Source organism: Cajanus cajan, chromosome 9 (assembly GCF_000230855.2).
Source record: "Cajanus cajan strain Asha chromosome 9, NIPB_CcT2T_4, whole genome shotgun sequence".
Taxonomy (NCBI): Eukaryota; Viridiplantae; Streptophyta; class Magnoliopsida; order Fabales; family Fabaceae; genus Cajanus; species Cajanus cajan.
The window spans coordinates 2,180,523-2,244,350 of NC_138525.1; the positions used below are offsets into that span (position 1 = coordinate 2,180,523).

General features: G+C 32.3%; 6 protein-coding genes across 7 annotated transcripts; 2 read left to right on the forward strand and 4 right to left on the reverse strand.

Moving 5' to 3' along the window:
* Positions 1–927: 927 nt before the first annotated feature.
* On the reverse strand, positions 928–5,677 carry LOC109804894 (grpE protein homolog 2, mitochondrial). The gene is made up of 5 exons (XM_020366815.3): positions 5,387–5,677; positions 3,988–4,494; positions 3,746–3,913; positions 2,021–2,149; positions 928–1,359 (listed from the first exon to the last, which is right to left on the reverse strand). Exons 1-5 carry the CDS (start codon positions 5,522–5,524, stop codon positions 1,240–1,242), a joined length of 1,062 nt encoding a protein of 353 aa, XP_020222404.1. The 5' UTR covers positions 5,525–5,677; the 3' UTR covers positions 928–1,239.
* A 2,454-nt stretch (positions 5,678–8,131) lies between these two features.
* EHD1 (EPS15 homology domain 1) lies at positions 8,132–16,328 on the forward strand. The gene is made up of 16 exons (XM_020346508.2): positions 8,132–8,518; positions 8,643–8,722; positions 9,637–9,705; positions 9,786–9,843; positions 10,010–10,062; positions 10,155–10,191; positions 10,299–10,360; positions 11,561–11,674; positions 11,821–11,923; positions 12,144–12,193; positions 13,393–13,521; positions 13,605–13,856; positions 13,953–14,032; positions 14,293–14,419; positions 15,671–15,814; positions 15,903–16,328. The coding sequence occupies exons 1-16, from the start codon at positions 8,434–8,436 to the stop codon at positions 16,086–16,088; spliced, it is 1,629 nt and encodes a 542-aa protein (XP_020202097.1). The 5' UTR covers positions 8,132–8,433; the 3' UTR covers positions 16,089–16,328.
* A 2,838-nt stretch (positions 16,329–19,166) lies between these two features.
* Positions 19,167–20,922, forward strand: LOC109816823 (protein transport protein SEC13 homolog B). Of its 2 annotated transcripts, none has more exons than XM_020381957.3 (2): positions 19,167–19,326; positions 19,803–20,922. In XM_020381957.3, the coding sequence occupies exon 2, from the start codon at positions 19,807–19,809 to the stop codon at positions 20,710–20,712; it is 906 nt and encodes a 301-aa protein (XP_020237546.1). In that variant the 5' UTR covers positions 19,167–19,326; positions 19,803–19,806; the 3' UTR covers positions 20,713–20,922. The 2 variants fall into 2 exon arrangements, with proteins under 2 accessions (XP_020237546.1, XP_020237551.1); XM_020381962.3 differs by lacking the exon at positions 19,167–19,326 and adding an exon at positions 19,367–19,514.
* A 5,987-nt stretch (positions 20,923–26,909) lies between these two features.
* LOC109816541 (ethylene-responsive transcription factor 3) lies at positions 26,910–28,280 on the reverse strand. Its single transcript, XM_020381591.3, has one exon. It carries the CDS (start codon positions 27,801–27,803, stop codon positions 27,180–27,182), a length of 624 nt encoding a protein of 207 aa, XP_020237180.2. The 5' UTR covers positions 27,804–28,280; the 3' UTR covers positions 26,910–27,179.
* Positions 28,281–44,870: 16,590 nt separating this feature from the next.
* Positions 44,871–45,326, reverse strand: LOC109810675 (uncharacterized). The gene has a single exon (XM_020374194.2). It carries the CDS (start codon positions 45,324–45,326, stop codon positions 44,871–44,873), a length of 456 nt encoding a protein of 151 aa, XP_020229783.2.
* Positions 45,327–47,814: 2,488 nt separating this feature from the next.
* LOC109795491 (O-Glycosyl hydrolases family 17 protein) lies at positions 47,815–50,021 on the reverse strand. Its single transcript, XM_083063491.1, has 3 exons — positions 49,858–50,021; positions 48,324–49,637; positions 47,815–48,050 (listed from the first exon to the last, which is right to left on the reverse strand). Exons 1-3 carry the CDS (start codon positions 49,916–49,918, stop codon positions 48,016–48,018), a joined length of 1,410 nt encoding a protein of 469 aa, XP_082919617.1. The 5' UTR covers positions 49,919–50,021; the 3' UTR covers positions 47,815–48,015.
* Between the last annotated feature and the right edge of the window lie 13,807 nt (positions 50,022–63,828).

Consider the following 63,828-nt stretch of genomic DNA (forward strand, 5'->3'; position numbering starts at 1 on the left):
ATTCCCTTTTTCCTTGTCATTAGTTTCGGTTGAAGCCGATGATTAAAACCCAAATCTTGGAGTTTTTAATGACTTTATTGGTGGTAGTAACACATTCAGCTGAAACATTAGCAAAATGCAGTAGTAATCATGAAAGAGGTGTGAAAGGATAAAATTGTAGCAAGTGAGTTAATGGGTTCGTAAGTTTGCACCATTAAGACAAAACTGTAAAGAGAGTATTTAAGTTTTTGTTTTTGCAATGTAAATTACATAAATAAATAAAAAATAATAATCCGTAAAATAGTAAATGAGACCCACCATAGAAAAGAAAGAAGATATTACATACATTTGATGGAGAGATTTTCAATAAGAAAAATGTGTTATTTCAGGAAAGCAAATGGCGAGGATTTCCTTATAATAGGAAAACATGAATTTTGAAAAGATGAGGTAGAAAAAAAAATTCACAAGGGAAAAAAAAAGATAAAGAGAAAAAAACTTTTAAATGGAGAAACAAAAGCCTTTAAAAGAATAAAAAAAAACTGGTTTTCAATTAATAAAATAAAATAAAAATTATTTACATTAACGATAAGATTCAAACATGAATATTATATATATTTCCTTATAACCCCCCGATAAATTAACTAATAAACTATACAAGATAATTTATAAAAATAAACTCTATTTTATAAATTATCTATAAGATATTTTATAAATTTTCTTAAATACTTTCATAAAAACTTATATAATATAAGATATAATTTCTTTTCAAACAGGGCACTTATTTTATTAATTGGCTAATTAGACTAAGTTAGTGAAGTTAATTAATGAATAAATAAACTAAATTAGCATAGTTAGTGGATGCTAGCTCCTCCGATTAGCAAATAGGATTATTTTTTTTAAGAAATTAACATAGATCAAGGCAATATATTAAATAAATATTCTTACATCTGAAACTAAACCAAATTTATTCATTTGCTATCACTGCAACTGGAGTCCCAAATGTTTTCTAACTCACAATTGGTTAAGTTTGTGTATGAGATGGCATAAACACACAAAGGTCCCACAAACAAAGATTTTACTATGATGAATCAGTATAAACAGCATCGATACAACCAAAATCTGATGGAGACAAACCCATCTCATGGTACCGTGTTACTCTCTAAACAAGATTAGTTGAAAAGAATGTCTATTGCATGCTGGTAAAAAGCCCAGAAAATAGTGACATGGAGAGAAGATTATAATGCTTCTGAAGCCACTATCCTAATCCTGTGAGCCCTTATCAGCTATGTTATCTTTTCCATTATTCTCATCATCCTCGACTGCTTGGGTTACACCAACTTCCGCTGGGCGAATAACACGATCATAAAGCATATATCCTGCCTGCAATCACAACCGAAAGATAGCTTTTTATTCATGTTTTCAATCTCCTAAATAAACTTCCCAACAAAACCAATAATAAGACTACATTCTTTCCAACATGCAATCAAATAAACCTCCGATTCAAAAAGAATCTAAAAATTAAAAGCCCTTTTTCAAGCAATCATAAATGAAAAGTGTCAGATGATTGGGTTTAAGAACAGAAAAAAGCTTGTCATGACACTGACAAAGATCAATCAGAACTTGTCGCACTGCAAATTAAAAGGGCTTTAACCAGAAACTATGTTGCATGTCCAACAAGATTCAAATTCAATATAATATGCAAGAGAAATGTTTGCAAAACACCCTTCATTATTAGGTCCACTGTACTTGGTTCCCACTCAATAGAGCATGGAATCAATTACAAGAGTGAGAATATGCTTCGCTCAGAACATGATTTAGATTTGTATCTCAGGTTTTTCAAATACAAATGAATTCATTCAGCATTATCATAAAAGTAACAGCATAGAATATGAATATGAATATGAAACAAATATGCCACCAATTTCTGAGTACCCATGCATCATAAACCAAAAATAACACATCATGTATTTTAAGGGTCAAAACAAATTATAAAATTGGAAAAAGCACATCATAACCCTCCACTACAAATTATGTAGATTACCTTCAAAACAGCTGCAATGGTTCCTGGAGGCTTAGAACCATCAGGGATTTGGAAAACAGCATTATGCCTGTGTGGATCAAAGGGCTCGTTTGTAGGATCAAATTTTTCTACACCATACTTTTTAAGTACCTGTAAGCAGAAGCTGTTAGCTTTAAAAAAGGCTAAAGTCTGAAGCACTCAACTGTCCACCGAAGCACATTATTGATTATTCCAAGCGTACAATAATATATTATAAAAATATAAATGGCATAAACTTTTGTAATATGCTTATAAGTTATAACTTGAGATAGAAACATTTTGTTGATCAGGTGGAACAGGAACCAAACTCCCCAGTCCCCAAAACACCCATCAACTCACCAAATACAACAGGCAAACTAAGGGCTCATTTGAGGTAGCTGCGCGAGCATTTGGTTTAGTTTTGAAATGCAATTTTCAAAACATATTGTGTTTTGCAAAATTGAAGTTAAAATAGTTTTTAACCCAATTTCAAAACATTTTAAGTCTGATTTCAAAACCCAAAAAAATTGGTTTCCTGAACAAAGTTATAGTTTTACTTATAACTTCCCTCTTCACTCCATCAATCTCGTTCTCATGCACACTGAGTCCATCATTTCCCAGCTACCCTCTGCCTCATACTCTTGGTTGGCAATGCCATCTCCTCCTCGTTCTCTTTCAGGTATATTCACTGCCACCAAATTCTGCACCCTCTTTCCCTGACAACCCTCTCTCTGCGGAGACACCAACCCCTTGAGGGCAGGTGGGTGGGGAACAGAACCTCGAATTCCATGAAATAGTGAGAGGGCTTCGGGTTTTATTTATAAGAATGGGAAAGAGATCATGCGAATCATTGGAGTTTTAATTAGTTAGTACACTTGGAGGATCGGCTTGAGCTGTCAGATCAAATGGTGTCAAAAACTAATACTTTGTTGGCTAAATCCTTGGTCTTTATATTTTGCGGAAGCAATAACAAATTTGGAATTCAACAGCTCTAGTCTAGATCAGAAAGATAACAAGAAGAATGGGGAGCAGGATGACGGTACAAATGATGCACTGGAGCAAACGATTTCAATGTAAAAATTAATTTTTTTCCATCCAGATGTGGAGAAAGGTAGATGGTTCAAAGACTACTCACCTTTTAATCATGCACGACTCAGTTTAATGTTTTCATCAATAAGAAAGTTCAAAACAAAATATTTAAAACTATGACAAACACTGAAAACTAGTTTTGTTTTTTATATATTTAAAAACCTCAAACAAAAAACCACCCCAAACAGGGCCTAAATATGCTATTTACAAACTAGCCACGGCAAAATTAAATGTTTTCACTACCAAAAAAAAAAAAACTTTTTTTAAATAACAATTAAGGAAATAATTTAAAGAAATTGGAATAAGAAAATAATTTCCAACAAGTTCATGATTTTTAAAAATTAAATTGGCCACTCAAAACAGAAATAAAAACAAGCCCCTAATCTAACAGCACCTGAACAACCACATCCACAAATTTGAGCCTAAAGCCTCCTCTCCTAGTCTCTTCACATTCACCCCGTTAACCGTCACACCACTGTCTCTACTAAACAAACTTATATAAATGAAGAAATGACATAGCTGAAAAGAAAGAGGGAATACACCTGGACTACAAAATGTGAAAAGAAAGAAAAGATTGAATAATAGGTTAGCTATGACTTTTAAAGGTAAACAAATACAAAATAAAGTAGAACATTCTACCTCTGACAATTGTTTCTCGGTCATTTCAACACCTTGCAGAAGTGTTTGCAGGAGTTTTACGGCTTCAGCAGAGTCATTAGCCGTATCAATTTTTGAAAAACTTTCCTTTACAACTGAGGACGCTCTTCCCAAATTGTCCGCAACATCTAGTAAACTCTTTGCAAAATTCTACAGCATATTTAAACCACTCAGCACACAGTCGAAGAGGAAATTATTTGGGACAAAAGGGTTCAAACTTAGACCTGTATAGCAAATTTTTTAGAATTATCTGCTTCACGTCTAGTCCTTTCCATGACATTCTCCATCTCTGCATAAGTACGTAGAACTTTATCCTGCATTTTCTCAATCTCCTTGTGCTTTGATTTTACAAGTTCTTCCTTCTCAGCCAGAAGTTTAATTAAATCATCCCTGGATAGGTCGCACTCACTCTCTGAATCTGAATCTGAATCTGAATCAGAAAATGCTGTTCGTTTAAAACCTCTCTTCCTTTTGCCAGTTTGAGATTGAGAATCCGGAATAGAACCTGATTCCTCAGTTTTATCTGCAGGTTTAGTTTGTTTAGCCTGATCAATATTCTTTGCCTCCTCATTTGCTCTTGCAGGGTCATCATTTGTAGAATCTCCATTACGCACATTATTCCCTTTTTCCTTGTCATTAGTTTCAGTTGAAGCTGATGAACAAAACCCAAATCTTGGAGTTGATAATGAATTTATTGGTGGCAGCAACACATTGACTTGAACAGGAATCAGCTGAAACATTAGAAAGCATATACCAAACTTAATGAGAATTTTAAAATGCATCACTAAAATTCACTCGATAAAAAACTATGGATGATAATTGAGTCGCAGAGAATAGGAAAATGATAATCACATATAATCAATTTTCCTGTTATCATTTACATAAGAAAAAAAAACTTGGCGGATCCATTGCTCCTTCGTATATGAAGGGAAACTAAAACCACTTATTCCAGGAAAAAAATAATTTTAGAAAATGACAGTGATCAAGAATGAGGGGGGGATTAGAGAACAGGACATAACATGGTAAGATAAAAGCACAGGCTCAGTGTTCTACAAGTTATGCTTATATATATCAGATTAAGGATTTTCCATCAATCACTTTTCTCTTTTGAAATTGACTATAAAAACTGACTTCTTAAAAAAATGTTAACCATTAAATCCTTATTCCCAGAAAAGAGAAAACAATTTTTAAAACCTTTTTATTCTCTTTTAATAACGCACTAACCTACTAAGGCTACAATAGACGAAGAATTATAACAAAATATTCGCTAATAGAGCAGAAACATCATGCCTAATAAAACCCAAACTAAAATAGACAATCAAAATCAACAGAAGCAAAATGACATAATACATTTCATAGTGTTATTATTTATAAATAAAAATAAATAAATAAATAAATAAACTGAACATTTGAGTTCAAAAGAAATAGGTAAAACAGAATAATTAGTCTCAAAAAGGTACAAAACCAACAAATAGATCTTACACTCTAAAGCAACCTAGTTAAACCTGCTAGCTGCATAAAACAGAAGTAACCACCACCTAACTTTAAGCAAATTCCTAAAACCCTGGCAAAACCCTAAAGCAGGAAATAGAAGAAAAAAAATATTGGGATATGGGAGAGCACCTTGTTGGGTGATTGAGGAAGGAGGGAATGTAAGTGATTGGAGCGGGTGAACAAGTGTTGGGGTCTTTGCGAAGCAGAGAGGAGCGAGGTTCCGACAATGGTTTTGGAGACACGGGACAAAACCTTGTGGACGAACATCGCTGAGAGAATGAAGAACAAATTGAATGGAAAAGAACAAGAGTTGGCGAAGGTGGAGGAAGAAGAGATTACGAGGAATTAGAGAAATGAAAACAGAGTGCTCACACTGGAGAATTAGAGAGGTTATTGATCCTATAAGTATTCTATTGCCAATTGTTTTCAACATAAAAAAAAAAAAAAAAAAAAAAAACCACGTCTTATAGAGAGGTGAATAAGGGAAGAGTTTATCTTAAAAATTTCATCCAATTATTTATTGAAACCGATAAGACCTAAAATATATAGAGGACTGTGTACAAGAATATAAATACATTTTATATATATTTTTGTTCACTGCCGAAAAATATAAATACATAAATAATAAATATTTGTTAGAAATAATAATGATAAAAAAAATAAATTAATCATGTAAAAGAATGTTATTTTAATAAATTAGATATAAAATGAATAATGAAATTGAAGATATATGATAATTGTCTTCAAGTATAAGAGTCTTAATCGAGTAATTTGAGTGAAAAATATAATTAATACTTAATAGATATACTTCCCTTACAACCATGAAAAAATATATAATAATAATAATAATATTTCATCAATTAATAATATTAAAGTATGATAAAGTAATTATAAAAAAAGGTAACTTTAATAAATCAAATATAAATTAGATATACTTTGCTAAAGATATATTGATCGGTTAGATTAAAAATAAGTAAAATCGACTTGAAAAAATATTTAAAAAAAAATTAAAAAAAAACTCATAATTCATATTTTCTAAAATTCTAGAGAAAAGTTAAAGAACTCAAATCTTTTTTTCTTCTCATTCCTTCTGAGAAACCTTTCATTTTCTTCCTTTCTCAGTTGATTCTAAGAGGTGGTGAAGAATTCGAACTCCAAGTTAGAAACCTCAAGCTAGTGGTGTGCGTAGCCGTTTCTCTTCTTTTCTTCTTTGTAGATTTTCTCTAAGAGGTAAGGGAAGTTGAGGTTTTGAATTTGGGTATGCATTTTTGTGCTTGTGATGATTGGAAATCAATTGGTTGAAGGTGTGGAATGATTAAATGATGAAATTGAAAGGGTTTTGTGACTTTAAAGAGAAGTGGAACAGATTGAATTGATTATGGTTTGGTAGTTATTGTATGTTGTTTTTTTATGACTAATTCATGTTATTTTATGTTGCATATACGTTGTTTAGTGGGTCGCATGTTGTTGGAGTTTTGTAATTTCAGGTAGATTTGATGAAATCAGATTCTGCAAAAGTGTAATAATTGATATCGCACCGGATGTGCCTTTAAGGCGTTGGATGTAGTTCCAAAAAGAGGTCTCTATCTCACTCATGTTAAGTGTAGGATTCGTGACACCAAGCATGAGAAAAATGAGTCGTCTCAAGTTGAAATTACGTCGAACGCGGGTTGAATGACGTCAAACATGAGATGAATGGATGGTCTCTATTTAGGATCACGTCGAGCGTTGGTGAAGTGACGTTGGCCATGAGTTAGACAGATAGCTCTCCTTGATTGGGGTTGAGCGTGGGTGTTGTCACGTCAGGCGCGAGACTAAGGACACTCTCTACCTCAATCACACCGGGTGTAAGTAGTGTAACATCAAACGTGAGTGAGACAATGAGTTATTTACCTTAATGATGTCAGCGTCCAATGAGTGGCATCGGGCGCAAGTCGTATGATAAAAAGTTGTTATTTAATATTGTGTTATAGTTGATTGATGGTGAATGAGTTATATAATGTAAAGTTGATTATTTAAGTTGTGAGTTATTTTATGTTGTCTTAAGTTAATTTTTTATGGTATTTAAATAAAGATGTGAACGTTGCAAATATGCATGATGTTTACATTGTTTAAGTTAACATATCGGGAAGTTAAATATTGTCGCATTGTTATATTGTGACTTTTATTATTATTAAAAATAAAATACATCAATGTATATTTTACCACATATAAACAATAAAATTTAAAAATGAGTTTTTTTTTTAATGACGAGATAACAAAGATTACTCCATTTATTGAATATTTAATTTATTTATGTATTTGACGAATATTTAAATATGCATTATAATTAATGTATTTATTTAAACAAAATAATGATATATAATATTAGGTGATTAAATAAATAATTCAAAATTTGAAAATAAACGAATATCGCCATTTTAATAGTTATGGATACATTATAAATAATAAATAATCATAATAAAAAAAATAGATTATGAATAATATTATGCTACGGATAAAAAAAACATCCTGCTATTTTTTTTTTCAAAAATAACCTTACGTTATTTATTATGACGGCAAGCGCGTGGATACAAATATAAAAAATGAACACTTTTAATATCTCTTAAAAATCTTTCTAATAAATTTTCTATTTGTTAAATGTCGAAAATTGTAAATACTTTTTAATGCTTTTAAACATTAATCATTTATTAGAAGATTCATAAAATATAAAAAAAAGGAGGAAAAAAAACGACTCAGGAGACAGAAATATCAATTGTAAAAGAATTATCCTCCAAATAGTCAAATTAATAAATAAAAAATTAAATCGTAACAAGATTGATTAAAATAAAGAGCGGTGACATTAACAGCCATTTTGATGGTAAGTTGACATGAGAATCTGAATCAGCAAGCAAAGCAAAGCAAAGAGCGTATTTGGCGCATTTAGAAGATACTTGCTCGCAACTTTACTTCACACTGTTTGGTAAACGAAACAAGCAATGTTCGTTAAAGCAGCGTTTCTGCGCCAACACTGGTTAGTTTCCATCGCCAATACGACACGGCTAGTGCAAGTCCTCCTCGTCGTTTAGCACTCACGTTTTCTTTTCACTGAAAAGTAAAAATAAATAAAAAAGCACAGCATCATCCCAAACGCTACGAGATCTCAATCACGCGATTTCGAAGCTTTTCTGCGACCAATGGAGTTCGACCCGATCCCAGTCGGTTCGTGCTCCAAAGAACACCAGACGATCTATAAGGACTGGTTCAATATCGCTGATTCAGGTATAGCACAGCATATTTTTCAGTGATTTTTTTTCGCTTTTTTTTTTTTTTTTCTTCTTCTCTATCTGAATTTTATGTTTTCTGCTCCACTAAAAAAATCTTACCGTGCACTTCGTTTTTTCAGATAACGATGGCCGCATTACGGGGAGTGATGCCACCAAGTTTTTCGCCATGTCCAATTTGTCTCGCCAAGATCTTAAGCAGGTTTTTTATTTCCCGTTTTTCTTTATTATCGTTCTTTTGCATTGGAACACTAATGAATGTAGATAGGAATTGGAGGTAATCGGCATCATGAGCCGAAGTTGTAAGATATGATTGCTTGGTTAGGGGATAGAGAGAAAAGTGATAAAAGTCAGGAATTATTATCATGTCCTCTCCCTTTTTTTTTTTGTATTTTTTTGGTTTTCCTTGTTAATAAAATAAAATAAGGTGAAATTGGAGTCTACATGCAATTGTAAAAGAGATGAAACTGAGATTACATGCTTTTACAAGTTGGCTAAGTTTGGTTTTATGTTTCTTCATAATTTCATTCATTTCAAACAATAAATAACAAAATGTTTTTTGCTTTCAATTTTTATTTGTTGTCTGCCTTGGCTATGGAGGTCACTCTGGTGAACTTTGAACTTCCTCCAGTCCTTCCTATTTTAAACTCCTCTCCATTTTCACTCTGCTAAATCAAAACTTAGTTGTTGGTCTTGAATCAGCTTCTCCTTTGATTTGTAGAATGCCTCATTGACTATCTAGTACCTGAATTTGTTTTATTTCTGCTATTCAGATTAATATCTGATGCATTGTTCATATAGTGGATTTTATACTGTTATTGAACTATAGCGTTAACTATTTAAAAGACCTTTTGAAACTATTTTAATTACACTTATGATATGACACTTTATTGTTTCATGTATACTGATAATGGACTAATTTTAAACTCGTGATTTTCCTCATATAGAAAGTCGGCTTTGATATGGTTTTATCTCTAACAACTGTAATGGTTTAGGCAGTCACTGTTTTGTTGTTGATATAAGTTGTACTAGCTGATAAGTATCCCTTTTGCCTTATGTCTTTCTTGTTAACTAAAGTGTTTCTTTTTTTGCGCCTGTTCCCACCAAAAAAATAAGGTGTGGTCTATTGCTGATTCAAAGCGACAAGGATATCTTGGTTTCACTGAATTTATCATTGCTATGCAGGTACAAATATGTTATGCTTTTTTTTTTTTTTTTTTTTTAATGCTGATAAATTTCCAAATTCTCGCGCATTTGAAATGTAGCTAGTTTCTTTGGCACAATCTGGGCACTCAATAACACAAGATCTGCTGACTAGTGATGGTAAGATATGTATGTTTTGGTTGGTCTTCTGTTAATTCGTTTGAATAACTTTTTATAATTGTATTAGTCTGCAATGCACATTCTTGGTGCTATGCCTTTCTGTATGTGTTGATCGTGAATGTCTTCCTATAGATTTAACCTAATTGAAGCTTAACTTTTATTTCAGTTGATTTTAGAAATTTGAAACCTCCCACAATGGACGGTTTGGACATATTACTTGTAAGTATTCCTTTTTAAGGTTTATTTTTTTAGTGTTAACATTTTTATGCTTATTTAGTGAACGTGCTGACCACTTGACTTTCTTTACCCAGAAGAAAAAGCATAAACAAAAAGATGTTGATGCAAATGGTAATATATTCGTCATTCTACTAAATATGGTCATTCATTTGGATTTTATTTTCTTTATTTCTTATTTTCTCTTGAAAATCCTAGTTCAGTAATTGGCAATAATGCAGGTAGTCCTCAATTGCACCAACCACTATCAAGTAATTGGTTTTCTTCAAAGTCAACCAAAAAGGCAAGCATTTTGTTACTGTTACTTTGATTTTGTGTGCATTATCCTTACCTTCCACTACAAAACATACTGAATATTCATTTCAAATTTTCAACTAATGACCAACTTGATTTACATTCTTTTATCTTTACCTACTATAGGTTCTTTTGGTTTGGTTGCTCTCTCTCTTCATGTCTTTTATAAGATGATGAAACAAGTGTGTTTAGGTAATTATTATGCGGAAAAGGTGAATATTTTTCACTAATTTGAAATTGCTACAATGAAGAGGTATAAAAAGAAATAAAAAATTAATTCACTGCACCAATCTAGGTCTGAATATGAGGGAATAATCCGCCTGAATGTCAGGGAATAATCTACCTAAATATTAGGAAGTATTCTGCCTGAATATATTGATATAATCTTTCCTATAAATGCTATATCTAAAATTGGAAAGGAGGAAATAAATACAACAGATTCTAATTACATCAAATCCTATGACAAACCAAATCACACAATGTGCATTTCACACAACCTCAGTTTCTTCTTTTTGGCTTAACAAACTGCATTTTGTCTTGTGGCGATCTAATTTAGACTTCGTTATTATATATGAGTCAAGTTAGCATTACCCTAAGGATGTGTCTGGTAAAATTAGCTTATAAGCTGACTAGAAGTTTAAATAAGCTAGCGGAAAGCTTATAAACTAGGAGCTGAAAAGCTGGAAGCTTATGAGTTAATTAATTGAATTGAAAGTCTTTGGTTAAATTAACTGATAAGCTAGTTGATAAATGTAAAATGTCATTTATTTATTTAATAATGAGACTTGGAGAATAATATGTAAACAAAATGATTTCTAAAGTAAAAAGGGTAAAAAATGGCATCAAGTAAATTAATGCCTAATGGAGATAAAAAAGGAAAGAAAAAAAAAAAGCTGAGAGCTTATAAGTTATAAACTACTTCAAGTTTATGAAAATAAGCTATAAGCTCCTAAAATTAGTTCGGTTACCAAACAAGTTTATTTTGGTCAAACTAACTTATAAGTTACTCAAAGGAACTTATAAGCTAGTCATATGCTTCTCCAAACACGATCTAAAGGTCATCCTAAAGATATTTTCTCTAGGATCTTTCATGTGTGTTGGATACTTCTTTACTATTGCTAGTTCTTTAAAATTGTCAAATTTGTTTTTATAGGTATTTTATTTGTGTTTGTGGTACATATGTCCATAGGTGTCGCTTTCCTCTGTGACATCAATAATTGACGGCTTGAAGGGGCTTTATATTCAGAAGTTGAAGCCTTTAGAAGTTACTTACCGCTTTAATGATTTTGTATCCCCATTACTGGTTAGTAAGTGATTCTGTTTAGAAATGACTAACTACTCTAGATTTACTGTCACCATTCTTAATGTTGTCATATATTACTGTGCTTTAAATATGGACAAAGATGCACAATTAGTTTCTTTATTAATTTTAATTCTATACATTTTTAGACAGAGAGTGACTTTGATGCCAAACCAATGGTTATGCTTTTGGGTCAGTACTCAACTGGTAAAACAACATTTATCAAACATCTACTTAAAAGTAGCTATCCAGGCACGTGATTCTCTTTTCTCTTTATCCATATTTGTTTACCTCGCACTACCTATTTCTGTTTTATAAATAAATAATTTTAAATCCTCCAACAACATCTTTCTACTAATCCTTCTAATATTTTATTTTGTAAAATTTTAGGATGATTAATGGGAGGATATAATATTACTTTTTATAAATGTGTTACTAATCTTTTTCTTGTTTTCCTTCTAACTATTGATAGGAGCACATATTGGACCTGAGCCTACAACTGATAGGTTTGTTGTTGTCATGGTATGTTTCAGCCAAACCTGTTTCTCTCCCACGACTCTTCAATACCTTCAATATTTTCTCAGTTTTAATTTTTAAACTTATAAATCATTTGAATTCTAATTTTTGGCCAGACTCAACATCTTGGTGGAAGCTATGAAGCAACAGCACTGCTATTTCTTGCAGTGCTGGAGTGTCGTCATACTTCCAACACTAGCCACTCCTTAGACACTTGTATGCCATGTGTTGGAAACTAGTAAACTGTGGCATAATTATAAAATATATTTTTTGACAGCATGAACTTATGTCAGACATGGTTTGGTCACTCAACTGACGCCTAAATTTGGGTTGAGACTTCAGAAAACAGGACTATTTAAAAAATTATAAAAAAATGTTTTTTAATAAAAAAAATTAACCTTTAGAAAAGAACTTAAAATATAAAGAGTAATATGAAAATATTTAAAAGATACAAAATGCTAAAAGAAGCTTCTCTGGGGAAAATGTAAAATGATGCCTCTTGGTATTTTTTCATGGGTCTCATTATAATACGGCATAAGTAAAGCTTAGTAAGTTATTTTGAGAGGGTGAATATATAAATTCAGATTGTCAATTTAATTATTTTAATTTTCTGTTTTTGACAAAAAAATATTTTAATGTTATTCATTTTTAATTTTAAATTTCATTTGACTAGCAAAAGCTCATTCTCACACATACATTATATATACCAAGGGAAAAGAGGCACTTCATGTCTATTAACATTTTTAAAAAATCAAAATAAAGTAAAAAGAAAGATATTGAACTGGGTGGGTTATTAAGAGAGTTATAGTTTTCTTTGGTTTCTAATTGTATATGAAAGAAGATGGTAGTTACTAAAAAAAAATTATTGATTTTCTAAATATTTTTCTTAATAATTGAGTTTTGCAATGGTCCAGCAACATGTTGAAACCAAAAACAGTTTTTGAAAGTAGTATCTCTTTTATATATTAGTATAAAATATAGATGATGCTGTGTCTTTTGTCCTATATTTTGGACATTGCCCTATGTTTGGGTGTCTGCTTCATAGCATGAAAGTTCTAAAGCATGGCAATGGAAGTCAATAATTTGTAGCATAGCATTAGTGCCAAGATTTTATGGTTTGAATTCTTTAATCTATCTTGTAGTCATCTTGGAAAATGAGTTATTGCATTTTTAACTTTTAACTAGCAAATTCTGCTGATGTACAGTCTGGAACTGATGAAAGAACCGTTCCTGGAAATACAGTTGCTGTCCAAGCAGACATGCCATTTAGTGGTCTTACAACTTTTGGCACAGCATTTTTGTCAAAATTTGCATGTTCACAAATGCCTCATCCAGTAAGTTGATATAAATCAGTTCAAAAGTTTACAAGATTTTCTTTTATGGCATATGGTCTTGACTATTTTTCAATTGTCCAAAGCTATTGGAACACATCACATTTGTCGACACTCCTGGAGTTCTATCTGGAGAAAAGCAACGGACACAACGAGCATATGATTTTACGGGTGTAACATCTTGGTTTGCTGCTAAGTGTGATTTAATACTCTTGCTGTTTGATCCTCACAAACTTGATATTAGTGATGAGTTCAATCGTGTGATATCATCTTTACGGGGACATGATGACAAAATTCGAGTGGTTTTGAATAAGGCAGATCAAGTTGACACCCAACAAGTAAGATTTCATAGTCAAACTTCTGTTTGTTTATTTAATGAATGTTTCACAACATGGTCTGCTGAAATTTAACCTATTTTTTGTCCTATGTTGCAGCTGATGAGGGTTTATGGAGCCTTAATGTGGTCACTTGGAAAGGTGCTGAAGACACCTGAAGTGATGCGCGTGTATATTGGGTATGTCACTTCATATTTGTATTCATACTCTATTCTCAATGTTCACAAGTGTTGTCTTTGTCATGGAGACTTGCAGAGAGAATGCTTTGTTTCGACAATCATATGAAGTTGTATTGCGTAAATGTCATTTTTGCAGTGGCAGATTTCTTCCACACCCCCTTGCCCATGTTCTATGCAATTTAGACATGACATAACTGTATATCGTTTCCTTGTTTTTGAGATTTCCATGTGCTCTTTTGCTCATAATCAACTTTTGGCAGGTCCTTCAATGACAAGCCTGTGAATGATGCTGTCACTGGTCCAATTGGTAAAGAACTCTTTGAAAAGGAACAGGATGATCTTCTTTCGGATCTGAAAGATGTACCAAAAGCGGCTTGTGATCGAAGAGTGAGCTATTTATTTAACAAAATTTATTTTATTTATCTTAAAAATAGTTTTACACTAAAATGAGGTTTACTAAAGGTGTGTTTGGTTGTGTTTTTGTTTTTTAGTTTTTAAAAGCCTATTTTATAAAATATTTTTCAAAAACTAATTTTTTGATAGTAGTTTTGATAGTAGTAGGGGAAGAAAATAAGAAAGTGCAAGAAAGAACTAGAGTAATACAAAACTGAAGTGAAAAATTAAAACAACTTAAAGATGTTCTATTTTTTATTTTTTCCTTTTAAGAACTAAAAAGAGGCACTAGTTTTAAAAATAGTTTTCGAAAAACTGTTCTTCTCAAAAATCTATTTTTGTTTTTTAAATCAGAAAAGAGTTTTTATAAAGAAAAAAACAAACAGGTCCCTATACTTTCATGGGTTAGCAAATAAATTATTAAGATTAAAGATGACTGGTTCAGTAGATATGGTGAAACTAAAAGGAAGTCAGCCTTTATAATAGATTGTTTTTTCTTTAGTAAAATTTCTTAGAATAGTGGATTAAGCCTAACTCAACCTTACAAAACCGGCTTGTAAGGTGAGGATTGTTTTCCACTTATATATTATTTAATTGCCTAATCTCTAGTCAATGTGGGACTTGGGTTTTTCCCAATACACCCCCCTCACGTCCAGCACTATTGGGCTTGGTACGTGAATAAATGGTAGGTGGCTCTTTTTTAATGATCTAGGATTGGCGGGACTTGAATACACCCTCTCATGCCTATGGTGCATGTATCAATGAATGGTAGGTGACCCTTTTTTAATGGTGGGACTTGAATACACCTCCTCATGCCCATGGTGCATGTATCAATGAATGGTGGGTGACCCATTTTTAAGAATTTAGGATAGCTCTAATACCATCTTAGAATAGTGGATTAAGCCTAACTCAACTTACAAAACCGACTTGTAAGGTAAGGGTTGTTTTCCACTTATATACTATTTAATTGCCTAATTTATAATCGATGTGGAACTTGGGTTTTTCCCAATAAAATTCAAAAAAAGAAGAAAAAAAAAACTACTGTTATCAGCTCTTTTAAGGTCATTTTGTCCATACACATTTGATACAAAAGAATTTTTTTCCCGCGGTATAAGTCCTATTGTTGCTTTTTATAGGCAGCTATCTCATAGCTTCAAATTCAGTATCTGGTTTGTATTTAATTTATTAAAGCTATTTTTTGCATAATTAATTTACCATATTTTAATATATTATTGACTGTTGTAGATCAATGAGTTTGTAAAACGGGCCCGAGCAGCCAAGATACATGCTTATATTATCAGTCATCTTAAAAAGGAAATGCCTGCAATGATAGGTAAAGCTAAAGCTCAACAAAAGCTCGTTGATAATTTGGCAGGGGAATTTGGAAAGGTATGAATCTGACTGTATGACTCTACATCCATTCTGCTTATCTCTAACAACACTTAAAATATATACATATGAATGACAAATTCAACAGGTGCAGAGGGAGTTCCATTTACCTCCTGGTGATTTCCCAAATGTAGAGCATTTTAGAGAGACCTTGAGTGGTTACAATATTGATAAGTTTGAAAAACTGAAACCGAAAATGATACAAGCAGTTGATGACATGCTAGCTTATGACATTCCTAACCTCTTGAAGAATTTTAGGAATCCCTATGATTAAATTTCTGAGCAATTGTGTCGGTGATATAATTAGATTAGTTGTGACATTTGTGTCATACAAATTTTACGGGGTCTTTATGTAATGTACGTGCCTCATGGAATCTTTATGTGCCATCTGGTGCCCCTTCTTCTGTATTAGGAAGTAGTATTATTCCATATCTGTTTTTGTATTTGATCTTGTTATCTACAATAAAGTTTTAAGACAAAATAAAGGGTAAACACAATTACTTGTTCGTGCAAAGTTAATTCTGTTAGTTTAGCTAAAGATAATGTAAAACAGGTTTTTCTAGTCATCAAGGAAACGTATTGCATCGGTAAGTTTGAATCTTGGATTAGTACTTTTTTTTTTTTTAATTAAACTTAAACATGGAACGTGAGAGTGCATCCTTCAAGCTTACTTTAGTGAGTTGACGTGACCTTAGGATATTATTGTCATACAATTGAAAAATGGAAGTATTCCATTGCTGCAGATATCATTTAATTTCATACATGCTGAATGTGGTTTCGAAATAAACAAAGTTTGACTTTTTGGTTTGGTGAAAACCATTGACGGATCCATTATATAAGTGTGGGGACAATTGCCCACTAACTTTTTAATTTTACTTAATATAATATACATGTATAATTATATTTTTTATAATTTGAAATATAGCAACAACAAAAAAAAAGCATTTATAATACGAATATTACCCTCACAAAAAAGATTACTGTTATTCTCTTCACTTTCTCGATTAGAAATTTTAATTTTTTTTTATTATATATAGTTGCATTTATCATGGTATCTCTGCAATTAATAAAAAAAAATCCCTTAATTATTCATTTTAAATTAAAATGTTTTTTTATCTTATATATGTAGATTTTTTTAAATGACATATCTCCTTCGATATACCATCTTTTATTTGTCACTAAATTTTAAAATATTTTTTAATTAATAAATAAATAATATCACAATTCAAATTAAGTTTTATGAAATAAAAACTTATCATGTACAATAAATTATATATATATATATATATATATATATATATATATATATATATATATATATATATATAATTTTTTCATTACATAAAATCTCTAGAATTTCATCGATTAGAGAAGTGCATTATAGGTACTTTCATGCTTAGCTGTGTGACAGGTGATTTCATGCATTAGGATTCCTTCTAACTAGTATTTTAACCAATACACAAATTAAATATTTATTATATATAATTAAAATTTATAATAAATTATATATAAAAATAAATATTATGTTTAAATATATAAATTATATTTATAAATTATATAAATACATATTTTAAATATATAAATTATATTTATATCACAATATTATTTTATTTATTGATGATTTATATTAAAATATTAAAATTTATTTCATAAATAATTATGATAAACAAAAATTAAATTAGATAAAAAAAATTAAAAGAATCCTTAAAAAGTCCTCATTAAAAGAAATCCTTAAAAATATTTTCATATTAAATAGTGATTTGTGCTTAATGTATAAGAGGTGACTAGTCAATTGTCATTTTCTATTATTTATAGTTCCTAGATAAAATCATAAAGAAGTGTTTTACTATTTATTTTTTTCTCTTTAAATCCTTGTATAGTAATTATCAAAAAAAAATTGGTTGTTTATTCATTAGATAACATTTTTTACTTGTTATAAAAAGTTTAGATAACATTTTTTTTACAAAAAAGTTTAGATTAGGTTAAAGAATGATCTCATGTAAGGTCATAACTAAATATCAAACTCATTAAAGATTTTCAATGAGATTTCAAACGGTCAAATCTACATACAATGACATAAAACACAGGAAAAATCATATTTGACCCTTTGATTTTAAACAATTACTTTTACTGCTAATTCTATTTTATTTTATAAATATAAATATTTTCTGCAATTTAAATCATTACAGATAATTAAATGAATAATTAAAATCATGGATGTTAAGTAATTTATGGGGTATTCTGCATATAGATAAATTTCAAATTATTTTAACATTTGATTATCAGCATTAGAATATTGGATGGACTATATCCAATGATTAAAAAAAGTACATAATGAATAAAATGATGGGATTGATAATTGTAATTGATAAATTTATTAAATTATACAATGCTTATTTTTATTTAATACTCCAGTAATGAATTTTGAATATATATATATATATATATCAAAAATATTATAAATAAATATCACTATTCACCATTTACTTATTTTTAGTTTTAAAAAACAAAAAATTAAGTATGATAATTTTTTTAAAATAAAATACTATGTGAGACAAAAAAAAAAAACTTACACCTATGAATAATTTTAAAATTTGAAACTATTTGAAATGTAAATTAGGGTGTTAAAGTTATACATATTTATACATTATGTATAAGCTTAAAACTTTCACTGTTAATATATATATATATTATTATTTCAATATAAAAATTCAACCACGTACTTCACACTATTATAAAAGCACATGTGAAAAAGTACTAGTAATGCATATATATAAAAAAATTATTTAATTAAATTATAATTTTTAGTGGAAAATGAGGAAATGTGAAAATAAAGAGAGTAAGAATCCGTCAACACTAAGTGTTAAATTTAATAAAATTATATCTTCAATAATCTTTTTGTAAAATACAAATTTAACTAATTCAAGTGTTATATTATGAAATATAGATCAATTATTATTTATAATGAAATATAAGTCTAAATAATATAGTTATTAGTTTTTTAAAATTTAAAACAAAAGCTTTTAACTTCAAAAACACATCACCTTTTTAATTTTAAAAATATCAAAATGAGAATGTATGGAGACATATATAAGATGAATAACATATTTCATCAGTTTTTCTTAAACAAATAATTTTACATTTGTATTTTTTGCCGTTAAAATTTTAAAAATCATATATTGTACTTTCATCTAACAATGAATTTTCTATATGTTATTTCTATATATACTTCTTTCACTCTAAAAGAATTTTTTTCACCATGTACTATAAAAGTCACAGATCAGATCAAACCCAGTTATTTGGGCTAAATAGCCCAAAACATACACGTAAAGGCTGGCCCAAAAGAAAAGATGAAAAAAAAAAAACAAAGCCGCGAGCGAGATGTTATGTAACGTTGAACGTAATAATGCAAATCTTCGATTCGCAAGCACAAGGAAGCTTTTCCTTCCTTCACTCTTCATTTCTTATTTGATTTGAGATCTAATCTCTCTTATCTATTCTTACACTCACAGGTACTCTCTCTCTTTCTCGATCTGTTCAATTTCTAACTAGATCTTCAATTTTTCGTTTCCCTTTTCCTTATCATTTTTTCTATTTCTTGTTTTTGGGTATTGCTGTTTCATCTTTTGCGAATTGCTTCATACGTTTCGCATGCCATTCTGTAATCCGGGGTATCCATCGGTACTTGTTGCCCGTGAGGGTGAGAAATTAGGGTTTTGGGGTGTTATTATTTTGATTGATGCAATAATTGAATTGTGATTGAACCTCGAATAATGCATAGCTGTGTCGTTGAGTAGAAGTTAGCTTCTAGTTGTGTTTGGAAGATAATATATTTCTAGGTTTTGCTGAATCATGCTATCTGATTTGAAAACTTTTGTAAATTTGGGGCGGGGGAAGAAAATTAGGCAGAAGATTTTTAGTTTAGTTTCATTTTCAAAATGTTAACTTGAAGGTATGGTGAATGTGTTGATTATTAATATTATTGCAGAAATATGCCAGCTCAAAAGGTTGAAACGGGACATCAGGACACGGTCCATGATGTTGCAATGGATTACTATGGAAAAAGGTTGGCTACAGCTTCCTCTGACCACACCATTAAGATAATTGGGGTTAGCAACACAGCCTCTCAGCATCTAGCGACACTCACTGGTCACCAAGGACCCGTATGGCAGGTGGCGTGGGCTCACCCGAAATTTGGATCTCTACTTGCCTCGTGTTCCTACGATGGCCGCGTTATTTTGTGGAAGGAGGGTAACCCAAATGAGTGGACTCAAGCCCATGTCTTTGATGAACACAAGTCATCTGTCAATTCAGTGGCTTGGGCGCCTCATGAGTTGGGTCTTTGCTTAGCTTGTGGTTCGTCCGATGGGAATATCTCGGTGTTCACTGCGAGAGCAGATGGTGGCTGGGACACTTCGAGAATTGATCAAGCTCATCCCGTGGGTGTTACTTCCGTGTCGTGGGCGCCTTCAATGGCTCCCGGTGCCCTTGTTGGTGCTGGATTGCTTGATCCTGTTCAGAAGCTGTGCTCGGGTGGTTGTGATAATACTGTCAAGGTATGGAAGCTGAACAATGGACTTTGGAAGATGGACTGCTTCCCTGCTCTTCATATGCATACAGATTGGGTTCGAGACGTTGCTTGGGCACCCAATTTAGGACTTCCTAAGTCTACTATTGCTAGTGCTTCACAGGATGGTAGAGTTATTATATGGACTGTGGCCAAGGAAGGGGATCAATGGGAAGGCAAGACTTTAAACGATTTCAAGACCCCTGTTTGGAGGGTTTCATGGTCATTGACAGGAAACATATTGGCCGTGGCCGATGGGAACAACAATGTTACATTATGGAAGGAAGCAGTAGATGGGGATTGGCAACAGGTGACAACTGTTGAACCCTAGAATCTGATATTTCAGGTCTTGCTTATTACTTTTGAGGTTATGATTAGAAATTTCTTTTGAAAGTATAATTGGCATCTTGTTTCTTCGCATATTATACAGTTGAGCAATTGTGCTATGTAACGCCATTAGTTCCTTGAACTTTGTGATCCAATGAACATTCTGTGCTTGCAAGAATGAAGTTGAATAGCCTGAGTTGTTTTTTCCTTCATACATTAGAAGGATTTTCTTAAGTATATATGTGACATTCCATTAGAATTTTGGACCTCTATCTTGTGTGAGTTGCATTAATTTGTGGCCATTATTTTTAAGTTATGACCACTGGTGCATGTCTGGGCACACGGGGCATATCTAGCCTTGAATTTGAGTGGAATAAGATCGTGATGTTCTTTAAATTAAATAAATGGAGAATATATTCCTATTCGTATACTCAACATACAACCTTACTTTAGATCAGCATTTCCGATATCTTTATTATACATTTTCAGTTGGTGCTTCATAATGTGTTAGCCCTTTCTACACGTATCTGCTTTGGGGACTGAGTTAGATTAATAGTTATGAATGGTTTTACATTTTGTTGGGCATGAATTTAACAGGTAGGGAAGTCATGTAACAAGAGTAATAACATTTGTATAAACCTTGACGTGTACATATAAATCATTAGTTAACACGTTGGTCTAATTTTATCTTTTTGAATTGTTCATATATGACAAAGGTATGGTTGAAGTATTAAAAATTTTTAAGAAAAAATAGTGATATACTCACAAGATATTGTACCAAGTACCAACTGTTGCTACTGCAAAAGAACAAAAAACTATAGGAACTTAGAGAATACGATGATCAATACGACAATTAAGGTATAAATTCCCTTTTTCATTGTATGCAACTAATCCAATCTATTATACCTAAAACTATAGCTATAGGAATGCAAAGAGGACAAAGATATATGTACAAAATGCAAGATTCAAATTATATTAGAAACAATCATTCAAACTACATAGACATTCAAGAAAAAGTGAAAGCCAATAAGCCATCTAGCTGTTAGATCTCGCTCCTTTTGCTGTACGTGCCTTGTGTCCAAGTCGCAAAAGTTCCTCAATATTCAGTTTTAAGGCCTTCAAATACTGTCGGGTTCGCACACTGGTTTTCGTTGCATTTTCTCACTTGGACTTTAAGATGATGGGTTTTGTCTAGATGAGTTTTTCCGATATCTTCATTTACATTTTATACTGTCCGAGTTCATAATGCTCTGGCTCTGTGTGCTATTGGAACTGAGCTTGATGAATAGTTTAGATTTTGTCAACCCTGAATTTAACGGGATGGGAAATCATCTCAAAAGGGTGACACTATTTTTATACAAGTCCGTAGATAACATGGACCAAATTATTATATATTTTTTTAATGGTTCGAACTGTTTATATGCCTCAAATAGTTTGTGCAAGCATATTTTCTCATATTTTCCTATCACTTGGGATTCATCTCTCAAGCTCCTACGTTTTTTCTTGGATAATGAGTGCTATTGAAATAATAAGTAAATTGTTCATTCTTTAGGAAATAGGAACCTCGTTTGTGAAAGCAACAAACATGCTACAAGTTTCACACTTCTTGAATAGAGATAAAACCTCTGTATTGTACTAGATAGACATGGCCGGCATATGATAATTATGAAGAAAAAAAAAATGTTTTACTAAATTCTTTGGTTATGTGCTGTTGCATATGCATCCAGATAAATTACATATAATTATTGAATAACTACGTCGTCAATCGTCATAGTCTTTTTATTTTTCTTTGTCACTTAAAAAAATCAATAAACAATTATAAAATAAAATTTAAAATTTAATAATCTGCATTACAGATTGGAAAAAATAGATTTTATAAAAATAAAAATGATACATAATTCTTTCCACCGCCCTCCGGAAAAGGGAGTGTTGTACCCCGACAACTGAACATGGCCTGCTAGCAGCATTCACAAATTAGATATAAATGCACGTCTTTCGGAACAAGATCTATTACATACACTCTACACCAATTACGTCCTTCTTTCATTTTTTTTTGAACTTGATCAAACCATGGAAGACACCCATATATAAATTTACCACAAAATAACAACAACAAAAATATATATATATATATATATATATATATATATATATATAATTATTGCTAGAATTATCTCGTACTTTATATGAAACCATTTTAATCAAATTATATTTTTAAAAAAATAGCTAACTTAGTTAAGAATATTAAAATTTTCAATAATTTAAATTATTTTTTTAAAAAATTAACCTTTTTTTTTTACTTAATCATTTATCATTTGATTAATTAATGTTTAAAAATGAAATATTTATGTGCCCATTTATTTTCCAAAATTCTGATAAGAGAGACAAGTTTTATTCAATTAATTTCAAATAATTATTATCTTGTCTAAAAAAATATTTATTAAATAAAAATATTTTAAAGAAAATATAATTAATACAACTGATAATTAAGAGGGTCTTATGAAAAAAAGAAAGGGCAAAAAATTGAAAAAGTTATTATTATATATATGTGTACACGCACGCGCGTGTGTGTCTGTATGTAAATAAAAGTAATATAAATTTATATTATACACCGATTTATAAATGACTTAGATTAAAAATTAGTACCACGACTACTTCAAAAACTAATTATATGCAAATAATAATAATAATTTATGAACTATAATGATTTATTTATATTTGTAGTTCCCAATTCTCATAATAAGAAAATTCTCATTTGATGTTTTCTCACTCTATAAAGAGAAAACATGTATAAGGGGTAAATTTTAATTCTACATTTAAAATCAATAGTTAATATTATATATATATATATATATATATATATATATATATATATATATATATATATATATATATATATATATATGATTCTATGATTAAAATTACTTCGTCTCATTTTAACCTGTATGTGTTGAGGCAGTTAAAATTTTATTAAAAATATAGTATATTTTTGTCATGATTGTTAATAACAATAAATAAATAATAATAAAAAAAGCGGTTTATTGATTTCTTAACCATTGTTGAGAGGGTGGAGAAAGAATAAGAAATGAGGAGCATTTATTCAATGAAATGAAAAACAACAGCTGATTCCGTGAATAACCTTAACGATAATCTCACCAACGATAATGATAATAAGATGAACTTTTTGAAATAAGAAAATTTAATGCTACATGAAAGATGACCATCTTTGTACATAAAGTGTTCAAATAGAATAAGCTTTCTTAAAACGATTTCACAAATACCAGCGCATAAGCTTTCTCGCTTGAACAAGCTACGCATATGCATGAACAAGAGACAATAAAGAGTGATATTATTATCATTAAATTTTGTAAGTTTGGATACGAGACAAGTAACCTCGAGAGGAGAAACATCAACAAGCAAAATTTGATTACTAGATTTTTTTTTTATAATTTTATAATTGCTTACATACATACACACACCTTGCTTAAAATTTATGAAATTATGAAGAAAAAAAAAAAAGATTAAACGAGTAGTGAGAGAGTCACGTCTCCCATCCATTTTCTAATTAGAAAGTGAATCTCTCTACATTTGTGATTGAAGCACTTGCATTTCCTGAAGTCACATCTCCCCTCCAAAACTCTGACATGAACACGGACATGTAACAAGACACTTACACAAATATTGAAATATAGTTGATGTCTAAAAAGTAGATATAGGAACATGATATGCAAGTGCTTAATTAAGAGTAAAAGTCGTTTCATTCTCTTAATTGGGGTTGTTTTAGTTCCATAATATTTTCAGTGTCTCCATTTTGTCTATGGCATTGTTGTTGTTCAATATACTGTCTTCAAATAACCATAAGTGATATCTCCCGAGTGAGTGTTTTGAGTGCTTTCATTCCTGTAATTTATTTTATTTGTGTTTTTGAGGTGGACTTGGATTCACATTCATCGAGTATTGGAGCATGTCACGGGCTTGAAAATCCTTGGTGGGACAAGTTTACCAGCCCACTTAATTGTTAGTTTAAAGACACAAGAGCATATAATGCAAATGGAAGGCATGATGGATCATAGTGTGTGTGTGGACCACAATTCCCTGACACCGTCAACTCCTTAATCCCCACTTGCCCTTCCCCAAATTTCAGGGTAAGACAATAGTGGAGGAAACCTAATTCTTCAACCTTACCAAGAGGTGGTCCAAACTCTAAACACTTCCTATTATCAATTTCACAAACCTACCCTAATCACATTATTATTTCATCATTTTTCCTGCTCATTTAGGAAAATATAGGTGCACCAAAGTCTTATCATATTATTTACCTATTTATCTAATAAGATCATCCTAATAACAAAAGATTGAGATAGAAAAAGAGTTACGCCCAATTTTCATTACAATTTTAATAATTTTCCTTACAACTAAAAAATAATTATTTATTATTAGGATATAAACAAGTCTCATATCAATAAAAAAAAATAACAATTTTATAAAACACACTCATACTTCAATAATTGATAGTCTTCTGGATGATGACCAAAAATAAAAATTATGAGGATTTATACCAAAAACAAACAATATCAATAATCTTATCAAAATATTTCCTCAAATAAATATTATAAAATAATCCTAACATTTACCTATTTAAAAAGAAATAAATTATTAATCGTCTAAGATAGTCTCATATACGAATATTAACATGCATACATACAATCACAAAACATTAAACAAGAGGAATGTAACCGAATCACACAAAATTATTCTCATGCTGATTTTAATGAAAAAATATTAAATTAAATGATCCAAAACTAATATATGAGTCAATCTCCATGTAACATATAATCAATTTTTTTTATTTGAAAAAAGAAAGACTAGATAAAATTCAATTATGTGTCACACGAATATTATGGAGTTTTTAACAGGTTAATAATTAAAGGGAGAAGAATGATTTGTTGGAACTGATTACCAAGATGTCACTAGCTAATTCATGTGTGTTCCAATTTTCTCCACAAGAAGTTGTGTGGCAATGGAAGATGGCATTGTATGGCGTTAATGAATCGCATAAAGATGAATATCGCGAATGAATCATAAAAAGACAAAGGAAATAATAAGTGGCAAGTGAGGGGTTAGGCTGCAAATTGCAATATGGAATACAGCCCCCAATGAAGGGTCACTTCACACGCTCAGTGCGTCTTTAAGCTCCCGTTGACTTTTCATAAATCTCATCCATTACTTCAAATAATTCCACATTTTTCACCTTAAAATTCAATCTTCATAAACATAAAAATCACGTTACTTTATTTTTATAGAGACTGAATTAATAAAAAAAATTACACCTTCAGAACAAGCAACACAACCTACCTTCTAGAAGTGGGGTAGGAAAGCCCCAATTTCTTTATCGCCAAACTCCTTCTAATTACACAACACCTTCCTCTCTTTGGACAAATGCTTCATCATTCAGCCTTCTAACACCGTCTTCCACTAGCCTTCATTTGAGAAGGGAATAGTAACTAAGAAGCAAAATTTAAAATTTAAATAAATAATTGTCTTAAAGAAAAATCAACTAAACAAAAATACACATCATTAGGCATATTTTTACTTGTAACGTTAGTTTGGGCGGGTAAAACTAAAATAACAGCTGGATTGACAAAATCATTATTCGTGGCGTTTGGATGAAATTGAATTGATTCGTTTCTTACACAACAAACTCATTTACGAAGTTACAATTACAAGTCACACTATTTGTAAGAAGGGAATCCATCACAAAAAAAAAAAAAAAGAAGAAAAAAAGCATTTCTCTCGTCCAAATCCAAATCCAATCATTCCCACCTAGATCTAAAATAACCCACGCTGCCAAACACCTTTGAGTGGCATCGGAGGCAAAATGATAGTCCTTTCCCTATTGCAATTGCTCCCAGAACAAGAAAAGGTAAGAACAAATAATCACTCAACCAACAAGGTTTCTTCCAAACCACCCCTAGGTTAATCTTGGTCATAAAGGCAAGGCAAAAATCAAAATCAAAACCACAATAAAGCTACCTTGCCCCTATCATCACATGGAAATCGAATCAATTCTATTCATTACCGCCTTATATATAATAATTCAAACATTACAAATTTCAGCAAAAATAAAATAAAAGTCAAACCAATCGGAGTTTCCAAGAGTAAAGAAAAAAAAAATAGCACGGATATCTAACTACATCTATGTTATAGAGCAATACTGAATTTCTTAACTAATATAATACACAGAGACAATGCATACATACCCACATGGGAGCCATAATTACTTTCTCTTTTTTTTTTTTTTTCCTAAATAAAATGAAACCCAGGAGTCAGGACAGAATCTTGCTCTCACAGAATTAAGATCATATTACCACAATCTTACATCTGATCATCATTTGAAACATTTGTTCCGCACAACAATAATAAGAAAAAAATGAAGTGAAAAAAAATGAGAAATTAAAAAAGATTGGACGATCAGAGACAAAGCGCGGTGCAGCGGAGGTCGTCGTCCGCATCGTCAAACGGCAGCGCGTTGAGATCAAAGGGCAAGGGAGGCCGAAACGAGGAGGAGACGATGTTGTCGTCGCCGTCGTCCACGACGGAGGAGGAGGAGTCGCAGTCGCTGTGGCAGTCTTCGGGGACAAGTGGGGGAGTGCGCGGGTACCTCCGCGTGGCGGCCAAAAACGGCGTCGCAGTGGGAGGGCGGGGCCCACTGAAGGACTCAACGGTGCTACTCATCCCACTCGATGTGGGCCTCTGAGGGTTGTTAACGTTGTTGTTGTTGTTGTTGCTGCTGTGGTCGTAGTAGAAGAAAGCATCGGTTGTTGGGTTTTGCTGTTGTTGGTAACACAACTGCGAGAGAGGGAAATTTGTTTTCGCCTTCGGACCTCGGAGACTCCGAGCGGCGGCGTCGTAGGCGCGTGCGGCTTCCTCCGCCGAATCGAATGTTCCCAACCACACTCGAGCTTTCTTCAACGGGTCTCTGATCTCCGCCGCGAATCTCCCCCACGGTCTCTTCCGAACGCCGCGGTAGCGCGGCTCCTTTAAAACGGATCCGTTGGCCTCCACCGCCGTGGGTCCTCCTCTACCCCGCCGCATCTCTTCGGAGAAATTAATGAACAAAAAACCAGACACCCAGGTTGGGGCGACAGAACAAGTTGCGATTTTGGGTGGAATTCGAAGCTTAGAGAGACATGGGAGGGTGTGTGATATTAATGGGTGTTCACAAGTGGTGGGTGTTAAGGATATGAAGTTATAAGATGATGAGGATGAGGGTAAGAGAGAGAAAGAGGAGAGAGAAAGAGAAAGAATTGAAGGCGGTACCACTACCACCTTCTCCTCTTCTTCTTCTTCTTCTTCTGCTCCTTCAACCACACACACATAAAAATATATTATTAATAAAAAATATCCATCTCAACTCTCAACTCTCAACTCTCAACTCTCAACCGTGTTCGCGTTTTTCTTCTCTCTGTGGGTTTCCTTTTCCTCTCTCTCTCTCTCTCTCTCTAATACCATTTCTTTTTTCTTTTTTGTTTTTATTTCTTTACCTTCCGTCGCAAACTCACCTCTTCTCTTGCTTTCTTTATCCCCTCCCTACTTTATCTTTTTTATTTATTTATTTTTCTCGATTACGAATTACGAAGAGTGAGTTGTGTAATGACGAGAAGGCCCTTGGGGTTTCTTGAAGGTAAATTTGCCCTGCAGGCTTGCATTGGTTGGTGTACTTTTCATTGGGTGAGGTCCCTTTCATGATATCATGCCACTGTTTATTTTGTATCTTTATTTTTTTCTACTTTTTTCGGTGGGCACACAGGCTGCTAAATCAATGCACATCATCTTACTCTTATCTGTATCTTCAATCTTAATAAATAATTTCTTCTTTTTTTTCCTTGTTAAGCAATGGATTTCGATTTTGAAGATATTTTACGCCAATTTCTAAATCTACGTCGTATTTTTTTTTCTTTTTTGATAAATAATTTATTATTATGTTTATTCATTTCAATTATTTTGGCTCAGGACCGAGAGTTGATTGTGCCATGCGAGAGAAACATTCATATATAGCTGGCCAAATATTATTTTTTTTAGTAAAAAAATTATTAATCATTAATTGGAGTGAACTGACTTTCTTTTAAATTAATCAGCAATCTAATTTGTAGTGCGAACTATGCAAATTTTTTCATACTACGAGATCTTTTATTAATACGAATTATAATTCTATATTATATGGCAAAGGAAAAATTACACCAAGAAAAAAAAAATACATGTCTGGAAATTTTTAAATAGACATGAATGGCCTCCATCTTGGATTGAAGAAGAAAAAGAAAAATCAATTTTCAGACTTCCTGATCAAGCTATACAAATCTTGTAGTTGGAGGCCTATATTTTAAAACAATAAAATTATTTTAAGATTCTTATACAACAGTCGCATAAATATTTATATACCAAATATATATAAAGGTATAGAAAATTTAAAATGGTTTCAATTTATATGACTATAAATTATAAAGTCATCTATGATATTACATATATATCATGTACTTATATATAATATACATCAAAATACTAAAAACATAAATCCTATCATTAATTAATGTCTTTGTACAACTAATACTATATAAGAACCGTATAAGCAAAATAGGTCATCTCTAACATAACTTTCACCCACAAGCCAACTATCAAAGTTAATCTTATTTTACTCTTATATTAAGTATAATCATTACAGTTTAACTACAATGACAATAAATTATAAGCTTATGGAATAATCAATCATCATAAGTACGAAATTCACAACTTAAAAAACTTCAACCATTAGCTCATAACATGACATCAACTTAAAACATCCACCACTAATTCATAAAAAAAAAAAAAAAAACAAATCAACAATTGGTCAACATATGAACAACTCATGATGAATGGCAAACAACTAAGAAACTCCAAAAACAATTGAACAGCATAAACAACTGATGTGTTATCACGTATATTAACTTGTGAAGATTTTCTACGACTACAGTAAGTAGTTAATAGCTTGACTCTATCGAACCACAGTTAGTGAAAAACCAGAAACAACAACTAGTTATCAAACTATACACAATGGCTAGCACGGTGACCATGATTGCTTTATCAAGTTTTGTCACTTAAAGAATAAAAGTATATTACTATTATCAATGTATAACAACTTCGATTTGAGCTTATCATGCCCTTAACATGCATAACTAAATATCTTGTGAGATTAGCTTGTCGACTATTCTCTAAATACTATACACTTTCCCAATTATCAATTAAAAATTTTAACAATCAACTTTATACCTTTCTCACTTTGTCACTCCATACATATATGCATTGACCTAACCCTCATACAAACCCACATAAAATCTAAAGAAGACAACTTACAAACACCTTCTCATTCAAAGGCCAACCACTCACTGAGGGATTATCAACTATGGTCTCTTTGAGTACAACAACTTATATTTCATTAAAGGAATATTTTAATTTATAAAACAATTTTACTCTCTTTCAATTTATATATATATATATATATATATATATATATATATATATATATATATATATATATATATATCAATTGAGACATGTATAACACCATCACATGTCTAAACATCTTAACAACCTAATCAACTATAAACAACATACAACTTACAACTTAATCAACTCCAACCATATATCAATTTTCAACTTAGCAACTGAAAACATCACTATAGATCATCATAGATTAATGCATAATAACCTATAGCCATACAACATCATTCACCATGTGAGTAATCAATATACTGTAGTCATTTTGAACACTTAGTCAACTAACAAGTTTCTCATTCAATTACCCACACTCAGCGCCACTCTTTCAGTGGCTAACACCATCAAGTAAAGGTGTAACCGAGTATGAGTAACTCAGTAACTCAAATTGTCCCAAATTGATCCAGTGATTTTTGATTGAATATTTTTAGCATTTAGGGTTAAATCTAACCCAACCTGATCAAAACTCAAAATGTACAAGTCTAGTAATGAGTTTTGTATTTTTTAACCTATAACTCAACCCAACCAGATCATATATAATAAAATTAATAATGATAATATTAATAAATTATTGTTTAGATGATCACTTGATTGGGATAATATTCTTTGTCACTGTTGCTTAATAATAATTTTGTGTGTTTAGAATTAATAGTATTATAACAATACAATAATTTTATTTTGTATTAATGTTTGTTGTTTGAAGTAATAACAATATAATAAATCAACAAATTATTTTAAAATTTAGTTTGTATCATTATTTATTTAAAAAAAATAGATTTTGATGAGATTTTATGCCAATTTCTAATAATAATCCATATGTTTTCTTCTAAGAAAAGAAACAAGTTTATTTTTTTTTTCCATTTCAATTATTTCAACCTAGGGTGTCCAGTTAAATGAATCTCATCCATTTAAACATTTTTTTTAATCATTTATGATATGTAACATTATCAAATATTAAAATTAAAAGAAGTATGAGATTTCATCCGGTTGTTTTGAAATTAGAGAGGATTTTTCCGCATATCGTAGGAAATACACCTATTTTCAATGGGCACACGCAGAGTGGTAAATACACAGAGGATCTTATATGTATCTTAAATCCAAGTAAATAAATATAATACGCATACTTTGAAGGAATATATCTTGATTTTTGAAATACTTAACGCCATTTTTTAATATTAAACTCTGAATCTCCCTTTTAGAAAGGAAACAAGTTTATATCCTCTTTTAATTCATTTCAATTGTTTTAACTGAAGGTGGTCAAATTGAGTGTGTTGCGTGCCAATATCATTCATATATAATCAGACAAATATTGACTCTCTTTATATGTATTTTTCCATAGGAACTTTATTAAGTTGGTGCGAAATAACTTTATTTTTAAAATAATCGGCACTTAAACTACTTATGTGAACTATACCTGTTTTCAGTAGTAAATGCACAAATGATCTTATTTGTATCTTAAATCTTAATAATAATAATAATAATAATAATAATAATAATAATGATAATTTTTTAGTGGCTACACACCGTGCGGAAAATCCGTAAATGCATAGATGATTATTTTTTTTGTTTGTATCATAAATCTCAATAAATAAATACAATTTCTTCTTATAAAGCAATGGATTTTGATTTTGAAGAGATTTACACCAATTTCTAATAATAATCCATAAATTTTATTATATAAACGGAATATTTTTTTCTTTCCTTTTCATTCATGACATATATTTCAGCCAATTATTTCGATAGAGAGTGAAAGAGCTGGTTGTGCCGTGTGCAAGTTCATGCATACCTGGCCAAATATATATATCTTTTCATTTGATTTTTTAATAGGAACTCTATTAATTGTTAGTTCGGAAAATATATTCGGACATTCAAATGCTAGTAGGTAAAAGAAAGAAACATATGGATATGATAGAGAAATAAATAGAAATAAATAAAAGTTGTTGATGTGGTGCTTAATAATTTAGAATGTCCAAAAATTGTTACCATCTAAGTTTCAATAAAAAAAATTGTGTAAGTTGTAAAATAATTGCTTCTTCTTTTTTTTTTTTTTCCTTCTAACTAAACTAATTAAAAGTGTTCCCATTTAATTCCATTAAATTGAATTAAAACTTAGTTTTGGACAAAACATATTAAAAAACATAAACTTAAAAAAAATATGGAATTGGATTAAATTACTTTAATCTTTAAATTACCCATCCATTGGAGAGTAAATAACTAAATACCTCTGCTTCTCATTTATAAAGGAGAGAGAGAGAAAGAGAATAATGCACGTCTATATGCTCACTCTTTTGGCATGACCCCATTAATTTCTTCTTTGCAAACATTTTATTTTTATTCCCTTGAACCAAACATTTACATAAAGAAAAATGCAAACACACCTCCCCAATTCACTATCCTAAACTCTTTATTGTTTATCGTAAAAATTAAAAGAAATAATAATAACTATACACGGGTTTTGGTTGAATTTCAGAATCTGATTCCACGCAAATTTTAGAAACCAGACCAAGTTACATTCATAGGTGGGGTTAAGACACCACATGCCATCTGGGTCGACGACATGGTCAACCATCATTAACACCATTCACCATGAATTAAGGTTTTGGTTAACTAAGTCATTATTTTTTAATCTAAGAACCAATAATACGTAAAATCTAATTATTTTAAAATATTTTTAGATAATTTCGAAAGTAGCGTGTAAAATACATTTTCAAACGAGGAAGCAAATAAAACATTAACATGATTAATTAAAAAAAGTAATTATTTAAACTATATATTTTAATGTATAATATAAGAAAACATGGTATCAATTCCTGCGCATTCTTTTACACACGGGAAGAAGCTCATATTCAAACCATATAATGCATTTAAAAAATTGCCATGCTTTAAGGCTGCATCGTTTGCAATGACATTCTTTTACATATTTTAAATTTTGAACTATATAAGTCGGTTTTGCCCGATAGAATTATATTATTGAGGATTTGAACAAATGAATAGGATTGCATTTGATTATTTCCGTTGAATAAGATATATGTTCCCAATTAATATTCCAAATTCATTAAAGAAACATAAATTAGAGACCAGATTGTACATTGAAGAAACTAATCAAAGATGATTCTGTCCAACGCACTGTACATGCTACTTTCTTTGCTTTTGCCGCTTTTGACCAAAATAATATATAAACTTGAAACTTGAAAATTCCGGTTCCTATTTTCAAGAAGCACAGTGTTTTTTGTCCGTTGTATAACTATATAACATCAACCAAACAGCGCCTTAAAACTTAAGAAAAAGGGTGCATCATAATCCATACGGTTCAAGTAAATACGAATATAAATAAATAAAGCTTATAAACTCGAGTTTTGAAATTAAACAATGACAAAATGAAAATTACCTTAATAGGTTGATAATACATGATTTGATAATTGTTGCCAAGCATTATTGGCAACACAAAATTAATCTGTCATTTATTTTGAGGTTGCGAGTCTCAAGTCTTACCGCTGAAACATGGTGTTCAGATTGCTGCAACCACATCACCTTTTTACGAAGATGCTCAATTACAATAATATCCATTTGACTAAGCTCAAAGAAACTGTCATTGATTCAGCATGGTACTGTAGTTTTGAATAATAAATAAACTGAAATGAATAGTATTGTTAGATGAAATACGTGTTGAGTTTGGTATATGTCGATAATTTAATCGCACTTAAATAAGCTGTGTAAATAATGTGAATAAATTGAATATGCACCTATGCTCGTAACTCATCAGTCTTAATTAGTTAAATATATGGCACAAATTCTCAACAAAATAATGCTTAAAATATGATCAACAACGATTTATTTTCTATAATTTTTACCCTTTGCTTACGTGTGAAAGAAAAGGAATTTTTTGAGGGTGAGAAATTGAGCAGACTGGAATTTACTGAACAAATGGTACGTTGTGTTTGGTATTTGTTGGTCTTGTTCAGCTTTCTTTTTTAAGTAAATAGTAATTAAAGGTTCTATAGTTTCTGATAGACGGTGCACTTGTCAAAACCCAAAACCATACACGGTTAAAAGATATTGCCTTTATTTCGAAAACCGAACCGAATTGACTGGTTAAAAAAAAAAACATATTATTGCATGGGCCACATGGTTCAAATAAATTATAAAATTGATCTAGTAAAATATATATTAAAAAAAAATAGTAAAAAGTTAATAAGAAAAAAAGGATAAAAATTGGTCAAAACCCAATTCACAATATTTTTTTACAACATATACTTTATTTTTCCTTTAAAAATAAAATCAACTAAAAATATTTATTATTATTTATTATTTAAAATATAAATTTGTTATTATTAGTAAATGATATATTGTAACACTATTCTTTTTAGGTGTTAAATTTAATTATATGATTAATGTTGATTAGTTGTTAGTTATGAATTAAGGATTTTGAAGTCAACAAACTTTGAATATTAAGTTATTTTTTTGGGGATACTTGAGTTAGAATTAAGTTGATACATCTTTAAAAAAAAAAGTATATACATGTTTTTTTTGAAAACATGAGTTAATGTTTTAAGAAAATTAAATAAAGAGAAGTTAGATAAATATTTTATGAACAAAAATCTTTATTATTTACCTTCTCCCTGGTGAAAATCTTTTACCCTTCCTTCCTTGTAGCTAAATCAGTTGAATAGGAAGAGATTTGAAGCTTTTGAAGCTAAGAATCTCATGTCAAAGGTCATACGGAGCTGATTCTTTTTTTTCTCCTCTTCTTAGTTCATATCAACAAGAGGTAAGAGAAGCTTTTGTGTTGTTTGTTAAATTGCATGATGAATAATGTTATTGGAGTGTACCTACTGTTGATTCTTGGATTGAATAAAGATTGAGTTAATGAGTCGTAGGACAAGATTAACTTAAGGGTTTGATTTGCTTTGGTAGTGAGTCATGCTAGTGATGACTTGTGTTTGTTGAGGTTACTTTGATGTAGTTATATTTTTTTTAGTTGTTTGACGAATGAATAGGGATATATTAATGCTAGTGTGTGTATGTGTGTGTGTGTATATATATATATATATATATATATATATATATATATATATATATATATATATATGTATGTATATACATGGGCTAGGTTTTTTTAGTCTTTTGTTATGCATTTGTGTGTATGATAACCCTAGGTGAAATGGTGTTTATTATTTTTTCACTATGTTGAGACTGAAATATGGTAAGTGTAAGACTTGTTGAATTGTTATATATATCGTTAAAATTTTTTGCAGCGACCCGACATGACTATACAATTAACATAACATAGTATTACATATGCAGCAAAAAAACATAAATTAGTTATCTATACAATGGTTATTATGCAACAGTCACTTAAACATTTGTGCAACAAAAATAAATGTAGAGTATACAAAAAAAAAAATGTAAAGCTCCTTAAAGAGATACATACCCTATACAAATACAAATATAGAATATACATCTAAATATACAAGTTGCTGAAAACACAAACTCTATCGTCAGTCAATGTCTTTATATAACTAACATTGCATGAGACAAAATAGGTAATCTCCAACATGACCTTCCACCAACAAGCTAGTCCTCCAAGCTAATCCTACAATGTTTCCATACCAAATATGATCATTACACTCTAACTACCAGTAAAAAGAACGGATAATTTTGCAAAAAAAAAATCAACAAAATCACAACATTAATGTATCACTTATACACCACAAACAACTTAATTAATATCCATCTAGTTCATATTACATCATCAACTCATTATCTGTAACATCTTCAAATCATCACGTACAACTTGCAATATAATACAATTTAGCAACAATCAACATAAGTAAAATCACAACAACTTTAACACAATAAGATTCTCAACATCAATAACTTCAGACAATTAATGTCACGTCACCCATGTTAAATATGAAGATATCTTATAACAAAAATGATTTTTTTAAGTGCTTAATCATATCGAACTTACTTTTGATCTATTACAGTCAAATCAAATAAATATAATGTTAAACCTCTCAAAGTATTTAGTAAACAACTTATATTGATTTCTTATATTTTATCATTTGAACTAGAAAAATTTAATACTACTATTAAAATAAAATAATTTAAGTGCAAGTCTACCATAATCTTAATATGCATAACTAAGTCTAGTATAAAACCAATCAACCTTATAAATTGATAATTATATATATAGTTATATGTATATTAAAAAATTGATTACATGATAATTTTAGATAATTAAATTTTCATTTTTTTATCATTAGATGTTAAATTGTAAAAATATGTTACATCATTAGAACTCATAATTATGGTGAAAAAAAAAGACCTTCTTTAAATTATAACCTTTATCCTCTCCGACATTAATGTCAATGATTGTACCCATTATTATTTATTTTGTTATAATTTGGATGCACGAATGATGTCCGCATTCAGCACGACTGAATGCACTCGATCACGGGGAAAAGAAAAAACACATATCATTTGATTTATCATTTCAATTAAGATTTTTTTTGGTTGAGAATTTTAGTAAGAGGCCTACTAGCCTCGAGGGAAACTATTAATCAAGAACTATTTAACATACTGTATAAATATTTTTAAATATATTTTATATAAAAATAAAAGGTATAAAAAATATTAAAATATTTGTTTATCTATAAAAATTATAAAAATAGCAACGGGATCTCTACACTGTGACTGATCTAAGACTGAGTTGGTGGCGTAACAGAAAACAATTGAGCCCATGAAAATATTAAATGTAATGTAAATACATAAAATTATGGGAGCAGGATATAAAAAAATTATATATTTATAATTATTTCAAATTAAATATAATTACATACTTTGATTACTTTTAAGTTCATCATTATATATGTATACTACTTTCAATCTCGATCACGGGAAAACATCAAAATATAAATTAAAATATAAGTTAAAATTAAAAAGAATGTTAATAAGTATGAGTATATGGATTTTTTAATTAAATATCACAAAAGTCATGTTAATAAATAAAATATTTCGTTAAAAAAATGTTAAATTAAATGGAATAAAACATATGTTCTAAGTAAGTGAGAATAGAAGCATTTAATTTTGGTGAGTAGAGAAGATGAAAAGGTGAGGATCGTAAGATGTGAGAGAAGGGAAGAGAGTTTGAAAAACGAAAGAGTTGTGGGGACTCTGAAAATTGGGCATAGTTTTATATATTTTAAATTTTCTTGCGAAGCGCGCACGCCAGTTGCAGTTGCAGTTGCAGCAACTCATTCATTCGCAACTCAATCCTTTTGTCTTTTCCTTTTATTTCGGTTGCGCGGGAAATTGGGAAATTGCTTCCCCCCGCTATTTCTTACGCAACCACCTATTCCTTCTTATCTAATCTTAAGCACTAAGAGTTGATTCACGCTTAAATAAAATCAGGATTCAAATTCTGTCTTGTGTATAAAGTCACATTAAATCTTGGCTCAGCTATTTCATTTTTTGAGGTGCCGAGATTAGTTACTGTTGTCAGCGATAAATACTTCAAGAATGAAAAAAAAAAAAAAAAATTTCCTTCTTATCTCTTCCGCTTTTATTTTTCTTTTCTTTTCTTTTTCATGCACCAACTAATCATAATTTCACACCCAACCCCCTTTCTTTTTTAAATCCAATATTTCATGTACACGCAAAATTTATTATTTCACGCGGATAATCAACATTCACGTTAAGAAAATTCATGAAAGACTAGTGAAAAAAAATTACGAATATTAACTTTTTAAAAATAAAGTAGAGTAAAAAATCGCAATATTTTAAAAATTTAAAATATAAGCTGGCCTAAAGCAAATATCTTTATGTTGTACCGTTCTTTAGTTTCTTAGCAAAAAAGAAAAATGAAACATAGATGGGTACTAGACTACAAAATGTACCTTGCGTTGATACAAATTTTCTTTGATTATTTGTAGGTAGCGAAAATTACTAAATAAAGTCTGAACATATGAACGGGCCTCGGGCCCAGTTTTAATAACCTTTTAATAATATATGTACCGAATATATTCTTTATATATTTTAATTTAATAATATTATATTATGTATATAGATAAACAAGTCAGTAGCTCTAGTAGGTATATATATATTTTTTTCTTGGAAAAAAAAATTGTAACTGGGTTTTCCAATAAACAATGCAGAGTCCAGATGAAGCCTTACCCAATAATAACTTCTTACACAGACTTGACCTGATAGAGTGATGCCCTATCTTCACCCTAAGTCTAACACAACTCAACCTACTGTTACAATTTTTTTATTTTTATTTTTTATTTTTTTTATGAAGTTTGTTTTGTCTGTGTTTACAACAATTGTCTCGAAAATATCGTTTTTAAATGATGAATCAAAATTAAAAGAATCCTCAATTTTTTAAATGATTATGTAGGTAATTTTGTTAACCTTTGGAGCAGATTACCACCAATGAGATTTGTCGTATTACACACAACTCTCCTACCTTTTCTGCCTCTATAATAAATAACTTCTTAATTTTTCTAAAAAAATTGATATCATTTAGATATTACACCAACCTTTGACTGTTTGAAAAATACTATACTGTATGAAAGAAGTTGATGTAAATGTTTGAAAAACAGAGAGTTGTATGCAATATCATGAAATTTTAGGATTGTCAATGTAATTTACTTTAAAATATATTATTCTGTAACATTATTTTTTAATAATCTTTAAAAGTTTTAATCTTTTGGTTTAATTTTTTTGTTCTGTTAAAAATAATTGTTCCTCTTTATTGTATATATATATTTATTTATCTAACTTGAAAAAATAGTCTTTTAATTTATAATAAGATATTATATTTTAACATATTTAGTTCCAATCAATGCACTCTGATAAATTCCCAGGCCCTGATGGCTTAAACCCGGGTTTCTACAAGCGTTTTTGGGACTTACTTGGCCCGGAAATCTACCATGCAGGAGTCCAATGGCTTGAACAAGGCTCTTTTCCATTGCAACTCAACAACACAAACATTGTTCTGATACCAAAAGTGGACAACCCCACAACGATGAAAGACCTACGTCCGATCTCTCTGTGCAACGTCTTATACAAAATCATCTCAAAAGTGCTTGCAAACCGGTTAAAACCACTGCTGCCCAAATGTATCTCTGCTGAACAGTCAGCCTTTGTCGAGTCTCGCTCCATACTAGACAACGTGCTAGTTGCCATAGAGCTACTGCATCACATGAAATGCAAAACAAAGGGTAAAATAGGTGAGCTTGCCCTTAAGATCGATATCAGCAAAGCGTTTGACCGTGTGAACTGGGCCTATCTCCAAGCCGTGATGACAAAGCTGGGATTTCATAATAGATGGGTCCATTGGATGTGCATGTGTATGACCTCGGTCAACTTTAGCATTCTCATGAATGGTGAAGCATCCAAACCAATCGCTCCAGCCCGCGGATTGAGGCAAGGTGACCCATTGTCCCCTTACCTTTTCATCCTCTGTGCAGAAGGCTTATCTACACTTCTGAAAAAAGCAGAATCTCGTGGGGATCTACACGGAACCAAAATTTGCAGGGGCGCACCTCAACTAACGCATTTGCTGTTTGCCGATGATTGCTTCCTCTTCTGCCGAGCCTCAATATCAGAAAGCACAAAACTTAAGGAGATCCTGAACCAATATGAGAGGCCTTCGGGACAAGCTATTAACCTCCAAAAATCAGAAGCCTATTACAGCCACAATACACCTTTGAGCATACGTGAGGCTATCAATAACATTATGGGTGTCACTGAATGTATGGGTACAGGCAAATACCTAGGCTTACCATCCATGATTGGTCGCAAGAAGAAAGCTATGTTTAACAACATTAAGGACAGAATTTGGAGGAAAATCAATCACTGGTCAAGCAAGCACTTATCCAAAGCAGGGCGGGAAATACTCTTGAAATCTGTCGCTCAAGCAATCCCTTCGTATTGCATGAGCACTTTTCTCCTCCCAACCACGCTCAGTAATGAAATACAAAGGATGATGAACTCCTTTTGGTGGGGTTCAAACAGAAATGCTGGTCATGGAATACATTGGTTAAATTGGGAAAAAGTATCTATGCGAAAAGAACATGGTGGAATGGGATTCCGTCATCTCCATAGTTTCAACTTAGCCATGCTAGGGAAGCAAGGTTGGAAGTTTCTAACCAACCAAGATGCTATCTTAACTCGCGCTTTCAAAGCAAAATACTTCCCAAGAGGGGACTTTTTGGGGGCTCAACTGGGCCACAACCCAAGTTATGTTTGGCGTAGCATCCACGCTTCACAGGTGGTGGTTAAGGGCGGCTTGAGATGGTGTATAGGTAACGGTCAAGACATTCATGTATGGAGGCACCCTTGGTTGCGAACCACTGCAACACCATACGTGACCACGCCTAGCCCACTGGGTCATGAGAACCTACGGGTATCCCATCTCATTAACACAGACTCAGGTACATGGAACCATGAGCTCCTTTCTTGTTTTCCCAGTCAGATGTCTCTGCCATAACTGCCATACCTCTCACCCACCTCCACGAAAGGGACTCCATCACTTGGAACCTCTCTAGAAAGGGTTGTTATAACGTCAAATCAGCATACTACTATATCATGGAGTCACTTATCTCCAACTCACACCTCAGGGAACCGGGTAACTGGCTGCATCTATGGAAACTTAAGCTCCCGCAAACAATGAAGATCTTCCTCTGGAGAATACTAAGAGATTGTTTACCCTCTCGCTCCCGGCTACAACAACGAGGTGTGCCATGCACTACCCTCTGTGCCCACTGTCACATGGGTCTGGAAAACGAATGGCACTTATTCTTTGACTGCGCTGAAGCCCAAGCCATCTGGAATGCTTATGGCATTTGGACTCTCATATCTCATGCTGTAAACAATGGCAATGGTTTCAAGGAGACGCTCAACCATCTGTTAAATAGCCTCAGCCACGAAAGCACAATCAAAATGGTAATCAGCCTATGGTGTATCTGGCGGCGCCGCAATGACAAGATCTGGTCAAACACCACCACTCCTCCTCATCTTGCTATCTCCCAGGCCATGCAGAAGTTTGCAGAATGGCAGCATGCACGATCAAAGGAACACCCTCCTCCCACACAATCATCATCTCCTGTTAGCTGGACGTGCCCACAAGTAGGCTTCATCAAAGGAAATGTTGATGCAGCCATATTTAAGGAAGACAACAAAGTGGGCTTTGGAATTTGTTTACGTGATGCAACTGGGTCCCTCATCAAGGCCAAGTCAGGCTGGTTATTCGGAGTAGCCCCGTCCCACGAAGCAGAAGCCATGGCTCTCCTAGAATCCATCCGGTGGGTGTGTGATCAAGGTTATACCCACGTCATACTAGAATCAGATTCCAAACAAGTTGTGGAGGACATCCAAAACTCCAACATCTATTATTCAGAATATGGTCACACTCTACATAGATGCCGTTTTCTACTCAACTCTAATCCAAACCTATTGGTCAGGTTCATCCGGAGACAAGCAAATCATGTCGCTCACTCCTTAGCTAGGGCGTCAAGATATTATGCTAGCTCCCACGTTTATGATTTTATCCCAACATGTATTGCACCTCTTATTTTGAATGATATCAGTTAAGTTTATTCCCCTAAAAAAAAAAAAAATTATATAAAACTTTATTCGCTAAGTTGCATTGCATACCGGGTAATGTAGAATTTGGGCTACATACATAGGCCGAGAAGCGGAAAACAATATCTCTGACAAAACATAATTGTTTGGGCTAATCAGGCCCACATGCTTTTCCCCGGCCGTTGAAAGACCCAAATAATTATTTTTCAACTTGACACTAGTTGTCTACTATTTCTCATAAATATTTTGGGTCCACTTCATACATGTATTTCTTCCATAAAATTTATGACGCTTAATATCCATGGTTATTTTTAAAAATAATAAGAAAATACTTTTAAATTATGTTTTAATTGCTAAAGCTGAAGATAGCAAATAATACATTACATGTACTCGTATGGAAAATGTTCTCCATTTTCATGTGCTAACGGAGACAATATATACACATAGTTATAATACAATTAAAATTTTTAAAAAAATATGAATGTCATTAAAATTTCCAGAGTTTAATGGCTATGTATAGAATGTGTAAAACTATTTTACACGGTCAATTAATTACAATTTATAATATGTAATGTTCTGATATACCATAAATTTTCATAAACCTTAGGACTCAATGTCAATAATATTAAATATTTTGTTCTCTTAAACAATTAAGGTATTTTAGAAGAAAAAAAATTGTAACATGCACCAAGCATCAAAGGGAACAATATCAATGCAATAACCCTAATGATGTTGTTCTGGCCAAGGGGTGCACTAGGGTTTTTTCCTAGGTCAAGCCTCAAAGCCAGAGCATTCAAAAGTGTAATCTGCCTTCTCAACTCTAGGATTTTTTTCTTTTATAGTTTCTTGTTTACGGGCTTTATGGGCCCCGAGAATGTAGGAATTTCCTTAACCGTTTTGATCTGGCTAATATTTGGTGAGGGACAGTGGGACCTTGCCCTTGCTATCGGGTAGTCCCTGTATGCGAGAGTTGTGTCGGCCCCCGACCGACCATACCTGTACTGAGGGTACAGTCAGGTATTGGCCGAGTTGGTTCTTGTAAGCGGAAGGAATCGGAAATATACCGACCAGGTTAAGTAGAGAAACCAAGTCGAATAATAACCGAACCACTCTTAGAGGGGTGATCGACGAGAGCTACAGTCGGCCTGACATATCGGCGAGAGCTACAGTCGGCCTGACATATCGGCGAGAGCTACAGTCTGCCTGGCATATCGGCGAGAGCTACAGTCGGCCTGACATATCAGTGAGAGCTACAGTCAGCCTGACATATCGGCAAGAGCTACAGTCAGCCTGACATATCGGCGAGAGCTACAGTCGGCCTGACATATCGGCGAGAGCTACAGTCGGCCTGGCATATTGGTGAGAGCTACAGTCGGCCTGGCATATCGGCGAGAGCTACAATCGGCCTGACATACGTAGTAGGCAGGTCAGAATCCGACTTGGACCGTACACTAGCCCTCCAGCGCTGAGCCTATAAGGCGGAAGGGCTTTGCTAGACAGGGGGTCGGCTTAGCCATGGCCGACATGTCCCTCGTGGAGGCCCCTAGTCAGATTTCGTCCTGGACCGTACATTAGCCCTCCAGCCTTGAGCGTGCAAGGTGAGAAGGCTTATCCTCAGTCGATACATACAGTCAGATTCTTGTTGAGCACACTTTTATGGCTAAGGCAAGGGACAGGCCAAGAAGATTCACAGACTCGTTATCTCAATTCGTGGCTCCTCGGGCTCTGGTAGGGGATGTGAGAAAATTCACCCAGTTAAAAAGCTTCAAATGGAGTAGTCGGTTAACTATCCCACTCAGTCACCTTGGGTCACCGAAATACTGAGTCGAAATTCACCAAAATCAAGTCGCCTAATTTCTGACTATAAATGATGAGAATTTTTTTTTGTTACAATGAAATTTGACAATCCGATCGGCGAAATACCAACTCACAAAATGAGTGGAAAATTTTCCGAGTTAAAATGAATCCAACTAATAGCCCCCATGCCCACCATTCCGAGAGTGAAATAAAAAGATGTTCTTCTGGCTAAGATGTGGCGTTTTTGGCCGAGGTGTGGGACATGATAAGCCTACGGGTCAGACAAATGCCGATCTCCCTAGAATGATTTAGTATTTTGGGTGTTCTCTGATGAGTTTTGCTTCCCCCTAGTTCGGATTTTTACCGAGCGATCATGAATTTGTGTCTTCGAGTTATTTTATACTCACCCAGTCGGAATTTAACCGATCAATCACGAGTTTGGTCTTCGAGTTATTTATACTCGCCCAGTCAGATTTTTACAGATCAATCACGAGTTTGTCTTCGAGTTATTTATACTCGCCCAGTCGGATTTTTACTGATCAATCACGAGTTTGGTCTTCGAGTTATTTATACTCGCCCAGTCGGATTTTTACCGATCAATCACGAGTTTGGTCTTCGAATTATTTATACTCGCCCAGTCGAATTTTTACCGATCAATCACGAGTTTGTCTTCGAGTTATTTATACTCGCCCAGTCGGATTTTTACCGATCAATCACAAGTTTGTCTTCGAGTTATTTATACTCGCCCAGTAGGATTTTTACCGATCAATCACGAGTTTGGTCTTCGAATTATTTATACTCGCCCAGTCAGATTTTTACTGATCAATCACGAGTTTGTCTTCGAGTTATTTATACTCGCCCAGTCAGATTTTTACTGATCAATCACGAGTTTCTCTTCGAGTTATTTATACTCGCCCAGTCGGATTTTTACCGATCAATCACGAGTTTGTCTTCGAGTTATTTATACTCGCCCAGTCGGATTTTTACCGATCAATCACGAGTTTGGTCTTCGAGTTATTTATACTCGCTCAGTCGAATTTTTACCGATCAATCACGAGTTTGTCTTCGAGTTATTTATACTCGCCCAGCCGGACTTTTGCCGACAATCACGAGTTTGTGGTGCCTTCAAAATAACACATGTTAGAAATCATATAAGGTAAATAAGGGATGATGTTTATTAGGATTCAAGAATTATTGGTTTGCGGTGCCTCATTAAAAACCTTCTCAGCAAAAAACCTTTTCACATTTTTATATGGAACAAAAATCTCTTGGGACGACCCTAGCTTCTCGGCTTTCAGCTACCCTTTTGTTGATTTGTCCCTCCTCCGTCTTGATATGACTCAGCGCGAAAGCTCTCACCTCCGACATCGTTTGACAACTCGCTTTCTCTAGCGCGATGTCGAAAGCTCCAGACCTTAAGCCCTTCTGGAACGCGATGACTGCCATCCTTTCATCCAAGGACGCTATCCTCAAGGCGACCTCGTTGAACCTTTGCAGAAAGTCCTTCAACGACTCCTCCCGCTGCTGTTTGAGATCGAACAAGTCCGACGTGATCGGTGGTTTCTTCTTGTTAGCGGCGAACTGTGTCATGAAGAGCCGACTAAAGACATCAAAGTCGGTGATTGATCGGTCAGGGAGACCACTAAACCAATCCAGTGCTGCTTTTCTGAGTGTACCCATGAATAGTTTGCAGCGAACTTCCATACTTCCTCCACAAATCAACATTTGAGCGCGGAAATTCGTCAAGTGCTGACTGGGATCCTGAGTTCCATCAAAAGGTTCGACTTGGGGAATCCGATGATCCCTCGGGATGGTCTCGGCCTCTATGGCCTCCGAAAAAGGTCAAAAATCCCTGGGGACTTCCATCATGACATCTTCCTCCACCGTCCTGGCGTTGGCCGTTATCATAGCTTGCATCTCGTCCGCCCGCCTCCTAATCTCCTCATTTTCTCGTTGAATAGCCACCTCTCTCTCCCTGGATCGCGCATTCTCCTCCCTCAATCCGTTGATCAATGCCATCATCTCCTCCATGGTAGGGTGTTGTGAGTCGTTGTTGGATGTGCCGCCTCTCGCCATGGTAAAGTGCGGGTTCTCCTGTGTTACTTGGGGCGTAGGAAAAGTTTCACCGTAGCCCTACGGTGGGCGCCAAAATGTTCTGGCCAAGGGGTGCACTAGGGTTTTTTCCTAGGTCAAGCCTCAAAGGGAGAGCATTTAAAAGTGTAATCTGCCTTCTCAACTCTAGGGTTTTTTTCTTTTATAGTTTCTTGTTTACGGGCTTTATGGGCCCCGAGAATGTAGGGATTTCCTTAACCGTTTTGATCTGGCTAATATTTGGTGAGGGACAGTGGGACCTTGCCCTTGCTATCGGGTAGTCCCTGTATGCGAGAGTTGTGTCGGCCCCCGACCAACCATACCCGTACTGAGGGTACAGTCAGGTATTGGCCGAGTTGGTTCTTGTAAGCGGAAGGAATCAGAAATATACCGACCAGGTTAAGTAGAGAAACCAAGTCGAATAATAACCGAACCACTCTTAGTGGGGTGATCGGCAAGAGCTACAGTCGGCCTGACATATCGGCGAGAGCTACAGTCGGCCTGACATATCGGCGAGAGCTACAGTCTGCCTGGCATATCGGCGAGAGCTACAATCGGCCTGACATATCGGTGAGAGCTACAGTCGGCCTGACATATCGGCAAGAGCTACAGTCGGCCTGACATATCGGTGAGAGCTACAGTCGGCCTGACATATCGACGAGAGCTACAGTCGGCCTGACATATCGTGAGAGCTACAGTCGGCCTGACATATCGGCGAGAGCTACAGTCGGCCTGACATACGTAGTAGGCAGGTCGGAATCCGACTTGGACCGTACAGATGTTTAGGTACTGTTATCTCTATCTTGATTTGGAATTTTATTTCTCTATGTCGTAAAGTTTTATAACATTTACCGATATAAGTTAATCATAGTTTGTAAATACTTTTTTCCCTTAACTCACAATGCTAGTAGACTTGAGGTGGGGATATGTATAACTTTTTAAGTAGTTTTTTTATTTATTTATAATAATTAATAAATTTAATATATATGATCATTCCTAATTGAATAACAGTGTAGTAAAATTTCAATCATTATTATTTTTTTATTATTGTATGTAGTAAAATGACTATATTTCCTAATTATTCATTAAAAATAATATTTAGTCTCATTACTTGAATTTGAAGATTGCTTATTATTTACCAACATATACATTGGTAAATTGAGTGATGTTTTTAAAAGTTATTGGCATATCACATGTGCCATACTAAATTATTTTTGATGATCAACTTCAATTGAAATATGAGACTATTTATGCTAATCTTTCACAATAGATAAGGTCCATGTTAGTTTTTCATGAGCTCTGCAGTTATTGAGTTTAAGCACCTATATATCCTCAATGACAAAAGTACAGGAAACTAGTTTTCGCCGGATAATAAGAAAACAGGGGATTTTCATTGATTCTTACTCTTTGAATAGTCTCTTTATGAATTGAAACATCATCAAATCATGAAAATATATTGTTTAGGTAATTGAAAACATGAACAAAAAGTTTTTGGTAGGGAAATATAAGTTTTGTAGATTGATTCAGTATATATATATTTATTTTTTGAAATTGATCCCTTTCATTTTAGACAATTGTTTCCCTTAACTTATATACAAACTCCCTAAGAAAAGGCAAAACACAACCTAGCTATACTAGTGTACAATGAATGGCCTTTGATCGTTTTTCTTTTCGAAATTGACGACATCAGTGGCATGGTGAAATTAAAATAGCTGATGAAAGCTTTTGCCCTAGGATAGGTTTTTTAATCCCCCACAACCACCCACCGCAGAAATTGACATCCCCCCAGGCATGGTGGATATATATGCACCAAGTGGGTGTTTGGTTTTCAATATCCCTATAATGAAAATTTGCTGTTTCAATGACAGCGTCAATTTGTCTCTATATAATCATTGATGTTTAGCCTTCGTTTTATGTATGGTCATGGATCTAATAAAAGTTTGTATGGTAGTGCTCATTTAAATAAATAAAAACCTCTGATAGATATTCTATAGAAGCTTGCATATAGCTTTCTACATTATCTTTCACAACAAGAAACATAAATGCCTCAAAAGAGTAGAAGAAATGTAGCCTTCAAAGAAACGTAAAGAAGTAACAAAAGTTCTCAAGAAATGTAGTATTCTATATATTATTTTCATTAAAAAAATAAATAGCGATAATTACAAATAAATGAGTTCAAAGAAATCAATAACCCCCAACTAATTTTATTACAAACAGTATCACATATTTCTCAAATCCTAAACGCGTCCTAAGAATGAAAAACAAGAAAAAGCTCGCAATTCCTCCATCTCCGTCGATCCACTCAGTATCCTGTGGGGAATTCACAATTCCCATACTCTGCAACACAAATTAAACTCTTAATTCATGCATAATAATAATGCTTTAATGCAATGAAATCGACAAAATAACCGTCCTATTTCGACCTTAATTATCAACGGATGTAGGTCCAAACAATCAATAGGAGTAACATTTCTTGCACGTAGTCGGTCGGTACTAATAAATAATTAATGCATGTTAAATTAATTTTATTTTGAAAAACAATTATTTTAGCAAACATGATGCAGTATAGTTTTAGTAACAAGTGAATTTAGACTTTAGAGAGAAACTTACTGGGAGGCTGAGTGACGACATAAGCAGCACCACCGAAGTTGCACGTGCCGGATGCACGTGCCTTCTTCTGATAGTAACTGTTGAAAGCGTAGGAAGCATGCGCCTCCAGCGTGTTGGGATTGTAACACGTGGCACCGGGTTGAATGGGAGTGCAATCGGCGCCACCCTCTCCGCAAGCGTAGTCAAGAGCGTCCTTCAGCTTCTCCTCGGAATAACCGCCACTCGCCACGCACCACGTCTGCCCGCTAGACGACGTCGTCGAGGCCTCGCCTCCACTCACCGGAACCTGACTCTTCTGGACGGCGGACGGCGTGGACGAGGAGGCGTTAACCTCCTCCGCCGTCAGCGGAATGTCGTAGACCTTTTTCTCGCTGGGGTAAAACAGCCCGTAGTTTCTCTCCGATGTGGGCCCCGTTTTCTGATTCTCGTTGAAAAGCGCGAAGAGAAAAACATCGAGTGAGGCATTGGGCTTCAAGGGGGTCCCACTCCCACTTAAAACGCGCTTAACCAAGTTTCCGTTATACGACGCCGCATTCTCAGGGCTGGCTCCAACCTCGTTAGAGTCCCCCACGGAGGGCCAACCCGTCTCGGAAACCGCGACCCCAACGTCGTCGTATTGGAGCGCTGACATGGCAGCGAAAACGGCGTCGATTTGTGCGTCGAGGAGGTTACTATACTTCAAACCGTTACCAGAATCAACAACACCAGCGTTTTCCTTGAAGAGCGCGTAGTCGAGGGAGATCTTATCAGCGTTGGCGGCGTATGCGAAAAAGGGATAGGCGTTGAGCATGAGGTAGGAACCGGTTTGGCGGAGGAACTCCAGCAACGGCTTGATAACCGGTTCGACGAGTTCGGCTTTGAAGGAACCGGAGGAGGCGGGGAAGGAGCTTTGAAGCGCCGAGAGTGCGAGCGGTGAGGAGACTTTAATGGCGGTGTGGAGGTTTTGCTTTGCGAGAGAGGCGTGGACGTTCTTCATGGCTGGGACGAGGAACTTGGTGGTGTTGTTGGGGTCCACGAACACTTCGTTGCCCACGGCGATGGCCTCGATTTGCGTGGCGGGGTAGTACTTGGAGATGTTCGCTTGGACCCACGCGTCCGTGAATGATTTGTCCGCGGCTGCGTTTGAGAGAAGCTCGTTTGGCATCGCTACCACCACCTTTATTCCTGAGTTCGCAAACGCGCTTAAGACGGTGGCCTCCGTGTCGTAGAGCTTCACGCGGTTCAGACCTTGGGTCTTCAGAAGCTCCACCACCTTCGCCGGTGTAGGTAGGTCGTTCGCCACTCTCCCATAGTTAATTCCGATCGATCCCGCTTCTGCAAAACCACGTTAAGAAACCGATTTATATATAAGATGATGATAAATGTCCCTACTTTGATATATATGCATCACACTATTAATTATGTTTATATGATTTTAAGAATGTTAGTGTAATTTAGTGAAGATGGTAACAATAACATACCAAGTTAGAGGTTATGGTTATGGGCATGCAAATGAATGAATTAACATAGGACCAAATTAAAGGGGTGTTATTACCTGATGATGAAGCAGAGAGTGAGATAAGAAGGAGGAAGAAGGGGAATGCGAGAGGAGGCATGCTAAGCTATGGTCTGGTACTGGTTTGAGTTTGAGAGAAGCAGAGCATGCAGAGTAGAGAGTATAGAGAAAGGAGAGAAGCAGTTATTTTGTTTGCGAGGAGAGGGTGTGGAATTTTATAGAAAGGAGTGGGGCAGGGAATGGGATGGTTGAAGGAAAAGAGCTTTCACTTTACACTGTGTGGGACCCATGTTGGAGACCCACTCACCAATGCACTAATATTTCAGATTTAGAACCGCTAATGTTAGGTTAGAAAATGGGGATTACTAGGGACAGAGAAATGTGTTTTTCTTTAGGGTTGGGGAATGTTAGCTTAACTGTCCGTTCGATCTTGGAGTGTGCTATCTTGTTGACCCTACACGTGGAGCGTCTCATTGGGACAACGTTGTCGACAGGGACACGTCACGAGCGATTGTTAAGGTGAGTGCAGGTACATGTTTGTTTCTGTACCCTACAAGTGCTTGTGCGTTGTGCCTTATGACAAACTTCATGAATCAGAGATAGGTTTCAATTATTTCCCTCAAATTTGAACGTTGGACTTTGCAAGCCAGCCGTGCTTGCTTTTGTTTCTTCTGGGTAAAAAGAGAACAAAAATCGGTACCAATCGATTAATTCAGGACTATATATGATAATAATTCATTCATTCTTTTCCAATGAATAGTAGACATCATCATCACAGCGTCGTACTATACTATTTTATCCAACGGGATTTTTATTTGCTATGGTTGTCCATTCAGATTTTGTTTTAAGCTTTCATTCATGTTACTGTAGATTCTATGTCAGAATCAGTTTTCTACCATAATATACATAACAACTAGAATATAAAAAGACTAAAAATGCATAATTATTTTTTAAAAAGTAAATTTAAAATTTATTAATAATAAAAAGCAATAAATCTCACCGTGTTAATGAGAGTAAATTAGAAGTTTTTTTTTCTTTAACCAAGCATGCATTAGAAGTTTATCGTCTTGCACCCAATTCAACGGCTATCAGGAAACATGTGTGCTTTTGTTTAGTAAGAAAAAACAAAAATAATTCTGTAGCTTTTTCATTTTTTTCCCAAATTTTTTAATTAAATTCTTAAATTAAAAAAATGTAATTAAGTTTTTTATTTTCTATAATTTTTATAATTGAGTTCCCAATTTTTGTAAAATCATCACATATTATAGGAATCCAATTACAAAGAATAGAAAAGATTAGAAACCTAATTATTTTTTTAAAATTAAAAATTGGTTAGATATTTACAAAATAGGTTCATCCATTTTTGATGTATTAATAACTAAAAGAATCTGAAGCTTGATGGCCATTTGGTTAGTTTTTGGCTAAATTATAAATTGTAACAGTGATTAGGTAGCCAAACTATGAGACTACTTAATAACGGTTTTCTTTTCAAATATCACGAAATATGTAATCTACACAACCATGCATATCTAAATGTGTTTAGATATTGGAACAAAGGTATATAATTATCGCATAATTAGTGAGGAAAATTTCCAAGTCTCTTATTTACACAAGCTTTTCTTCTCTTTTACCTAACATTGTGTTTTGCGTGCATACAACGATCTGCCTAGTTATTTTAAAGTTAGTGATTTTAAAACAAAATTAAAATAATATTGAATTAATAAAGTAGGGAACGAACTTGTTAATGAAATGGGTGCATGTGAAATGAAAGGAAACTGAATCTGAAACGAAAGGAAGGCGCAAAAACATGTACAATATTTGAAGGTGACACGTAATGAAGAATACTTGACAAAGAAGAAACGCAAGAGGCTAAGATCGTGCAACTATCATTAATCGTTATCCTGGTGTGAAATTTAGAGAGATGGCAACCGAAAATGTTGGGCATTGCTCGTGACTGGTGGACTAGGGTGTCAACTCAACGTGCGTGACCCAATCTATGTTTTCTTTCTCATGATCATGATTTTTTATGTTTTAGTCAAACCTCTAAAGGCCGTGAATTGAAAGACACTACTAGCTACCACCATGTGCCATGCCAATTCCACCATCTTTTCCTCATATGAAGTTTCCCCTCACCTTATTAACAAAACTTATCTATATTTATAATTTTACTAGAATAATTATATAATTTTTAAAATTTATTTTAATGTTAAATAAGTTATTTTAAAATATTATTATATATATAAATCATTTATATGCTGAACTATTAATTCTGATTTTTAAAGATTTTAAATAAGGATAATGCTAAAATAAATAAATAACCCTTTTGTTTTCAGAAATATATGAGTCCACAAATTCCTTGCACTCTACATACTCTTATATTTAAATGGTTTCAATTGTAAGATTTTTTTTTCCATGATATTGTGTGTGTGTGGCTTGATAAAGATAACAATTTAGACTTGAATTTGATGTTTAACGACATTTAACTTGGGGACCCCATGAAAATGAAAATGAGTGAAATCTTAAGCGAGTGCTTTATATATCCAGTTACTGATAAATCAACTCTAAACAATGACTTTGTTTCTGTGCAGCCTAAAATAACGACTTTTGGGTGGCGTTTAATAGAGATATCACTTTAATTTAGCCCCATCAAGTAAATTTTACATATTGTGGTGCTTTTTTTTTACACCAACATATTCTAGTATTAAAACAAAATCATTCGAAGATTAAATTAATGTACCGATCATTATTTAAAAGTCAAATTATTATTCTTAAAGTTCTTAAAATTGTTGGAATTCAAGTGTGAAATGAAATTTCATATTGGTTAAAGTTGGACATGTTAAGTAACATATAAGTGAGAAAGATTCACCTACCTAATGTCTTAAGATTTTAGGTTATGTTGTGATGTTAAGTTTACTTATGTGACTTACTCACTACTTATTGTGTGAAGTGCTCCCCGTTTTAAAAATTCCTCCACAAAAATACTAGATGCATGGAGGATGATGCTATCGTTATCTGTCACGTCCTCATCTATACATATCGTATTACTCAAAAATTCAAGTTGCTCCTTTATTTATATTTTAATTAATCATTGGTTTGTCCTAAATGTCACATTTTCAAAGAGAAGTAATCATTTTCATTTAACATTATTTTGGTCTACACAATAAAATCTTCCACGAGTGTTACACTGTATGTCCCTGTAAACAAAATGGAAAACGTTAGAGAAATAATTATTGATAAAATATTTTATATTTGTGTACTTTTTAGGAGGTGACATTATTTAGCAAGAAGAATAATGAATGACGTGTGCGATTAATACTTTTTATGCAAAAAAAAAGCTTTAAATAAACTATCATTTTAATTTTAACTCCGAAAAGTATATTGTGTGGTCCTATTAGTTCTTAAAATTTAAAAAATAAATAAATCTTAAAGTGCAATTCATTAATTACATTAATATAAAAATTTAGAAAATATGTAATAATATTCATACATGTTTAGCAAACAAAATTATAACAATAAAAAGATATTGTTAAAGTAACACTATTAAATTTTTTTAAAAATTATTTAAATTTAAATTTTAGAAACTAATAATTATTTTTTCTGAGTAGAAACTAATAATATAATAGTGGTTTACATTTTTAAGAAAGTCAATGGTAGTTTAAAAAGAAAAAAAAGTAATTGGGCCGCACCGCAGATTAGATGAGTCGGTGAAATGGCTCATTACTGTAATGAATGCTACACAACACAAGCAGCCAATTATGAATGCAAACAATCAGATATGTACGGGACTATGTGGGGACCTTTGCTACTCGTAATTAAATATACGATAGTATTTATACTTAATACTTTCGTACCAAATCACGAAACATCAATTTTACTTTTTTTTTCCTCTTTTAAATCACATGTATCTTCCATTAGACAATCTTATTCAAATTAAATAATATTATTTAGATAATAAATATATATATATTTTTTCTAAATATCTAATGAAACTAATTATTGGTTAAATTTAAATAATTTTATAATAATTATTATATGAAGATTAATATATGAAGGTGGTGTTTACTTATTTTAGGGGTCCATTCTATTTTCTCCAATTTAATATTAATCGGGAAGAAAACTATAATGGTTGAATTAACCCAAGGAAGTGGTTGGGGGGCATTTTCTTCTTTCTTTCTATTCAAATCATAATGAAGATCCCATTTCAGGTCGGCAGAGTCCTATCAAGTGTTAACCAAAGGCACAGTAAAGGTGAAATGAATTAATCTTGATTGTTGGATGATATCTTTAAATGAATTGTTAGAATCAGTTTAATTAGAATCGATCAATAGATGAGAGACTAAAATAATAGATGAGATCATAAATTATAATTTTAGTACCACCGTCCCTCCATAAAGTCTTTTGCTAAAAATAAATTGTTACATAAATCTTCATTGTTAGATGAAAAGCATTCTTTTATTTGGTACGTGAATTAATTTAATTGATGATGTGAATATAATAATCAATAAATTTTTTAAAAAGACATATTATGAAATAGTTATCAACAAATCCTTAATTATATAAATTATTTTTATTTACAGTTTAATTGAGGATTTTTATATTAATTATCATCTAATAAAAAATTATGATAATATAATTATTAAAAAAATAATAAATTTATCATAGATGATAATTTGTCATCGAATAATAATTTAAAAATCTAGTACATAAATTATTTGTGTAAAATTAATATATTTTCACACTTGATGAGCTTTTTTTCATGAAAGAAATATTGTTTGTCAATCTGCTCCTTCCCAATTTCACACATGTATCGTTTACTTTAAAACTCTTTATAAACATTAATCAATAGGGAGCTAAGACGTTTCTACACTCAAACTCTCGTGACTACTAAAAAATGGCAGCCAATTTGGATTGGTGCTTTCTTATTAGGTTGGTAAGACTCTTTCATAATTTCATAGTGTTCAGCTTATGTATTTGATATCATTGCATGTGGTACACTTCAAGGCTATGTAACACTGAATATTATTAATATTTGTTAATTTTATTAAATTAAATGATTATATGATTAGTTGTTTAATTGTTATAACATTTTAAGGATTAATGAATTCTTATGAATTTTGTTGTTTTATAATTTGTTTTGTTTTAAAGTCGAAATTGATCAAATTTAAGGAAAGATATATAAATTTTTTTTAAGAATTGAACTTTGCAAGTTTATTTCTTTTAGAGAAAAATTAAAGAAAAAAGTTCTAGAATCATAGGGACTTTCTTCTTCTAATTCCACAAGAGTATTCTAGATCTCTCCCTTAGTTGATTAGCAATCATAGATTGGTTGATTCAAACTTAGAGCTGAGAATTCAAGGTTGAGTTGTTGTGAGGAGAGTTCGAGAATTCTCCTTTTCCTTCCTTTCCTTTTCTCTCTTGGGAATGATTTGAGATAAGAGAAGCTCTTGGATTGTCTTTGTTGAATTTTTTAATTTATGCTTGGATTATACATTATTATGATTGTGTTGATTGAATTTGAGAATGAAACTCTTATGTCTGAGTTTTGTGGTTTTAAATGTGTTGAGGATAAAAGAATGAACTTATGATCTTATAATGGTTGTATGTTGTTCAAAATGATGTTTTTCGGTTGTTTTACTTGTTTATATGTCGTTTAGGCATGGCAATGGGGCAGGGGCGCCCGCCCTCGATACCAATTAGGGGTAAAATATAGGTACCCATCTCCATCCCCGGTGGGGTTCGAGTTTTCCCGCCTTGCCCCCCTTCCGCTCCTACCTTTTTTTTCTTTTTTCTTTTAAATAAATATGAACAAATTTAAAAAAATAAAAGAAAAGTAAAGTAATACAGATTTTTACATATAAATATTTCTAATTTTGGTTTTTATATATATATATATATATATATATATATATATATATATATAAATTTTTTTTAATTATATTATTAAGCGGGTAGGCGCAGGAGTGGGGGCGGGGCGAGGCGGGTATTAACATCCTCGTCCCTGCCCCGCCCCCAATTTTATCAATCGGGGAACACTTGAACCCGAAAAACACGGGTTTTTCCATCCAAATCGGGGCGAGTACCCACGGGACGAGTTAGATTATCATGCCTAATGTCGTTTCTTAAGCAACATGTTCAATTGGTTGGAGAATTTCAGGTGTTGAAGAAAAATTATGATTTTGTCAAGTGCATAATTCACTATCGCATTAGGCACAACTTCATGGCACCAAGCATGATGCAAGCCAGAGACTCTTTGTCTTATTGATGTCAGATGCAGAATAAGTAGTGTAAGGCATGAGTTATAGGGGAGTTTTATGACTTAATGATGCCAAACCCAAGATGAGTGACATTGGGTGTGATCAAGTCCAAGGCTTTTTGCTTAGATGATACTAAGCACAAGTTTTGTGGCATCGAACATGAGTCAAATAGAAGCTCTTTACTTGAATAATGTTGAGCATGAGTTTGGCGATGCTGAACGTGGTGTACTTAGAGACTCCCTATCTTATTCACATCGGATGTGAGAGAGCTAGAGGCTCTTTGCCTCACCAATGTCATGTTGAGCGTATATTGAATATGACATCGAACGTGGTTATGTCGAATGTAAAACTTAACTTAGTTGATTTTAAATGTTTATTTATGATGATAGTTGCTTCATATGATGATGTCTTGGGTTATGTAAGTTGACATAGGACTAAAAGAGAGGTATTGTTTTAAAAGATAAATATCCAATTGTGAGGATATGGTATTGTGGTGCTCTAAAAGTCAAGTTGTTGAAAAAACACTATTCTTTAGTATAGTTGTCTCTTGAAGTAGAGTGTTGAGTTTTCTCTAAGTCCTTGGTTGATATTGTACGGGGGCAAGGTCGAGCCATACTGATTTAGAAGTGACCAATCGAGTAAGGTGCAAAGTTGGAAGCCAAAATCTCTAACTAAGTACTGGAAAAGGCGTAATATTTGGAGGGTGGTCGGTGAACTAATTTCACGTAAGCTTAGTTATGAATGTTAAGGTCATGGTAGGTTCACACCAAAGTTATTTTATCATCGACATAAATATTGGACTTTCCTAGTCTAAGTGGCGAAATTCGATAAATCATGTTATGTTGTGGATTTATATTCAAATTTGTTGTTAATTTGACAAGTCGAAAAATATTGTGCTATTAAGTTGGTTCGGTAGGGTTAAGTCACTTAGACTATTTATCTCGCTGTAAAAGATCTCTTAACTGAAATGCATAACGATGCATTAAGTTGTTATGTTGCTTAGTTGTATTGTGTTATAAGTAGTTGTGTTGGATAATACTGTGTTAACATGTTGTTTGATTGAAAGGATTGTGCTACTATATTGCCATGTTGTGGAGTTATTTAAGTAATTGTGTTATTGCTTGTTGATGTGTTGAAATCATGATTGTGTTGTAAAACTTCATAAATGACAATTCTATGTTGAGTTATGCATTGAGCCATATTTATGTTGAAATGATGTTATACTTTATAGTGTTGATAGCATGGCATTGAGAGTATAATTGTGTTTTACTTGTGTACCATGTTGTTTTGTTATTTATAAGCTTACCCTTGTATTTCTTTGTTGTTAAATTACAATAACCATATTTATGTAAGAAAAAGGTAGGACAAGATTGGAGGATTGACTACTTGAGTATCATGTGGGAGATGACGCTTTTTTTTGTTGGATGTTACTCTAATGTAGTTTGCATAATGTAGATTAATTGTCTAACTGACACTAGGGTTATGTTTTTAGTATTATACTTGATTAATATTATATATATGTACAAAGATTTGTTGGAAGTCCTTAAGGGATTTATGTTTTCAAGTAATGTGAGCAAAACTTTTTTTGTTTTCTGCACCTTATACATATATATGTTGCATGATAATCCTAGTATAGTTGAAATAATGTAATTATTTATTTATTTATGTTGTTTAGATGCAGGTCATAAAATGTAGTGACTTATGGAGTCATTACATGTCAAGATTTATAAAGGAGAATAACTAATAGTAATAAAAACAAAACATTTATAAGCATTTTGAGATAGAAAATATCGTACTATCTCTTAGATGTTCTTCAAGTTTAAAATATTTTAAATAATATATTTCTCTATTTGTCTCTCTCTTTCTTATATGAATACTAAGTTTTATATACATTTACTCACATATTGTGATCTCATATTTTTGTGAGAAATTTTTTTATACCATAAAATGATTATTGTCTATCTCTTTCTTATTATATCTATATCAATTCAATTTATTAAGCTTTAATCCATATAAGAAAAAGTTTTTGTCAAGATAATGAAAGTAGGTCAAATACTAATTAAAAAAGTATAATTAAGTTATTTTTTAAATAAAGTCAATTCTTGAGAATATTAAAGATTTTATAGTTCAAATAGCTTATTTCTTCCCCCATCTTCTTAATTTTTTTTGAAAATTCATTTTTGCAAAAGTAAGAATAAAGAATATGTTAATGCATCGTTCACGCTTTAAGCTTAACGACCTTTAAAGTCTTCATTTAAAACTTAAGATTTTACGTGAATTCATCCCTAAAAGTATAGGTCAGATGGGCAATTTGCGATGTCTCCATAGGAATTTAACGGTATTTATGATGGAAACTTCATTCTAAGTTTTTGTGGTTGGGTTCACTTGGTCACCAATTTTAGGTTGCTATGGTTTGATTCGAGAACCGTGTGTGTGATAAAGATCTTTTGTTTTACTTTTTTGTATTTGAATTGTGACCAAATGAAAGGGTTTTTGTCCAACCATTTGAGGAGGAGGCATCTTATCTCATAGATAAGGACAAGTTGGTCTTCATTCATGGATTGGGTGGACAAACATTTATAATAACGTCTACATGTTATGTTTCACATTTATCCATGTTTCTGGCCTCCCCCTACCTAAAAAACAATGTTAAATGATTTTCCTTTTTCCCATACGATAGAGCTCATGCTTACTTGTGTACTCATATGATCACAAAATCAAGAATCAATAGAACTTTTAAGTTATCTGTGTATTAATATTTTTCAGATTGAAATCAAAAGCTTTTTTTTTCTTTTTCGGGTGAATACTAAAACCAAAAGTTAAGTTAGAAGAAGAACGTCGGGGAACAAATTATCAAAATATGTTAATCTAGAGGATAAACATAAACTGATAAATATATTTAGAACAATTTCATACTATACTTTTAAATATTAATTTCATTCTTTGATCCCCATGACCTGAAACTTTGAACTATCATCATCATGCGTTAAAACCACGTATAATGTAAATTTTGGATCATCCAAATTCATGCCATTCAATTCAGTCATCAATGTGCTACTTATAGAGAGATAGATGCAAAACTTGATGTGAAAGCATTCAAAAGCAGAGAATATTGGAGATTATAATTTTTTCCATACCCGAATTAATGAAGAAGCTATGATCATGTAAATCTTAATGCGGAAGCATTGAAACACACACAACCGTGAATTATGATTTTCCACCTCTAGATTAAACAAAAGTTAATGTGAACAAATGGAAGTGATAAAATGAAATGAAAATAAACTTTTACATTTATTTTTTTCTCTATAAAAATAATAAGATTTTTCAAATTTTATCTGTTATATTTTTTTTTTTTAATTTTTCAATAGATAGATATTCGATCTATCTCTATAAGTAATATTTTAAAAATTAACTAATTTTTATTTTTAAAATATTTTTTTTTATTTTTTTTATAAATTATTATATTTTTATATATAATCTTTTAAAATTTACAAGATATTTTTTTATGTCAAAGTAATTTTTTAAAATCTCAATTTAATAAATATTTTATATTATAATTCAATAAATCTTAAATAAAGTAGTGGATGAATCATTAATCATTCTTAAAATTAAATGAATGAATTAAATTAAATTTATTATTTATTTTTATTATAATTAATATATTTATTTATAAATGAATTAAATAAATGATGAATAAATAGATTTATTTGTTATCCTACAATCACCAAATCGCTTATATTTATATTTAATAGAAGATATGAATTAATGTGTTATATTATATTTTTAATGGATGAGACCTGTCAATTATTTGATAAATTTTTACATAATATGAAATTACCTGGTGATTAGCCGTATAAAAAAGTTAAAAGGATTTGTGTGTTATCTTTAAGAAGTTGTCCTTGATTTTTTTTATATTTTTTTATTTATATATATAAATGTTCACCATTCACGCTATATTACTTGTATATTTTTTAAAAATAAACAAATAGTTCTTAAAAAAATAGAAAACTACTTTTTTAAAAAATAAAAAATAATTTATACAAACACATAAAAAAGTAAGAATTTGCTTATTTTATTATAGAGGGTTTATTTAAATAAAAAAAACTTAATCAAACGGCTCATATGATTTCAAAAATTACTTTCAAAACAAATGTATATTATTTTGGAAAATTCTTTATAAAAAAACATATTTTTCCATAACAAATTTATTATTCTAAAAAGTATTTTTTTTCTCGAACAAAACATGTCATTAACAAATAACAAATACAATTTTTGAAACTTTGTTATGTTAAAACATCGTCTAAAATTACTTTTCAAAATAATATAATTCATTTTAAAAAGTAATTTTCAAAAGAAAATGTGCTGACTAATAGATTGCATAGCATTGTTTGAGAAAGAAAATCTAAAAGAAATAATAATTGAGTAATTTTATACATTAGAAAAAGCAAATGAGAAACGTATTTAATACATAGGAGGATATAAATATCAAAAGCTTTTTAGTTTATGGTCCATTTAATTCTTTTGAGACATAAAAATATCGAAATAAGTTTTATTTCACTCAATAAAAGTTTTTCTCAAGCACATCAATGTATTAAGGCGCTCCAACACATTATTAGCTTTAAAATAAATTTTAAAATTAATAATAATATTTTTAATAAAAAAAATATTTTAGATATAAATATTGAAAAAAAATTATATTTATATATATTTTAAATATAAATCTTTTAGAGTGAACGTTTAATAATATAAAAATGATTTTTGAGTCATAAATTTTAAAAAATTATATAAGTATTAATATAAATTAATTTTTTTAAAAAGGACTTGAAACAAAATCCTTATTTACGTCATGCTTGAATCAATCCTATAATATATAGTGATAAATCAAATCCTTGGCAATAGACTTGAAAATCCTATTACTTACTAAATACATTAGAAATTATTGTATAACAACGTTTCTTTTAATTCATGTAATGAAAATTGAAAACAACTTCATTAGTGGTTCGTAGGCCCATTAACAAAACTATTAGGTTGATGAGATATACACCTCCTTTTTTCTATAAGTACACATCCTTTTAAAAAAAATTAAAATTTTAAAATATTCTTAATTTTTTGTTTTAAATTTTTTAATTTTACATCCACAACATTTAATTTAGTACTTTTTTTCACATATCTTTCTTCCTTTCATTTCAATTTTTACATGCACCTCCTTATTTTTTCTTCACCCCACCTATTTTAGTAACATGTGAAAATTGAGAGGAAAAAAATAAGTGTGTGAATAAGAAGAAGAAAGCAGCAAATTAAAATTTGAAAGTGTAAAATTAATTTTTTTTTTTAAAATGATAATATTTTATAATTCTTTTTTAAAAGGAGGTGTACTTATAAAAAAAAAAAGGAGGTGTATATATCATTAGCCTAACTATTAGGCTGGTGATAAACACACCTCCACTCTCATATAAACACACCCCCTTTAAAAAAAAATATATATATAAAATGTCTAAATTACCCTTTAAAAAAAATGAAATTCTTAAATTTACACCTCCCTTCCCCCACCCTCCTTCCCCGCACCCCACATTTCACACCCCTCTTCTTCCCAAAGCCTCTTTCCGCTCAATGTTATTAAGCAATATACTTTTACAGTCATTCTGAATAGAAAAAAAGGACTAGTCCCACCATAATCAGCATAAGAAAGGTTCTTTTACAGTCATAGCATTTCGAAAAGTACTTTTACAGTCATTAGCATTCCGGAAAGTACTTTTCGGAATAGAAATTATTGTTCATATAATTCCGGAAAGAACTTTCCGTAATAGTAACTTTAATATTATGGAAAATACTTTCCGGAATTATATAACAAAGTATTTCCGAAAAATACTTTCCGGAATAAGAATTTAATATTATGGAAAGTATTTTCCGGAACATTTTTATATAATTCCGGAAAGAACTTTTCGTAACAGTAAGAAGAAGAAGAAGAGGAGTGCCAGAAAGAGAAAGAAGAGGGGTGCGCAATGTCGGCAAGTGATTTTGTATGAGAAAAACTCTTACATGTTCTATGAAAAGAAAGATTAGTACAAAAATAACTTTTAAAATCGGGGTTTTAAAATCAGTCATAAGGTAGCCATTTTAAAAGTGACGCGGTGGCCTGTACTGCAACAGAACGGCCCTAGAACGGCCCTTGCTGCAAGCAGAACGGCCCTTGCTGCAAGCAGAACGGCCTGTACTGCTTTCAGAACGGGTCGTACTGATTGAAGAACGTGACGTACTGCTTGCAGAACGGGGCGTACTGAAAACAGTACGGCCCGTTTTGCTGTAGAACGGCCAGCACTGAAAACAGAACGGGCCGTATTGCAAGCAGTACGGGCCGTTCTGCTTGCAGTACGGGCCGTTCTGCTTGCAGTACGGGCCGTTCTGCTTGCAGTACGGCCCGTTCTGCTTGCGGGGAAGGGGGTGCGAGGAAGGGGGTGCGAAGAAGGAGGGGTGTAAATTTAGGAATTTTTTTTTTAAGGGTAATTTAGACATTTTATATATATTTTTTTTAAAAGGGAGTGTGCTTATAGGAGAGTGGAGGTGTGTTTATCATGAGCCTAACTATTATATGGGTAGGCCTTTAGAACTATAATCCGAATGGGCGGACTGGCCCAATAAAAAATTTTCACACACGGACCTTAGAATGTAGTATGCTTTCTGTAGTTCACTCTTTCTATTTTAGTGGTTCGAAGGCCCATTAGCTGTTTTATAGTCTTGAATCATAACATAACATAATGGTGGATTTGATGTGGTATGTTTTCTGTAGTTCAATCTTTCCCATTTTATCAAGTTTGAAAAGTTATTTGAACAAGAATTTGTGGCCATTTTATCTGGATATTGGTTGTTGGCACTAGTTCTTTCCATGGTCATTGCTTTTTTTTTTTTTCCCCTCCACATCTATTCAAAGAGGCAGTAAATGGCAAGTTGCTCAAGATTTTCATGTGGAAATACTTTGTTGTTCAAGTCATAGCTCTAATTTATTTCCCCTTCTTTTTAAGGATTCAAATAACATAGATCAAATTATGTATTAAATTTTATATTTGACATTTCTCTCCTGTAATTATATTTACTTCAGGAATCATGATAATCAATTCTGGTTACTGCAGGACAATGTAGCCTATGTGTTTTTCTGCTTCATTGTCAAAAAATTATCGAATTAGTTGGTATATTCCTTTCGATATTTACTTCTGTAACTATTCAAAATTTGTGATACTTTATTCCTGCACTTCATTAGTATATCTATAATTAAGATATTTCTTTAATGCTTTTTGTTTCCATTTGATAGTTGTCATAAACGCGGATTTAGGCTGTTAATTTGTATGTATGGCACTCTTTTTAATTAGTTTAGCTCAATTGATATTACTTCTTCCATTTTTTTTACATTTAAGATTTATGCACAAGAATTAAAAAAATGATTGATATTTTAATTTTTTAAAATATTTATTATTTATTTTCTTGTTATACCTTTTAAGTGGTTGAAAAATAAATAGATACATTGAAAATAAAAAATACATTATTCAGTAAACACACATTAATTATTAAATATAAAAATAAAAAAATTAATTAGTCATTGATTTTATTAAAGTGACAATGAAAAAAGAAAAAAAAAATAATGTCAAAACGACTATGAAATAAAAAATGAGGGGAGTATTTATTTATCTTTTGTTGATAAGAATATTTAATACTCTTTCCATTTTTTATTCATAGTCATTTTGACATTATTTTTTTTGTTCTT

Coding starts and splice junctions, on each gene's coding strand:
- LOC109810675 (XM_020374194.2), bottom strand. CDS start 45,326: ATGGAAGTTCGCTGCAAACTATTCATGGGTACACTCAGAAAAGCAGCA.
- EHD1 (XM_020346508.2), top strand. CDS start 8,434: ATGGAGTTCGACCCGATCCCAGTCGGTTCGTGCTCCAAAGAACACCAG. Junction 10,063..10,154: donor ACGGTTTGGACATATTACTT/GTAAGTATTCCT, acceptor TTCTTTACCCAG/AAGAAAAAGCATAAACAAAA. Junction 15,815..15,902: donor TGGCAGGGGAATTTGGAAAG/GTATGAATCTGA, acceptor CAAATTCAACAG/GTGCAGAGGGAGTTCCATTT.
- LOC109804894 (XM_020366815.3), bottom strand. CDS start 5,524: ATGTTCGTCCACAAGGTTTTGTCCCGTGTCTCCAAAACCATTGTCGGA. Junction 2,150..3,745: donor CCGAGAAACAATTGTCAGAG/GTAGAATGTTCT, acceptor TTCTGCTTACAG/GTACTTAAAAAGTATGGTGT. Junction 1,360..2,020: donor CCATTGCAGCTGTTTTGAAG/GTAATCTACATA, acceptor TTGTGATTGCAG/GCAGGATATATGCTTTATGA.
- LOC109816541 (XM_020381591.3), bottom strand. CDS start 27,803: ATGCGGCGGGGTAGAGGAGGACCCACGGCGGTGGAGGCCAACGGATCC.
- LOC109795491 (XM_083063491.1), bottom strand. CDS start 49,918: ATGCCTCCTCTCGCATTCCCCTTCTTCCTCCTTCTTATCTCACTCTCT. Junction 49,638..49,857: donor ACTCTCTGCTTCATCATCAG/GTAATAACACCC, acceptor GTGGTTTTGCAG/AAGCGGGATCGATCGGAATT. Junction 48,051..48,323: donor TGTCGTCACTCAGCCTCCCA/GTAAGTTTCTCT, acceptor TTTGTGTTGCAG/AGTATGGGAATTGTGAATTC.
- LOC109816823 (XM_020381957.3), top strand. CDS start 19,807: ATGCCAGCTCAAAAGGTTGAAACGGGACATCAGGACACGGTCCATGAT.